Source organism: Ornithorhynchus anatinus, chromosome 6, assembly GCF_004115215.2.
Source record: "Ornithorhynchus anatinus isolate Pmale09 chromosome 6, mOrnAna1.pri.v4, whole genome shotgun sequence".
NCBI lineage: Eukaryota > Metazoa > Chordata > Mammalia > Monotremata > Ornithorhynchidae > Ornithorhynchus > Ornithorhynchus anatinus.
The window spans coordinates 14,531,080-14,594,157 of NC_041733.1; the positions used below are offsets into that span (position 1 = coordinate 14,531,080).

The window sequence follows — 63,078 nt, forward strand, 5'->3', positions numbered from 1 at the left end:
CTCCGAAGCCCAGGCTCTTTCCCACTGAGCCACGCCGCTTCCCTAATAATGTTGGTATTTGTTAAGCGCTTACAATGTGCAGAGCACTGTTCTAAGCACTGGGGTAGACACAGGGGAATCAGGTGGTCCCACGTGGGGCTCACGGTCTTCATCCCCATTTTACAGATGAGGGAACTGAGGCACAGAGAAGTTCAGTGACTTGCCCACAGTCACCCAGCTGACAAGTGGCAGAGCTGGGATTCGAACTCATGACCTCTGACTCCGAAGCCCAGGCTCTTTCCACTGAGCCACGCTGCTTCTCAGTAACTGAGGTCCAGAGATGTGGAGTTACCCAAGGTTACACGGCAGACGTGGTGGAGCCGGGATTAGAACTCTGATCCTCTGAACCCCAGGTTCCAAGCGCTTAGTACAGTGTTCTGCATATAGTAAGCGCCCAATCAATACTATTGAATGTATACCTCCATTAGGCCGGGCTGCTTCTCAAGGAGCAGCATGATGAACTAGTAGGTTCTAGTTAGCATTTGGAGCCCTGTATAGAAAAAGGATTAGGTCTAATCTATTTACCTTATATTTGTTCACCCATAGTAAGCACTTTCCTGAGAAGCAGTGTGGCCTAGTGGATAGAGTAGGGCCTTGGGAGTCAGAAAGCCCTGGATTCTAATCCCGGTTCTGCTACGTGTCCGTTGTGTGACCTTGGGGAAGTCACTTCACTTCTCCAGGCCTCAGTCACCTCATTCGTTCACTCATTCGATCAGATCTATTGCGCACTTACCGTGTGCAAAGCCCTGTACTAAGCGCTTGGGAGAGTACAAGATAACAACAGACAGTCACATTCCGGCCATAAGGAGCTCACAGTCTAGAGAGGGAGACAGACATTAATGTAATTAAACAGATAAATAAAATAAATTGCGGCTATATACAGATATATACATGTGTGCTGTGGGGACGGGAGGGAGGATGAATGAAGAAGCAAGTAAGAGCGGCGCCAAAGGGCGGCGGGAGGAGGAAGAGGAGAGGCGGCCTTAGTCAGGGAAGGTGTCTTGGAGGAGATGTGCCTTCAATAAGGTTTTGAGGTGGGTGAGAGCAATTATCAGTCTGACATGAGGAGGGAGGGCGTTCCAGTCCCGAGGTGGGATGTCGGTGAGAGGTCGGTGGCAAGATAGAGGAGATTGAGGTACAGTGAGAAGGATAGCATCGGAGGAAGGGAGTGTGTGGGATGGGTTGCAGTAGAAGAACTGTAAAATGGGGCTTAATAACGATAATAATAATAACGTTGGTATTTGTTAAGCGCTTACTATATGCGGAGAAATATTCTAAGCATTGGGGAAGATACAGGGCAATCAGGTTGTCCCACACGAGGCTCACGGTCTTTATCCCCATTTGACAGATGAGGTTAACTGAGGCCCAGAGAAGTGAAGTGACTTGGCACAGTCACACAGCTGACAAGTGGTAGAGTCAGAATTCAAACCCATGACCTCTGGCTCCCAAGCCCGGGCTCTTTCCACTGAGCCACGCTGCTTACGAGTGTGAATCCCAAGTGGGACAGGGATTATGTCCAATCTGAACTACTTGTATCCACCTGAGCACTTAGAACGGTGCCTGGTTCATAATAAGCACTTAATGCCAAAATACGTATTATTTGGCTCAGTGGAAAGAGCACAGACTTGGGAATCAGAGCATCTCTGTGCCTCAGTTACCTCATCTGGAAAATGGGCATTAAGACTGTGAGCCTCACATGGGACAACCTGATTACCCTGTGTCTACCCCAGCGCTTAGAACAGTGCTCTGCACGAAGTAAGCGCTTACCAAATACTAACAAATACCAACATTATTATTATAATTATTATGATTACTAGCATTATTTTCACTTGAGTCAGCAATCCCCAGCCTCCAGATCAATTTTCAGAGTCCAAGGTCAATCGTCCCCTATTTTTAAAGATAAATGGAGTTCTGTAGGACAGCCAGTGATGACAAACGTCATTATTATATTCTATCTTTACTCCACACAGACTCATAGACCCTGACTGAATGTGCCTGCAGAGCAATGGGGGAATTGGGCTCAAATATATTCTGTTATAGGACAAAATGCTGCCCTTTATCAGCATGAAACAAACTTGATAGAAGGTTGGAAAAGCTTCTCCAGAACCCACGTGTTTCTTAATAACATCTCCCAAGTTATCCAACTAATATTAGCAGAATTTGATCTTGTTCTTTCGGCATCATTCAGCAAGGATTCAGAATCACTAGGTCGCACTGATAGCAAGTAGTATTTTCTCTAAGATTACGTCAATCAGTCGTATTTATTGAACATTTATTGTGCGCAGAGCACTATACTAAGTGTTTGGGAGCGTGGCTCGGTGGAAAGAGCACAGGCTTTGGAGTCAGAGGTCATGGGTTCGACTCCCGGCTCCGCCGCTTGTCAGCTGTGTGACTGTAGGCAAGTCGCTTCACTTCTCTGGGCCTCAGTTATCTCATCTGTAAAATGGGGATTAAGACTGGGAGCCCCACGTGGGACAACCTGATTCCCTTTTGTCTACGCCAGCGCTTAGAACTGTGCTCTGCATATAGTAAGCGCTTAACAAATACCAACGTTATTACAATATAACAGACACGTGCCCTGCCCTCAGTGGGCTTATCGTCTAGAGGGGAGACAGAGGGGAGACAGAGAGAAGCAGCGTGGCTCAGTGGAAAAGCCCGGGCTTTGGAGTCAGAGGTCATGGGTTTGAATCCCAGCTCTGCCACTTGTCAGCTGTGTGACTGTGGGCAAGTCACTTCACTTCTCTGTGCCTCGCTTACCTCATCTGCAAAATGGGGATTAAAACTGTGAGCTCCACGTGGGGCAACCCGATCACCATGTATCCCCCCCAGCGCTTACAACAGTGCTTTGCACACAGTAAGCACTTAACAGATACCACCATTATTATTATTAATATAAGTAATTAAAATCACGGATCTGTACCAAAGTGCCGCGGGGCTGGGAGGGGTGTTGAATAAAGGGAGCGGAGTCAAGGTGGCACAGAAGAGAGTGGGAGAAGAGGAAAGGAAGGCTCAGGCAGGGAAGGCCTCTTGGAGGAGATGTGCCTTTAATAGGGCTTTGAAGCGGGAGAGAGTAATTGTCCTTACAATAAATCTCTGGATTGGTTTTGATTATGCCTTGATAGCTGCTGCTCCGGGGGGATCGCTACCAATCGGGACACTGGGGGCTGCCCGGACTCTGTAGATCAGATATGGAGTGGGTGAGAGGGCCAAACCAACGATGAGGAAAAATACGTCACTCATGCAGCTTGGGAGACAAGGTTGCCAAGAAGGTCGAGAGATTGGTGGCACATAGATCCCCAAATCATCATCCGTCCTGCCTGCGTGACCCTCACTTCCTGCTAATCCTACTGGTCCCGTTCTAAACATTATCGTCCTGAGCTATTCACATCATCTCTGCGGACTCCATCCGACCTTCCAGCACGAACATCGCACTTGTTACTGAAACGTGCAGCGAAGGTTGGGAGAAAAACCCAGGGTCTAGCATACATAGCTATGTGCAGTCACGCTCAAATTGACCATAATGGAAGGAAGAATTTGCCAGTTTCTGATTCCGTAGAGAGTGGGTATTGGAAGGGAGAAGCTGTTTGACAGGTCAGTTGGTGTTTGGGCTAGTTTGACCGGGATTCCTTTCTCCCGCTAGTTTTCTGCTGGTGTTGGACTACTTTGGCATTAATATGGCCTCCCTGAACTCTTGCATCAATCCCGTGGCGCTCTACTTTGTCAGCAGGAAGTTCAAGAATTGCTTCCAGGTAAGAAATCGGGCTATTTTTTCAAGATCTGCTTTGGAGTTTGGGAAGGGAATGAAACCCAGATGATGTTGTACTGGATTCAGGCCTTTTGAAAAAGAAGGACGTGTAAGCCGTAGTGGCAAAAAAAAAAACCCAACCTAAAACAAAAAAAACCCTATTCATTGAATTGTATTTATTGAGCACTTACTGTGTGCAGAGCACTGTACTAAGTGCTTGGAAGATTATAATACAACAATAAACAGACATTCCTTCCCACGACGAGCTTACAGTCTAGAGGGGAAGACATCAGTTCCTAACGAGACCCTAACGAGGCTCTTGGCCTGTCTTTAGAATTGGTGTAATACAGTTCCGTGTAACACATCAAGCTTCTCTTGGTCTCCTGTGCTTTGATTGTTTTATTATTATGGTATCTATTAAGAACTTACAGTGTGTTAAGCGGCATTCTAACGGTGAGGGTATTTACAATTGATCAGGTGGGACACAAAGTCCCTGTCCCACTGGGGGCTCACAGTCTAAGAGGGAGAACAGGGATTGAAACTCCATTTTACAGTTGCGGAAACTGAAGCGCAGCAAAGTTAAGCGACCTGCTCGGGGCCGCACGGCAGGCAAATGGAGGAGCTGTGATTAGAACCCAGGTCCTCTGACTCCTAGGTCTGCGCTTTCCCCACTAGGCCACGCCGCTCCTCAGTAATTCCTGCCCGTACAGTCTTTTGTCTCTACATGTTAAATGTGTCACCTCATTCGTCCACAGGCAGAGATGAAAGACATAGTTAAAACAAGGGATAAATGGAAAAAGCCCAGATCTAGGAGGCTGGAGACGTGGCTTTCTGTCCCTCCTCTGCCACTTGCCTGTTATCTATGACTCGGTTTCCTCATCTGAAAAAGGGGGCTAACACCTGCTTTTCTAGGGAAAACTAGAAAACAGCTTTCCTAACTCACAGGGCGGTTGTGAAGACAAAAATGATAAAAGGAATGTAAAACGCCTTAGGAATGAGTGCCATCTAAAATTAAGATATTTCACTTTGGGACCAAATCCAAATACTGATGTGATTAGGTGAAAGGCTGTCGCGATTAGCGTCTCCCAGTGCCAGGGTCCCATAGGCCCTTCCCAAGCCTCCATCAATCCAGGGGAGGAGGACTGAGGAGCTTCAGCCTTTATCTCCCACAGGGGAGGCCCAGGGAAGTCATTTGAATTCAGTACTGTGTTTTTAAGCCTTAGTAGAACATCTCCTCCAGGAGGCCTTCCCCTACATTCCCTCTTCTCCCACTTTTGTGTCACCCTTGCATCGAAATTCGCACCTTTATTCATCCCTCCCTCAGCCCCATAGCACGTATTTACCTCGTCGTAATTCAGTTCATTTATATCGATGTCTGCCCTCCCCTCTAGACTAAAAGCTCGATGCGGGCGGGGGCCGTTTCTACCAACTCTATTATATCGTTATATTGTTCTCTCCCAAGTGCTTAGTACAGTGCTCTGCACACAGTTAGCACTCGATAAATACGATTGACTGAACAGACTCCAGGATTCCTTCGGCCAGGGGAAAGGGGTGAGACGCGCCGGACTACGGGGAGGAGGTGGGACTGTGCGGCTGGGATCCCCCAACTCTATTTTCATGGGCAACAGTTTGGTGAGGAGACCGCCGGATCTGCATCAGCAAGAGAAGTGGTGTGCCCTAATGGATAGAGCACGGCCCTGGGAGTCAGTAGGACCAGGGTTCTAATCTCAGTTCTGACACTTGTCCGGTATGTGACCTCGGGAAAGTCACTTCACTTCTCTGTGCCTTGGCTACCTCACCTGTAAAATGGAGATTAATAATAATGTTGGTATTTGTTAAGCGCTTACGATGTGCAGACCACTGTCCTGAGCGCTGGGGGAGATACAGGGTAATGAGGTTGTCCCACGTGAGGCTCACAGTTAATCCCCATTTTCCAGATGAGGGAACTGAGGCACAGAGAGGTGAAGTGACTTGCCCACAGTCACACAGCTGACAAGTGGCAGAGCCGGCATTCGAACCCATGACCTCTGACTCCCAAGCCCGGGCTCTTTCCACTGAGCCACGCTGCTTCTCTAAAGATTAAATCTGTAAGCCCCAAATGGGGCATGGGCTGTGTCCAACCTGAGTAGTTTGTATCAGTCAGGCAGTCGGATTTATTGAGCGCTTTGAGAAGCAACATGGTCTAGTGGCAAGAGCACAGGCTTGGGAGTCAGAGGACCTGGGTTCTAATCCCAGCTCCATTACTCGTGTGCTGTGTGACCTTGGGCAAGCCACTTCACTTCTCTGTGCCTCAGTTACCTCATCTGTAAAATGGGGATTCAGACTGTGAGCCCCATATGGGACTGTATCTAGCCTGATTACCTTGTGTCTGCCTTAGCGTTTAGAACAGGGCTTGGCACATAATAAGCACTTACCAAATTCCATAATTATTATTACTCTATGAAAAGCACTGTACTAAGCACTGGGGAGAGTACAACACGACAGACAGTCCCTGCTCACAATAACCTTCCAGACTAGAGAGGAGACAGACATTAACGTCTACCCCAGCACACGGCACATAGTAAGCACTGAACGGATACCTTTAAAAAACAAAAGTCACAGTCCTTGTCAAAATACCACGTCCATCCTCAGGAGCCTCAGGTTAGGAGCCCTGGTTTTAAAGGCTCTTAATAGTTTCAGAAATTCAAGAAGAATCAGGCCGTCACCTCCCCTTCCACCATCCCAATTATCTTCATTTTCCTCTGCCTTTGTTTTCTCCGCTTGTCTAATTTTGACGTTCGCACAAAGGGAGGGTACCGTATTCCTTCCACGTTGTTCTCTTCAGCGCTTCCCCACTGGGGAGGTCCCAGATGTTCAGCAGGGACGGTAGCAGAACCAAAATACAGTCCACGCTATAAACAATGGCAGAAGCAGTAAGAGCTCCTGCGCTTTAAGGAAGTTTTCTCACGCCTGACTCAACTTTCCTGTTTATTTTCACAGTCGTGCCTGTGCTGCTGGTGTCAGAGGCCAGAGCGGAACATCAACCGCACAGATGAGAAAGGGTCTGGGGCCAGATGGAAAGCCCACGGCCAGGACCTGGGTCTGGACCGAAGCAGTTCCCGCTTAAGCAATAAGTACAGCTCCGCCTAAGATCTACAAGCGTATTAGAGAGAGGGAGGGGCAGGACAGAGGGAAGGGGAAAGAAGAGCTGAAAGAATGAGCCGTAGAGCAGCCTTCTGGAGATGACTGACAGCTGTCGCTTCAGTCTGGACTCATTTTCTCCCAGTTGGAGAGGAGAAATCAGAAATCAGCGTGTCGTCGCTTCGATTCTCGCTTCTCCCTTCGGGCACCTCCCCTTTAGAGGGTCCGAAACGCAAGCACGGAATTTGTTTTTTGTGCCCCTTATAATCTATATTATCATTGGACGGCCTGTTCGGTTTTTTTTTCTTTTAAATTGTATCTCTGAGCTCGGTGGCAGGGACTCAGCAGAATGGGATTCCATTCCCTCTGTTAAATGTCTGAATGGCCACTCTACAAAGATTTGGCCCCTTCACTCTGGCTTCCTTAGGGGAAAACTGGGGCAACAGAATAGTGCAAGTGACTCGGCCAAGCTCAACCAGCGAGGGGCATTAAAATCACAGCTGTTTCCCTGCCCGTTTTTAGCTTTGCCCATCAAAGAAAATGCTGTTCACAGGTTATGGTGGACTGGAAACTCAGCCAAAGTTCCACTAGGGGCTTGCTTTATTCCTCTTTTCAGAACAAGATCAAAATGACTAAGCTACAATCATGTATCGTAACAGCATAACTATCTCACCTATAGCATTGTAAGGATGTGTAACGAGTTGCCTCCGGGCAATTACGTGGTCAGTATTAATAAGCTCAAATGTAAAGGCCTGTGTCTCCCTTAGTCTTTAAGGCATAATCTTTCCCCAGATGATCTCTAAATGTTTTTTACCCTCGGATTGAGTTTTAAATTGCTTTTATATTTTCAGTTTTACAGAACTGACTTCCTGAAAAGACCTAACGCGTCACTAACTCTGCTTGCTTACGAGAGACAAGGTGACTACCCCCGTTAGACTACAGGGCCCGTGTTGGCAGGGAACGAGTCCGGTTGAGTGTTCTGCACACAGTAAGAACCCAATAATACCACTGAATGATTAATCAAGATTGGGTTCAAATAGCCCCTGAATGAAGCAGGACCGTGTGGTGAGTTGGAGGAAATTCAGTAGTAGTAGTTAAGCGTGGTATTTGTTAAGCACTTAGTAGGTGCCATGAACCGAATTAATCGGGTCAGAAATTGTCCCTGTTCCACATGTGGCTCACAGTCTAAGTGGGAGGGAGAATGGGTATTGCTTCTTCCTTTTACAGATGAGGAAACTGAGGTACAGAACGGTTAAGTGACTTGTCAGAGATCACACACGAGGTAAGTGGCGGAGCTGGGATTAGAACCCAGGTCCTGATTTTCAGGCCTGTGCTCGTTTCACCAGATCACAGAGCTTACACAGTTTAAATCAGAGGAAATCAGGTGAAGTAGCAAACACCCTGAGGCTTTTGGACCAGGTCAGACTTTGGCAAGTTTATTTTCTTTCTTGATGTGCTATTTCTGGGAAGGCTACAGGGAAAGAGCACAGGGAGGGGGCATGTAGTAAGGAAGAACAACCTGGCTCAGAAATCTTTTTTCCCAGGGTGAGGGTGGGAGAGGGGTCTAGTGGGAAAATCAAGGGACTGGGAGGGGGAGACCCAGGTTCTTATCCCAGATTTAATCTCTGACCAGGTGTACGACCTTAGACCGCTTGCCTAACCACTCTCAGCCTCCGTTTCCTCAACTGTAAAATGGTGGCAATACCGGTTCTCCCCAGTTCTTATTCCGTGAGTCCCGTGGGAGACGAGACTTGAGTCAATCCGACTGCAGTGTATCTAGTCCAGGGATGGTCACTTAATAAGTGCCTCAGGGAAGCAGCATGGCATAGTGGATAGAGCACGGGCCCCGGGAGTCAGAGGGTCAAGGGTTCGGCTCTGGCACTTTTCTGCTGTGTGGCCTAGGGAAAGTCACTTCACTTCTCTGTGCCTCATTTCCCTCATCTGTAAAACGGGGATTAAGACCGTGAGCCCCATGCCGGACAGGGACTGGGTCCAACCTGATTTGCTTTTATCCACCTCAGCGTTTAGTACACTGCCTGACGCACAGTAAGCACTTAACAAATACAGTTACTATTATTATCCTAAATACCAGAACTATTTACTTATCAGGAAATCCCAGCACAAACACTATAGATCGCATAGGGAGAAGGCATTTCTGAGCATCTGCCTGAGGCAACCTGGCTTGTGAACCCCCTGTGGAACAAGAACTGTGTCTGATCTGATTATACGGCATCTGCCCCAGCGCTCAGTAGAGCGCCTGGCATATTGTAAGCACTTAAATACCACTATTGGCATTCTCTAAGCTTGGAGCCAGTAGCCATCTGAAGTAAGACGTGGCCCGGAGCCAATCACAGGGCCCTGGTCCACGGAATGTTTCCAGGTATCTTAATTGGCCAATCTGGCCCTATTGCAAACTGCCCCTGCTTCCCCGGGATTTTCAGATTCCGCAGTCCTGCTGCCCTTCTCACCACTTTTCTGAGGTCAGAGTGTCCATCCTGGGGTCCTACGGCAGAGACCCAACGGGGCAGCACGCGGAGAGATCAAACCATGCAGATGCCTGAGGCGGGAGGCTAAGTGGGAGGATCCGCCACGTGTTCCGGAGGTTGGCATGCCAGGGAGAAAGGGCCAGCTTACTGTTGTCCGATCTGGGTCAAATGGGACTGAGTCAATTTATTCTTTCGTATTTATCGAGAGCTTCCTGCTAAGCACAGTAATAATAAAATGGTGGTATTTGTCAAGTGCTTACTATGTGCAAAGCACTGTTCTAAGCACTGGGGGGATACAAGGTGATCAGGTTGTCCCACATGGGGTTGACAATTTTAATTCCCTTTTTACAGATGAGGTAACTGAGGCACAGAGAATTTAAGCGACTTGCCCAAAGCCGCAAAGCTGGCAAGCGGCAGAGTCCAGATGAGAACCCATGATCTCTGACTGCCAAGCCCAGGCTCTTTCCATTGAGCCACGCTGCTTCAAATTCCCTGCCCACGAAGAGCTTACGGTCCCGGTGAGCAATCGAGTCACAGCAGAGCACTTAGATTCCAGGAGTTTAGCGATGGGCAAGGCAGGCCCTCCAAAAATAGACTGTAAACTCATTCTGGGCAGGGAATGTTATCTACCAACTCTGTTGTATTGTGGTCTTCCAAGCACTTAGTAGTGCTTTGCACAAGGTAAGTGCTTAATAAGTCCCATTGATGATCCTCTCCAGTTCTATCACCTTTTCCATCCTCACCCGCTAACCTAGTTCTGGCTCACATGTAGCTCTGCCATTTGTAAGTTTCCATATTAGAAAGCTAAAGTCTCAGCCCAATTCCTGGGTAGTAAAAACATTTCATGCTTCCCCCATATCTTCCCTCCCATCTGCAGTTGGGAATACCCAACAATTCTCCAGGAGCAAGCACTACTATAAATCCAGTTTCATCTCAGACTAAAACTATTGCATAACTCAAATATTTCAAAGAGAAGAAACCTACTAAAGGGTCGTCTTCCCCGCTCGTTCAAAATCTCTTTATCGGTGAATTGAAAAGGCCAAAGCGTTGTAACTTGTTACAGATGAAAGTTGTTCATTTGTTCTTGAAAGTGCCGTTTATGTGAAATTGTGACATCATATCCTTTCATATTTCTCTTACCTATTTTAATAAAACATTTTCATGTCAGAAAAGGAAGACCTTAGGTGTTCAGACTATTTTTGGTCCTGCTTGATTAATACTTAATAGGTTTTTTCAATAGGTTCTCCTGGCTCTTAAAACTCCCCTGAGGCCTACTGACCAGGTTGGCCCTGGGCCAAATTCAACTTTTGACTCAAACCTGCTCAGTGCCAATTTAACCGTTGCGGCCAAGCTGGGGTGAGTAACGTTTAACCTGCATAAGACGTATTTCTGGAGCCGGTACTCCTTCCATGTCATGATTCTCTCAGCAGTGGTGATGCCTGGTCAGCAATCATGACCCTGGGCACGATGCCTGATTGACGTTTTTGGCTAATGAATTGCGGTACTTGTTAAGCACTATGTGCCAAGCACTGACCTAAGCACTGGGGTAGAAACAAATTAATCCGGTTGGACACAGTCCCTGTCCCACCTAAGACTCACACTCTTAATCCTCATTTTACAGACGAGGTGACCGAGGCCCAGAAAAGTTGGTGATTTGACACGCGGTGGAGGCCGGATTAATTCTATTGCTGCTTCCCCAGTCCGACCCTTTGCCCCAAAATCCCGGGCGTGCGGGCAGGCTGGCATGAGATGTTGTTTGGGAAGAGTCTGATTCCTTGCTCCCTAGAATGTGAGTAGTTGGACAAGATAAGGTTACGGAAATCAGCAGAAGCCAGAACAGCAGTCCCAGGACCTTCCTCTCAAGAAATAGGAGGGTGAAGGGTTTTTCTCAAGGTCAACCGTTCATAGGAAGGAAACCCCTGGCTCTCTCACATGACTTGGTAGCATCACTAGCGATCGCATTTTTATATAACCAGCATACGGTTCCTGTAGTGAGCCAAACGGTTGAAAAATCATGTACTAACAACTATTTCTGTAGCTAGGCGGATGCTCAAACTGCAATGCATAAAATGCATTTAAGTTTAAGGTTTGGCTACCTGCTAAAGCCAGGTTTTAAGGCTGCCCGATTCCCGAGAACAGATGTTATCCTGAACTCGAAAACAAAAGACATCCAGCTTCCAAGCAGGAAGGATAAAGAGCCCTAAACCTACAAGAGTTATTTATGACTTTTGTCTATGTAAAAGGACGTTGTTGATGACTGGAGAATCAAGGCAGCTTTTGGAAAACACTCTTTTAAAGCTGAACTGCCAATTACTTGAGGTCTAGAGAGCTGCGTAAATAGGAAATTCCACATGTTGAGCAGCCTCTGTGTGAGCACATTGGAGCCATATGTTTCTAAAGATATGGCAAAAGCGCACTGATGATCTGATTATGGAACAAAATGTTCTAGTGCCATGTACGTACAGCCCTCGGGGGTGCATTTTTTTTTAAAGTATTTGTTTAGCGGTTACTATGCACCAGGTACTAAGGGATGACGTAGATACAAGCTAATCAGGTTGGGTACAGGCCACGTCCCACATGGGGCTCAATCTTAATCCCCATTTCACAAATGAGGTAACGGAGGCAGAGAAGTCAAGTGACTCGGCCAAGGTCACACGGCAGTCAGGGGGCAGAGCCAGGATTAGAACCCAGGTCCGTGCTCTAACCATGACGCCACACTGTTCTCTATCTGCAGCTGGACAGTATCACTATCTGAAAGCTAAAAAGTTGATTTAAAAAGACAGAATGCAATATTGTCTCCCTGGGACAACAAAGTGAACAGGAGAAGGATATCTAATTACAAAGGTTCCCCCTGCAAACACATTCCCACTTTCCCTACTTCCATTTCTCACCCCATCTTATCTGCACACTTCTCTGGATTTACTGACCCCTCTCTTTTAGAACTTAAAAGCCTTTTTTACAACCCCGTTCCAATTGGAAGGGCTTTCTTGTTCATGAAGTATTCTTCATAATCTTCTCCCTAAACCTGGAAACTGTGCGATCCGAAAACATTGATACAGTCGAAGAGGATCTAGATAAATTAACGCATAAGTGGTCCAAAATGGGTTAGCGGAGGGGCAAGATTAGATCCTTCTTCATTTAGATGGCTGTCAAGGAGGGTACCTATCATCCAGTTGTTCTAAGCATCCTGTTGCCACTGCCCAAGGCAGAATCCTGGACCGATCTGGATGAGTTATGCCAGTTCTTATGTTCTTATATTCCACGTTCCACAGTGGCTACACATCACTCTACTCCCTGCATCAATCATATTTATTTCACTGGATTTATTTGTGCAATAGGCTTTGAAGCTCTTCAAAAACAAAGTCCTGGAACGCTATTTAAATACCCACCTTGGGAAGAGGGATTTCACACCAGTCATCCATACCCCACGCTTTTCCAAATCGACACTGAAAATTCACTGGGTGGGATAGGCTTTATTATAGAATGTAAAAAAATAGAACTAAGGTACTAGCATCAAGCACAAATATTTATGTACACGAACGCCTCTGCCGGTGCAACCGAGGTGGCTAATCCATTTCTACTTCCATCTGATTCTTATATTCTTTTACGCTTGCCTGTGGACGAGAGGAAGAGTTAAATATAAACAGCTGGAAAGCAAACGGAAACAATCACTTAGAAAAGCTGTGCCCATGATTTTGAAACGCTTTCAAGCGTATCAATGGGGGGGGGGGGAGGTAAGATGAGGGGCACTTTCTAGACTGGGGCAGGGGCGTTACCTCAAACTTGTTGAGCACGTGCTGGCAGACATCCGTGAGTTCGTTCAGACCTTGTCGGAATGGCTCAACTGCCGGAAGCCCCCCTGGGAAAACCAAAAACAACGGACTGTTGTTGCACCAATCGATGGTATGTACTGAACAGCTACTCTGCGTAGAGCACGGTGCTAAGCGACTGGGAGAGGACAAGACAGCAGAGTGAGCAGACCCGCTCCCTGCCCACAACGAGCCTACAGTCTAGAGGGGGAGACAGACCTTAATATAAATAAGCAACACTGCAATAAACCTGGACATACCAAGGAATCCTTTTCAGAAAGAGCAAACTCGGGCCACAGGCCGAAGAACAAACCCATTCGACCTGGAGGCTCGTGATCTAAGTCAAATACTGACGCTGGGTCTTCAAAAACCAGTCGTGTCATTTACGAATAGTAAATAAGATTTAGGGTTTAGCTAGCATGAATAGGACAAAAGGTATTTCAGAACTAGGGACAGGAAAAAGTAATAATTTGCACCAAATTCTTGACTATTTCATGCCCGCCCTCCTTTCTCTACTGGCAAATATTTCCCCCTAATATACTAAGGAAATTGGACACAGAGGATGTTTAAAGAGATAAGAAATAGACTGAAGAGGGTGGGCTTTTTTCCACCTCTTTCCAAAGAATCAGCTGATTCAAGACAGTGACTGAAACAGTGATCTATTAAGGTTGACCCTCTTCTGATATTCCCCTGAGCCCGAGTGGAATATATGCTTCCTTTTGATTAGCAGAAATTAGACAGCCTTGGACTTTCAGTAGAAACACATTTCGAAGTCGCAGAGGGTGGAATGCTGTTTATTGGCATTGTTGAATTTCATTAGAACTACCTCGGTGATGTGCTTAAGTGGCAAAATTTTAATCGAATCAGTATCAATCAATGATGTCAATACTACTAAAAGGAACCACTGCAACTCCCCGAGAATTGATATTCATCTGTGAATAGAGAGTGCTTGGGTCATACGCTAAAAAGGGAGGTCTCCGGAAGAAAAAATTTGACAGAGAAGGAATTTTCACTGGAAAGAAAGACTGATTAATAAAGGAGTGGATCGGCTGAAAGGGAAAGCGGGGAGGAAGAACCCAGTCACTTATTAAGACTACAAGCCCGTACTAAAAAGACGGTAAAATAAATTTCGCTAGGCTACCTGGGCACAGGTGAGTGCAGAAAGGAAAGCCTGGATGTTATACAAGCATGTGCAATTGCGAGAAGCAGCAAGGCCTAGAGGAAAAAGCACAGCCTAGAAGTCCGATGACCCGGGTACTAATCCCAGCTCTGCCACTAGTCTGCTTGTGGGACCTTGGGCAAGTCAGTTCACTTCTTCGGGCCTCAGTTTCCTCCTATGTAAAATGGGGATTCCGATACCTGCTCTCCCCACTACTACTGTGAGCCCCATCTGGGACGGGGACTGTGTTTGACCTGATTAACTCACATCTGCTCCAGCGCTTAGGACATAGTAAGCCCTTAATGCCATTATTCTTATTATGTGCTCCCCACTGAGCAAACAAGAGGTTCAGTACATTCTCTGGGCAGCAATAAGACGCCCTTCGCATAGATGCTCTGCTTACGGCCCTCCCCGACACCGAGCAAACTGGCATCTGTTTCTGCGGGAGGAGTGGTGGATGAGGTCCGGTATATCTGGCCTCGTGCTAATCACGCCTGGTAAAACAGGGCCGGAAAACTTGACAAAACACGCCGGGCAAATCCATTAGCAATTTTGCCCACGTGCCACTTATCATCGCTCACTCCCTTTAATTGGTAACATTTGGCCTTCAAGCTCTTTGAAGGCACATAATGCACGACTCTGCCTCTGCAGGGCACGCTTCTACCTTAAAAGCTCTGGCTACGGACAGACCCGCGCTTTCTACGGCTAGCCTGGGCGTATCTGCCAGGGGCGGGCCCGACCCAGTGAAACATCGAAACCCCTCTCCTTTGGCTTCGGCCCCTGAAACTCCGCAGATGAGGCGACAGCAGGCTTTAGAAGGGAAGGAAGTGATGGACATCCTCGTACGCTACTCAGTCATTCCCTGAACTTTCCGATCCGAATTTCCTTCTCCTTCACCTAGAAGAAAACCCTCTGGCCTCACATTTAAGCACTTAGCCGAATGGGATAAGCCAACTTAGCAGAAACGATCCTCGCATACGTTGACGTACTTCCTCCTAGCACTCTACCGAGAAGGTGGACGACCGCTTGCCAGCACTTAAAAGGGCAGGGAAGGCAACCAGACTCCAGCACCTCATCTCTCCAGAGGATATTCACTTTTTTGGAAAGTGCAACTTGTCCCGTAGCCCTGGAATGGCTGATGGATTCAGAACAGGGAGCGCCAACATTTAAAGGGGGAGAGCAAATGGTGATGGTAAACAATCCTATTATATGAGCAACAACAGTTTCCTAAAGCAAACAAGTAAACATAGTACTATCAACCTTTCTAAGACAAGTCTACAGTGAATTTAGAGCTACCACTTTATCGGTGTTAATGACGGAGTTTCCCTTCAGGAACAGTAATAATAATAACCGGGGATTTTGTTAAGTGCCCACGATACGTCGATCGCTGTATTGAGCGCTGGGGTAGAAACAAGTTAATTACGTCAGAAACGGTCCCCGGTTCGCATAAGACTCACGGTGTTTAAGTAGGAGGAAAAAGGAATGAGACCTCGGGGTAGTGAAAGAAAGTTTCGGCCTCCAGTGATCTGTGTGACACTGCTTCTGCTCTCTGCCCTGTCAGTCATGTCTTTGCCGGGCAGAATGCAACGATCAAGTACGCGGGCAAGGGTGCGCGCCACACTGCCAAGCGCATGTTCCGTCTTCACCCACGTCAGCTACAGGCAGAACAGGGACCAGAACCTGTCAATCGATTGGATTTACTGAGTATTTACTGTGTGCAGAGTACTGTACTACGCATTTGAAAGAGTACAACCCAGGTCTCCTGATTTCTAGAACGGTGCTCTTTACAATAATGATAATAATGATGGTATTTGTTAAGCGCTTACTATGTGTCAAGCACTGTTCTAAACACTGGGGAAGATACAAGGTAAGCAGAATGTCCCGCAGGGGGCTCACAGTCTTAATCCCCATTTTCCAGATGCGGTAACTGAGGAACAGAGAAGTGTCTTGCCCAAAGTCACACAGCTGACAAGTGGTGGAATCGGAATTAGAACCCATGACCTCTGACTCCCAAGCCTGGGCTCTTTCCACTCAGCAATGCTGCTTCTCCATGCTGGACCATCAGCAAAGCTCAGAGCAATTAGAACAGGTCCAGGAGAATACTATCCCCCTTATTCTGGATATATTTGGGTGCTATTTGGGATACTGTCTATGTGGAAGGGCGAGGGGGGAGGAGATTCAAAAACACATAGATTCCTGTTCCAATCCAGAGATCATTTGAACTCCAAGGTGCAACGGGTCCATTCCATACCTACTCCCAGAAGACTGGGAATGGAGGCGGAACGGTGCCTTGAGAAGGCATGCTGGATAAAGGAATGGAAATCTTGTAGAGGGAAAGCCAGGAGATGGAGGAATAATTCTGAGAGAAAGGTCAATTAAAAAGCGCGTGTTTCTTACACCCCTTTGGGGATTTGCATTTCTGTATTCTTCTGAATTCAGCAGGGTAATCGACTAACTTCTCAGAAAGGTGGAGATACTGAGAGAAGTTACTTGAAAAGCCAAAGTCCAAATGATAGATGGACCACCGATGAGAACAAAAGGAAAGACAAAAGGTGCAGCTCAAGCTGGCCATTCAGAACCTCCTCTCCGATTGGGATCAAGCTCCCAGGCAATGACGCGCCGAAAAAAATACCAAATGTAACTGCCAGTACCCAAATTTAGTCAGAACACCCTTTTCCGAATACCCACCTCTGGTCTGGATACGGAAATTGATTTTGCTTTCTGACGGGTGGGTGATACTGTAACCACAGAATTCCACTTCCGGGCTAAAAACGAAGAAACAAACACAGAGCAATGAGACAGCACACTCGGGCTCAGAGCCGCCTTCCAGCAAAACCGCACTCTCGTCTGCTCCGCCCTGGGCCACCGGTATCTACTTATGAGTCCGGCGGCTCTGCGAAGAGACCTCCGGCCCCACGGGAAAGGGACCGTTAATACTCACTTCTTCATGACCATGTAACGGAGAGAGTTTCCCAGCGTGTGGTCTTCATCGTGCAACACAAACGTGACACAGTTTCCATCTGTTCCGGCTGCCTGGACCTACCAGAGATGAGGTAGAATTCCACCTGGGTCACTAGCTACATCACAGCCAGAGCCAGAAACCATTAACCCTCCGGGATGTTACCCTGAAAGGCATTTAACTGGTGAGGCTGCTGAGCTGGGGTGACTTCCACAAGACGGATTCAGTGACTGGCCAGTTTGGTTCCGCGATACACGCCGAGCTCAGGTGAAGTCAAATAATAGGTATTTTTTTCCAACTTGGATTTCATGGTGGCAAGAAGGCAAAAAGGTAGTCAGTAGTAATAATAATCATAATGTTGGTATTTATTAAGCGCTTACTATGTGCCAAGCACTGTTCTAAGTGCTGGGGTAGATACAAGATAGTCAGATTGACCCACGTGGGGCTCCCAGACTTAATCCCCATTTTCCAGATGGGGCAGCTGAGGCACAGAGAAGTGACTTGCCCAAGGCCACACAGCAGACAAGTGGCAGAGCCGGGACTAGAACCCACGAACTCTGACTCCCAAGGCCGGGCTCTTTGCACTAAGCCACGCTGCTTCAGTAGAAGAGCAAAAGTTAGTTTAGGAACGTTATTATTCAGGTTCACCTCGACATCATTTAACAAAAGTTCCTGAGGCAGGGGAAACAATAGCCTGCCAGGCTACTGATCTATTTTCTGAAGTATTTCCATTTTCTAGAGTAACTTAATAACAGCAAAAAACCGAGCAAGGTGGGACCACTGCGTTTTCTGAATCCCGCCAGGTTTTTGCCGAGAAATAATGATAATAATACTTGTTAAGCACTTACTATGTGTCAGGCACTGTTCTAAGACTGGGGTGGATACAAGCAATCTGGGTTAGACACAGCCACCGTCCCACTTGGGGGTTCCCAGTCTCAATCCCCATTTTAAAGATGAGGTAACTGAGGCACAGACTCGCTTAAGGTCACACAACAGACAAGTAGCGGAGGTGGGATTAGAACCCAAGACCTTCTGACTCCCAGGCCCGTGGTGCTTCTCAGCGGCTCCCAAACGGGGCTGCTTGCTCAGAGCTTCCCTTTTCAATAGGAAACGCAGGAGGGAGGGGTGGGGTTCCCAAAGGTGAAATCTTCGGGGTCAGAATGACACCGACACAATGGCTGGATCAGAAGTCAGTCCTCCGGATACGTCCTTTCCCGGTACCTGGCAGGGGCACTAAGGGCTAAAACCGAGCATAGGTCCGGTTTGGTCTTGGGACCCCTCCAAAACCAACAGAACACCAAATTAATCTCCCCGTCTTCAGCCCATCCAAGCTACTGACCTCTGCCCAGACTAAGTTTAGCAGAGTCTGGTGTGCCGGACATTGCCGGTCACTTCCTTTCTCAGCCTTATGAGCAAGGTTAAGCACGGTACTAGCCATACACACCTATATATAGTAAGAGCGATATATCTATAGATATATCTAGACATATCTTTGTGAACAGGGAATGTAGCCATTCTACTACTCCTCGGGAATAGACCAAGAGTTTAACAAACTTATTTGTTCCTCCTGCCTTTGGTATCAACTCTCCTCTATGATGCAAGCCAGCAACTCGGTTTGACACGGCCAACTTCAAAGGAGGAGGATTAACGGTCTCGAAAGCCTCACGAAAACCTTTTCGAGAATCACCTAGATATTCCCAAGCTTCCCTTCCTCTAAAAAGCCGAGCGCAGATCGTGTAGCACAGAGGTTTTCAACGGGGGTTTGGAAGCCCTGGGGGGGGGCTGCGGAGCACTTGGGAGGATACAGGCCCCACCTGTTCGATCATAGGGACTCAGAGCCCAAGAAAGGCACAGGAGCAGATAAAAGAGGTTTTCAAAGAACACCTGCTCCGCTGTCATCCCTCGCTCCGTCGGAAGGACTGCTCTGTTATTTCTGTGTGTGTTAGCTGTCAAGTGCGGGCTGAATGGAGGGGTGGAGAAAATTGGTTCAAACCTTGAGAATCTGAAAAGGCCTGAAAACTCTCGATGCAGCAAATGCACCTCGGGAAACTGAATCCGTACAAAGATCTGGGTGGGATCGATTCACACTTTTGCATGCTGGTGACCATCCCCGATATCTTCCTCGGCTCGGTGCACGGCTACACCTCACTATCTTTAGGGAGAGGTTCTTCATCTAGGCTTAGATGCTCATATATAAATCTAACACTTATTACAGCATTTTAAGTACTCGACGATGGTTTGAAATTTCAGTTTTAAAGGCACACCCGTTCTATTAATAGGAGCTTTACGGCTTACCGCCTGGATGGGGCAACGGCAATACGCTCCAGAATCGGACAGATGAAGGTGACTTAAGGAAAGGCAAGGAAGCAGCGTGCTACGCCGTAAGCTATGATGAATTGATTCGCCTAGATGAGTCTGGGAAATGAATCCACCGATTCAAAGGGAGAACTGACAACAGTGTACGGCTTCATTTAGCTGAGGAGTTAACGTTTAGGACTTACTGATACATAAGAGCCTCTTGAGGCATCATCCTCTTCGTTTAGAGGTGAAAACGACAAACCGAGCTAAGCTCCTCACAAATAGCCCTACGAAACTACGAAAGACAAACGGAAATGTTTTCCATAGAAATGGACACTGGAAGAAACGAAAGAGTCTCTGAATATACTTTCAGAGCTACTTCAGGGCCTAACATGCTTGACTTGTCTTCTATCTCTAAAACTGAAGTTAATCTCTCATTCAAACAATGGTACTGAGTGCTTACTTTGTGCAGGACACTGAACTAAATGCTTGGGAGAGCACAGTATCGTGGAGTTGACAGATGCATTTCCTGCCCACAATGAGCTCACAGTGTAAACTCTTATCCGGCAATTAAAAGATCCTTTTAGTGCTTTGCTGGTCTTGGGGGACGTGATGTAGTTGTCATAAGGAATCTGGAGACTGAATTCTTGGCTCGGTAGTATTTCTGGACTTATTTAACTTGACTATAACCGTGTAGTGGGCAGGGGATGTCTGTTTATCGTTGCATTGCCCTCTTCCTAATGCTTATTACAGTGCTCTGGACACAGTGAGCGCTCGATAAATGACCTCAGCTCCCCCCCCCCAAAAAAGATGAATTGCTCCTCATTGTGCAACCTAATATGAATTTTTTCTTTTGTACGGTTTTTTAATTTTTAAGTTTGTGACTTAAGTTTGTGACTTTCTCTCCATCCCTCGAAAACGCATCTTTTGAAGCGGACGGCTCAACTTGGGTAGACTACTCTAAAAACTCAAATATAAATATGGAGGCTCTACGGAATCTGCTGCCATCTAGTGATCCACCGAATAACGGTTAATCAAAACTCATGACTGTCACTAACTGCGGAACCAACAACTGATTCTGTTTCCATAATGAAAGGCCATTTCATGTCGATTACAATTATTATTCCTGCCACGCTTAATAATAATGATGATGATGAAGATGGTATTTGAGCGCTTGCTCCGTGCCAAGCACCGTTCTAAGCACTGGGGTAGATACAAGGTGATCAGGTTGTCCCACGTGGGGCTCAGTGACTTAATCCCCATTTTACAGATGAGGCAAGTGAAGCACGGTTAAGTGACTTGCCCAAAGGTAGGTGATTTAAATGCACAGCTGAATAACTAACAAATCAAATGCGGAAAACTCAATTTACATTACTTGAAATCCCAATCGTGGAGGACGCATATGGACTACTCACGTTTTATCTTCAACTTTGTAAGTGGCCCCTAAATTCCTTTACAGTATAAATCCATTCTTTGCTTAGTGTACACACTTTTCCAGCCATTACCCCTGACTGATAAGAGACATCTTTAAAACAGAAGTCCTGCAAATATCACCATATAAACAGTCTGAGAAAACAAATAATCTGCTTTGGCTGGAATGGGCTATTCACGATCACTTACCAAGCAATACTTTTATGTATTCCAACACCCAGGGCATTATAGTATTGAGTGCTGGAGTGCTTTGCACAAAGTACGATAATCATAATTGGTATTTGTTAAGAGCTTACTATGTGACAACCCTGTACTAATCCCTGGGGAAGATAAAATAGGATTAGGTCGGCCACAATCAGGGCCTTGTCCCAAATGGGGCTCACAGTGGAAGGGGAGGGAAAATAAGTAATTACTCCTCATTTCACATAGAATAATTAATAACTGTGGTAGTTAAGAGCTTACCTTAAGCCAAGCACTGTTCTAAATGCTGGGATAGATACCAGATAATCAGGGCCCACATTGGGTTTACAGAGTAAGTAGGAGGGAGAACAGGTATTGAATCCCCATCTTGCAGATGAGGGAACTGAGGCACGGAGAATTTAAGTGGCTTATCCAAGGTCACACAGCAGTTAAGTGGCAGAGCTGGGATTAGAACCCAGGTCCTCTGACTCCCAGGCCCATGCTCATTCCACTAGGCCATGCTACTCATACACGCTTACCAAATACCAAAAACAATACGCAATTCTTCCCATGTATTTTACCATGTCAAACATACCGTGATTTTCATTCCAAGAACAGAATTATTCTGAATTACTTATTTCCTGAAAACCCTGCCTCTCTCACTCCGAACAGGGGGTGGCACCATGTGGCCTAGCGGAAAGAGCAAAGGCCTGGGAGTCAGAGGACCTGGATTCTAATCCCAACTCTGCCACTTACTGCGGCGTGATCTTGGGTGAGTTCCTCAATTTCCCTGTGCCTCAGTTCCCCCATCTGCAAGATTAGGAATCAATACCTGTTCTCTCTCCCCCTCAGACCGTGCGACCACGTGGGCCCAGATTATCTTGTATCTACCCCAGTGCCTAGTATAGTGGTTGGTCCAGTAAACGCTTAAGTACCGCAATTATCATTTCTCTTGTTCTAACACAGAGGCACAATTTGAAGACCCTGTGCCCGGGAACATCTTCCTCGTACTCTACCCGACCAGGGATCACTTGCCCCACCTTTCCTGTGCAGATCATCCTTATTGAGGAGGGTCAGCACCCCAGGGACCCATGGTCCCTGTGAGACCACAGGACCAGGCAAATTCCCCATCACCGGCATTCCTGATGGGGCCCCACTGCCGTCCCAGGAGTAACTCCGCTAGATTGTCTTGATTCTATTTATTGCTATTGTTTTTGTCTGTCTCTCCCAATTAGACTGTAAACCCATCAATGAGCAGGGACTGTCTCTGTTGCTGATTTGTACATTCCAAGCGCTTAGTACAGTGCTCAATAAATACTATACTATAATACTATATATATAGTATATATATATACACTATATATTTATACAATATACAATATACAAAGTATATACAATACTATAAACGTAAGCACTCAATAAATACTATTGAATGAATGCATTGTAAGAATGCTGTTGTATTGGAGTTTCCCAACTGCTTGGTCCTGGACTCTAATCCCGGCTCCGCCACTTGTCTGCTGTTGGATGTTGGGCAAATCACTTCTCTGTGCCTCAGTTCCCTCATCTGTAAAATGGGGATTAAGACTGTGAGCCTCGTATTCATGCGTTCCATGATATTTACTGAGCGCTTGCTGTGAGCAGAGAACTATACTAAGCACTTGGAGAGTACAATACAACAATAAACAGACGGGTTCCCTGCCCACAACTAGCCCACAGTCTCGGGGTCATGGTGGGCGGAGGGGAGACACAGACATTAATATAAGTAAATAAGTTACAGATATATACACCAGTGCTGTTGGGCTGGGTACGGGGAAGAACAAAGGGAGCGAGTCAGGGTGACGAAGAAGTACGTGGAGAAGAGGAAGGTTTGTGTGGGGGGTGGAGGGGGAGCTTAGGGAAGGCCTCCTGGAGGAGAGGTGCCTTCATTAAGGCTCTGAGGGCAGGGGGGAGTCATTTTCTGTCAGATTGAGCAGGCAGGGCGCTCCAGGCCAGAGGGACAGGGACTGTGTCCAACCTGATTACCTTCAATCTACCTTTGTGACTAGAACAGTGATTGACAACATAGAAAGAGCTTAAGCGCTTAACACCATCATCCTGCTACGGCCCAGCCCGCACACTTTGCTCCTCTGGTGCTAACCTTCTCACTGTGCCTCCATCTCACCTGTCTCGCCGCCGTCGCCGCCGACCCCTAGCCCAAGTCCTACCTGTGGCCTGGAACTCCCCGTCTCCTCAAATCTGAAAGACAATTACTCTTCCCCCTCTTCTAAGTCTTATTAAAGGGCCATCTCCTCTAAGAGGCCTTCCAGACTACGTCCCAGTTTTCCTCATCTCCCAATCCCTTCTGCGTCACCCTGACTTGCTCCCTTTGCTCTTCCCCCCTGCCCCAGCCCCTCACCACCTATGTCAACTACTTGTCATTTTATTTATTTGTATTGATGTCTCTCTCCCTGCCAATAGACTGTAAGCTCGGCAGGGAACGTCACTGCTTATTGTTGCAGTGTACTTTCCCAAGCGCTTAGTGTAGCGCTCTGTACACAGTAAGCGCTTAATAAATACGACAATGAATGAGAGAAGCAGAAGCAGCAGCGTGGCTTAGTGGAAAGCACAGGCAAGGGAGTCAAAGGTTGTGGGTTCCAATCCCGGCTCCGCCACTTGCCAACTGTGCTTCTCCCCTTCAAAGCCCTACTGAGAGCTCACCTCCTCCAGGAGGCCTTCCTAGACTGAGCCCTCCCTTTCCCTCTGCTCCTCCTCCCCTTCTCATTACCCCCTACTCCCTCCCTCTGCTCTACTTCTTTCCCCTCCCCACAGCACTTGTGCATATTTGTACATATTATTTATTACTCTATTTTATTAATGATGTGTATATCTTTATGATTCCATTTATCTTGATGGTTTTGATGCCTACTTGTGTTGTGTTGTTGTCTGTCTCCCCCGTTTAGACTGTGAGCCCGTTGCTGGGCGGGGATCGTCTCTGCTGTCGAATTGTACATTCTAAGCGCTTAGTACAGTGTTCTGCACATAGTCAGCACTCAATAAATACGATTGAATGACTCCCCCCTTCCCTGCCCCACGCACTTGTGTATATTTGTACATATCTAGTATTCTTTTATTAATGATTTGTATAGATCTGTAATTCAACTGATCTAGTTGGATGCTATTGATGCCTGTCTACTTGTTTTGTTGTCTGTCTCCCGCCCTTCTAGACTGTGAGCCCGTTTCTGGGTAGGGATTGTCTCTACTATAGCTGAATTGTACTTTCCAAGCGTTTAGTCCAGTGCTCTGCACACAGTAAGCGCTCAATACAGCTCACCTCCTCCAGAAGGCCTTCCCAGACTGAGCTCCTCCTTCCCTCTGATCCTCCCCTCAGCACTGTGCCCATCTGTATATATTATTTATTACCCTATTTAATTTCTTAATGAGGTGCACATCCCCTTGATTCTATTTGCCTATTAATTATCTATTATTATCTATTTATTCACTCATTCAATAGTATTATTTTGATGATGATTTGTTTCTATTTTGTTTTGCTGTCTCCCCCATCTATTTATCTATTAATATTAATTACCTATTTATTCATTCAATAGTATTATCTTGATGATGATGTCTTGTTTCTATTTTGTTTTGCTGTCTCCCCCGTCTATTTATCTATGAATATCAATTATCTATTTATTTATTCATTCATTCAATAGTATTATCTTGATGATGACGTCTTGTTTCTGTTTTGTTTTGCTGTCTCCCCCGTTTAGAGTGTGAGCCCGTCACTGGGCAGGGATTATTTCTATCTGTGGCCCAACTGTCCATTCCAAGCGCTTAGTCCAGTGCTTTGCACAAAGTAAGCGCTCAATAAATACGACTGAATGAAAGTGTGACCTTGGGCAAGTCACTTCTCTGTGCCTCATTCCCTCATCTGCAAAAAGAAAAAGGGGATAAACCATGGGAGGCCCCTGCGGGGCAAACCTATTAACCTTGTCCCTCTCGCAACGCTTAGAACAGGGCTTGTCACAGAGTAAGCGCCTTCCAGACACCATCAAGATTACTATCGGAAGCATCTCTATCACCCCCGCCCCCCCCGGATGAGCCTCCACCTCCTCCTCGGCGAGGATGGACTCGGATGCTCACCATCTCCAGCACGGCCTTCCTCTCCCGCTCCTCCGCCATGGCGCCCCCCGCCTCCTCCCTCTAAAGGAGGACCCGGACTATGACGTCATCGCGCCGGCCCCGACGCCGACGTCCCCCACTCGGGGCGCCTCGGCGCGGGGTGATGACGTCACTCTCCCGCCTTGGACAGCCGGCCCTGCCGAAGAGGATTCTGGGAGTTGGAGTCCAGCCTCGGTGGTGACGTCAGTGCGTCAGAGATTCATTCATTCAATCGTATTTATTGAGCGCTTACTACGTGCAGAGCACTGGACTGAGCGCTTGGAATGTTTCCTTAATGTGCTGGTGCACTTTATTTTTAATTGAACAAATGTTTCCAAGTAACTAAGCGCCAATCCCTGTCTCCAGATCATTCATTCAATCATTCATTCATTCATTCAATCGTATTTATTGAGCACTTACTATGTGCAGAGGACTGGACTGAGCGCTTGGAATGTTTCCTTAATGTGCACTTTATTTTTAATTGGACAAATGATTCCAAAGAACTAAGCGCCAATCCCTGTCTCAAGATCAGCGTGGCTCAGTGGAAAGAGCCTGGGCTTCGGAGTCAGAGGTCATGGGTTCGACTCCCGGCTCTGCCACTTGTCAGCTGTGTGACTGTGGGCAAGTCACTTCACTTCTCTGTGCCTCAGTTACCTCATCTGTAAAATGGGGATTAACCGTGAGCCTCACGTGGGACAACCTGATTACCCTGTGTCTACCCCAGTGCTTAGAACAGTGCTCTGCACATAGTAAGCGCTTAACAAATACCAACATAATTATTATTATTAGATCATTCATTCAATCATTCATTCATTCAATCGTATTTATTGAGCACTTACTACATGCAGAGCACTGGACTGAGTGCTTGGAATGTTTCGTTAATGTGCTGGTGCACTTTATTTTTAATTGGACAAATGATTCCAAGTAACTAAGCTCCAATCCCTGTCTCCAGATCATTCATTCAATCATTCATTCATTCAGTCGTATTTATTGAGCACTTAATACGTGCAGAGCACTGGACTGAGCGCTTGGAATGTTTCCTTAATATTCTGGTGCACTTTATTTTTAATTAGACAAATGTTTCCAAGTAACTAAGCTCCAATCCCTGTCTCCAGATCATTTATTCATTCATTCATTCATTCATTCATTCATTCATTCATTCATTCATTCAATCATTCATTCAATCGCATTTATTGAGCACTTACGATGTTCAGAGCACTGGACTGAGCTCTTGGAATGTGTGTCTAGGAAGAAACTGAGTTTCCTTAATATTCTGGTGCATTTCCAAGTAACTAAGCGCCAATCCCTGTCTCCAGTTCATTCATTCAATCGTTCATTCATTCAATTGTATTTATTGAGCGCTTACTGTGTGCAGAGCACTGGACTAAGCGCTTGGAAAGTCCAATTCGGCAACAGAGACAATCCCTTCCCAATAACGGGCTCACAGTCTAGAAGGAGGAGACAGACAACAAAACAAGTAGTCAGGCATCAAAACCATCAAGATAAATAGAATCATAGATATAGACACGGGCTTGGGAGTCAGAGGGCATGGGTTCCAATTCCGCCTCTGCTACTTGTCAGCTGTGTGACTGTGGGCAAGTAACTTAACTTCTCTGTGCCTCAGTTACCTCATCTGTAAAATGGGGATTGGCTGTGAGCCTCACGTGGGACAATCTTATTGTTATTATTATTATTACTATTATTGTTCTCTGTGCCTCAGTTCCCTCATCTGTAAAATGGGGATGAAGACTGTGCGCCTCCCGGGGGACCTCCTGATTCCCCTGGATCTCCCCCAGCGCTGAGAACAGTGCTCTGCACCTGGTAAGCGCTCAACAAATACCAACATGCGGGGAAGCAGCGTGGCTCAGTGGAAAGAGCCTGGGCTTCAGAGTCAGGGGTCATGGGTTCAACTGCCGGCTCTGCCCCTTGGCAGCTGGGTGACTGTGGGCCAGGAGAAGCAGCGTGGCTCAGTGGAAAGAGCACGGGCTTTGGAGTCAGGGCTCATGAGTTCGAATCCCAGCTCCGCCACTTGTCGGCTGTGTGACTGTGGGCAAGTCACTTCACTTCTCTGGGCCTCAGTTCCCTCATCTGTCAAATGGGGATGAAGACTGTGAGCCCCACGTGGGACGACCTGATTCCCCTGTGTCTACCCCAGCGCTTAGAACAGTGCTCGGCACCTAGTCAGCGCTTAACAAATACCAACATTATTATTATTCACTTCTCTGGGCCTCAGTGACCTCCTCTGTCAAATGGGGACGAACTGTGAGCCTCACGTGGGACAACCTGATGACCCCGTATCTCCCCCAGCTCTTAGAACCGTGCTCGGCACCTAGTAAGCGCTGAACAAATACCAACATTATTATTATTAAGGATGAAGGGGCGGCCACCCCCTTGGGGGACTACATTTCCCAGCAGGCCTCGGCCGCCCCGGAGGAAACTACATTTCCCAGAGGGCCTCGGGGGGGTGGGCGGAAGTGCGGGGGCCCCGCCGTCCCCTCCCCCCCCGCACCGCCCTCAACTGCGCTAGAAGCGGCTGAGGCGGCCGAGGGCGACGACGACGGCGGCGGCGGCGACGCGGAGGAGGCGGTTGAGGCGGCGAGGACCGGCCGCTCGCTCGTTCCCTCCCTCCCCTCCTTTCTCCTCACCTCAGCGCTTCTGTCAGCGTTCTCCTCAGCCCCGCCCGCTCCCCTCTCCTCCCGCCGTTGTGAGTCGGGCGGCGGACCGGCCCAAGGCCCTAAGGTGAGTGTGGACGCAGAGGAGGCCACTCTCCCACACGGACCCTCCCCCCCCCCCCCCCCCGACTCCCTCCCTCCCCCCCTCAGCGCCTGTGCACCTTTGTACAAATTTATCATTCGATTTCTTTTATCAGTGACGCGTGTAGACCTATAATTCTGTTTATTTTGATGCTCCTGAGGCCTGCCCCGATTGAGCCTTCCCTTTCCCTCTGCCCCTCCTCCCCATCGCCCCCTCTTCCTCCCTTCCTCTCCGCACCCGTGTATATATGGACAAATTTATCCTTCTGTTTCTTTTATTATTGACGTGTGCAGACCTATAAGTCGGTTTATTTTGATGCTCTTGAGGCCTGCCCAGACTGAGCCCTCCCTTTCCCTCTGCCCCTCCTCCCCATCGCCCCCTCTTCCTCCCTCCGCACCTGTGTATATTTGTACACATTTATCATTCTATTTCCTTTATTAATGACGTGCTTAGACCTACAATTCTATGTATTTTGATGCTTTTGAGGCCTGCCCAGACTGAGCCCTCCCTTTCCTTCTGCCCCTCCTCCCCTCCCCATCGCCCCCTCTCCCTCCCTCCCCCCTCAGCACCTGTGCACATTTGTACAAATTTGTCATTCTATTTCTTTTATTAACCGCGTGCGTAGACCTACAATTCTATGTATTTTGATGCTCTTGAGGCCTGCCCAGACTGAGCCCTCCCTTTCCCTGTGCCCTTCCTCCCCTCCCCATCGCCCCTCTCCCTCCCTCCCCCCTCCACACCTGTGTATATTTGTACAAATTTATCATTCTATTTCTTTTATTAATGACGTGTGTAGACCTACAATTCTGTTTATTTTGATGCTCTTGAGGCCTGCCCAGACTGAGCCCTCCCTTTCCCTCTGCCCTTCCTCCCCTCCCCATCGCCCCCTCTCCCTCCCTCCCCCCCCCCCCCCGCCTTTCCCCTCAGCACCTGTGCACATTTGTACAAATTTATCATTCGGTTTCTTTTATTAATGGCGTGTGTAGATCTACAATTCTATTTATTTTGATGCTCTTGAGGCCTGCCCACACTGAGCCCTCCCTTTCCCTCTGCCCCACCCCCTTCCCCTCCCCTCAGCAGCTGCCTATACTCCTACAGATGTATTATTTTATTTATTTTATTAACGATGTGTATAGACCTACAATTCTTATTTTGATGCTCTTGAGGCCTGCCCAGACTGAGCCCTTCCTTTCCCTCGTTCCCTCCTCCCCATTCCCCTCCCTCTTCCCTTTCCCCTCCCCTCAGCACCTGTGCAGATTTGTGCAAATTTTTCATTCTATTTCTTAATGACGTGTATAGACCCACAATTCTATTTATTTTGATGCTCTTGAGGCCTTCCCAGACTGAGCCCTCCCTTTCCCTCTGCTCCACCCTCTTCCCCTCCCCTCAGCACCTGCCTATACTCCTACAAATGTATTTTACTTATTTTTATTAACGATGTGTATAGACCTACAATTCTATTTATTTTGATGCTCTTAAGGTCTTCCCAGAGCGAGCCCTCCCTTTCTCTCTGCTCCTCCTTCCCTCCCCATTGCCCCTCCTCCCTCCCTCTGCTCTTCCCTTTCCCCTCCCCACAGCACTTGTGCGTATATGTACATATTTACTATTCTGTTTATTTTATTTGATGGGTATAAATCTGTGATTCTATTTATTTTGGTGCTCTTGAGGCCTTCCCAGACTGAGCGCCCCCTTTCCCTCTGCCCCTCTTCCCCTCCCCATTCACCTCCCTCTGCTCTACCCCTACAAACGCATTTATGTTTATACATGTCTATATTTGTCTATTCTATTTTATTAATGGCATGTATAGAACCATAATTATCCTTATCTATTTTGATGTTACCGATGCCTGTCTGTTTTGTTTTGTGGTCTATCTCCCCCAGTCCCCCTTCTCCCTCCCTCTGCTCTTCCCCCTTCCCCTCCCCACAGCACTTGTGCCTATTTGTACATATTATTGATCACTCTATTTATTTTGTTAATGATGTGTATAGATCTATGATTCTATTTATCTGATGATATTGACGCCAGACTACTTGTTTTGTTTTGTTGTCCACCTCCCCGTTTAGACTGTGAGCCGGTGGTTGGGCAGGGTTGGTCTCTATCTGTTGCCCAGTTGTCCATTCCAAGCGCTTAGTGCAGTGCTCTGCACATAGTAAGTGTTCAATAAATACGTCTGAATGAATGAGGCCGCCTCCCTCTCTCCCCCAGGGATGAAGAGAAGGCTGTGGGGGCGGGGAATAATAATAATAATAATATTGATATGTGTTAAACGCTTACTGTGTGCCAAGCCCTGTTGTAAGCGCTGTTGGGATTGCTTCTCTCTGTTGCCTAATTGTCTATTTCAAGCACTTAGTAACACAGTAAGCACTCAATAAATAGGATTGAATAAATAATAATAATAATGATGGCATCTGTTAAGCCCTTACTATGTGCGAGGCACTGTTCTAAGCGCTGGGGGGGTGGGATTCAAGGTGATCAGGTTGTCTCACCTGGGGCTCACAGACTTAATCCCCATTTTACAGATGAGGTCACTGAGGCCCAGAGAAGTGAAGTGATTGATCCAAAATCACACAGCTGACAAGTAGCGGAGCGGGGATTCGAAGCCATGACCTCTGACTCCCAAGCCCGGGCTCTTTCCACTGAGCCGCGCGGTTTCTCCTGAATGAATGGATGACTGAAGGCTTCGCGAGGGCCGTGATGGGCTGGAGAGACGGGGGCAGAGGTGGTGGAGGTCATCAACAGGGTCACTAGCAAGCTCAGCCTCCCCCTCCTCCATTTTCCCCATCCCATCTCCCCCAGTCATCATCATCACCATCATAGGAGAAGCAGCACGGCTCAGTATAAAGATCATAGGCTTGGGAGTCAGAGGTCCTGGGTTCTAATCCCAGCCCTGCAGCTTGTCTCCTGTGTGACTCTGGGCAAGTCACTTCACTTCTCTGGGCCTCGGTCCCCTCATCTGGAAAATGGGGAAGAAGACTCTGAGCCCCATGCAGGACAACCTGATCACCTTGTATCCTCTGCCACTTGTCAATTGGGTGACTTTGGGCAAGTCACTTCACTTCTCTGGGCCTCAGTGACCTCATCTGGAAAATGGGGATTAAGACAATGAGCCCCACGTGGGACCACCTGATTACCTTGAATCCTCCCCCCCCCCCAGTGCTTAGAACAGTGGTTTGCACATAGTAAGCGCTTAAATACCACCATCATCATAATGGTACTAAGTGCTTGAGGCTCCATACTAAGCGCTGGATTTATTAAGTGCTTACTATATGCCAGGCACTGTACTTAAGCGCTTGGGCCACTGGACTGAACTCTGGAGGCACTGGACTGAGCTCTGGTTTTGTGAAGCGCTTCCTATGTGCTAGGCGCTGTACTAAGCACCGGGGGTGAAGACAAGCAAATAACGGTACTAATTGCGTGATTGCTAAGTGCGGAGCAGTGTATTAAGCGCTCGAGGGAGCATAATACAACAGAATTAGCCACCCCATTTCCTGCCCACAAACGGGTTTACGGGAACCAGGGTCCGGCAGTAAGGGAAAGTCTGTTGCAATCGCTTCTTGAGGAATAGGGGTGCTGGCCTGAGGACCGAGAGGAGGGCAAGTAGCCGTCCTTTTTTTTTTTTACAGAGCGATTGCCGCCTCCAACTTGATGCAGAGCGTTGAGCGGGGGCTTTCCCTTAATCCGGGCAAGAAACCTCAGGAGCTAGAAGAGAAACTGGTCTGCTTGTAAACCACAACAGAATATGCCTGCTGAAGCTGCTGGTGCTGGATAAAATAATAATAATACTGATATTAAGCGCTTACTATGTGCCAAGCACTGTTCTAAGCACTGGGCGAGAGACAGGGTAATCAGATTGTCCCCATGTGGGGCTCACAGTCTTCATCCCCATTTTCCAGATGAGGGAACTGAGGCCTAGTGAAGTGACTTGCCCAAAGTCACACAACTCATCAGTGGCGGAGGCGGGATTAGAACCCACGACCTCTGACTCCTGAGCTCGGGCTCTTTCCACCGAGCCTGGTTTAGGGTAGGTGGGGAGAAGGAGCAGTGCACTGATGGAGCTGCTAAGGAGCTGTGACGTAACCAAAAGAGAGGCAGCCCAGGAGAAGCAAAGAAGCGGGATAATCCGCAAACTTTATTTTATTCTCCTTCCCCCACTCCGCCACCCCCTTCCTTTGGGTCCCTCTCTGTTTGGCCACAGCTCATCAGGAATATAGTCAATCCTTGGCTTTTGGAGGCCTTCTGCTCCAGTGAATTTTATTGAAGGCACATCTTCTCCAAGAGGCCTTCCCTGACTCATTTCCTCTTTTCCCACTCCTTTCTGTGTTTCCCTCAGCCCCACAACACTGAAGTACATATCTGTAATTTATTCCTATTAACATTTGACCTCCCCTGAAGCCTGTGAGCTCAATCATTATGATGGCATTTGTTAAGCGCTTACCAGCTCTGTTATATTATACCCTCCCAAGCTTAGTACGGTGCTCTGCACTCAGCAAGTGCTCCGTAAATACGATTGAACTAGAATCAATCAGTAGTATTGCCTGGTAAACTGGAAAGTGGAAGAGCCACAAATGCTCCTCCAATTTAAACTAGTGGCTGTTCAGTTTGGTTGCCCTGCTCCAGCAGCTGGTGCCGTGGGGGCTTCTGAGCTGAATAATCTCCTGAGTTTTTATTGGGAGCCTTGGAGTAGAGCAGGGATAGGACATTCATTCATTCAGTCGTATTTATTGAGCGCTTACTATGTGCAGAGCACCGTACTAAGCGCACAAGTCTTGCTGAACGCTGTGACTGTTGCAGCAAAGATCGGAATCCCTTCCGTACCTGTGTGCCAGTGCCAACTTCCCCTTCCTCTTCTCCCCCCCTTCTCTGCCACTCCCAGCAAGAAGGGCACGGACGCTCTTTGCCCATTTACCGTATAAATGAAATCCATACCAGATCGGTCCTTTCCTTGTGGGCAGGGATGGGAAAAGGATGAGGACGGGGGAGAGGAGGATTTGAAACTATTGGCTTAAAACCACTTTTTGGCTTCATGAATCCTTTCTGTATCGTTCCTGCTTTCGATTAAATGAAACGGGGAGTTGACTGGAGGTCATTTTGGGGTATGACTTTTTATCGGTATCAAAACTGAAACAATGTAGCTCATTGGGACTGAAACAATCTGCTGAACTGCTGCACTGTAGGCTTTTAGTTTTGCCCCGAAGACAAGATAAAATTAGGAAATCCCAAAGGTCACGGTTGTTTGGACTGAGAAACCCCAGGCCCCTCTTCTCTCTCCTTCTCTTCGTTGTCTCTTGTCCATTACCACGTCCCACATGAGCTCGTTCTTGAAAGTGATGAGGAACCTGGGAATAACAAGAATGTGACCATTCTCATGATCCAGTTAGCTTCGAGGTGCCTTTTTTTTTTTTAAGCTGTCATCAGAAACTATCTTGTTGACCAATTGATTGATGCCTTTCTCTCTCTCCTCCCTTGCCAACTACATACCAGAATCTCTACCTTTAATTTTCTGGCTTCCACTAATAGGGTTCTGCTGTGCTGCTTTATGCCATGCACTCTCCTGTAAAGTCTCTCCGGTTACCCTGGACTTCCCCAACCCATCCCCACAATGGCCAGACTGTGCCTTTGTGAACATAGAGGAGATCTCTCTGGAAAACCTCTGCTCCATTACACCATTCTCGGCTCCATTTTCTGGCCCAAGAGAACTTCATGAAACTGTTCTGAACATCCTGCCCTTTAAATAAATGGGGTGACTTCATTTGAATAGGTATGGCCTAATTCACACTCAGGTCTTAGAGCTCAGGTAAGAATTTGGTCAGAACAACTGAATGAGAGGCTTGTGGGTTTGTTTGTTTTTTAATTTTCACAAAACTCTTGGTTTGCTTCTGCTTACAAGTCTTGTCCTAAATTTAATGCATAGATTGTAAGCTCCCCGAGGACAGGGTCATGTCTACCAACTCTCCTGTAGTCTCTCAGGTGTTCGGTACTGTGCTCTGCGTAGTACTGTGCTCTGCGTAGACTAAGCACTCAGTAAATACCGTTAGCTTGATTAGCATTAATACCATACCTGTGGCCAGTTCTGAGGGAAGTAAATTGAAAGAACGATTATCCTTTCCTTGAAACTCTTCAGCAAAATTTAACGGGGAATTCCCTAATTCAAGAATGTTGATATCCTTTTGACACTAATGGATAATGGGCAATTTGACCTCAGGGATCAACCAGACTAGGTTGCGTCTGAAGAGATTTAATATCTTAGGCTTTTTAGTCAGCAAGACTCTCAGGTGGACCCATTTCTTAGTTTGCCCTTGCCTGTCTCTGTCAATCACCTACTGTAACCTGATGGCCAAGCATCAGGTGTAGGGTTTTGGGTTATGGGCAGGAAATGTCTGATAAATTGTTAGATTGTACTCTTTTGGGTGTTTAGTACAGTGCTCTGCCCACAGTAAGCACTCAATAAATATTATTGACTGACTTTTTTTTTTTTTTTTAGATTCAGGATTTATTTTGCCCTCCTTTGGTCAGCCTCTTCTAGGACAAATCTCACCATCATTTGTGGGTGAGAAACAGAATCCCCTAGGGGCTAGAGCACAGGGCCAGGAGTCAAGAGATATGTGTTCTAATCTTGGCCCTGCCACTTGCTTCCTGTGTGACTTTGGACAAGGTACTTAACTTCTGCATATAATAATGATGGCATTTGTTAAGCGCTTACTATGTGCCGAGCACTCTTCTAAGGACTGGGGTAGATACAGGGTAATCAGGTTGTCCCACGTGGGGCTCACAGTCTTAATTCCCATTTTGCTGATGCGGTAACTGAGGCACAGAGAAGTCAAGTGACTTGCCCAAAGTCAACACAGCTTATCGGTGGCGGAGCTGGGATTAGAACCACGACCTCTGACTCCCAAGCCTGTGCTCTTTCCACTATGCCACGCTGCTTCTCTAACAGTATATACCTTTCATTCATTCATTCAGTCGTATTTATTGAGCACTTACTGTGTGCAGAGCACTGGACTAAGTGCTTGCAAAGTACAATTTGGCAACAAATAGAGACAATCCCTACCCAACAATGGGCTCACTATCTAGAAGGGGGGAGACAGACAACAAACAAGTAGACAGGCATCAATATAAATAGAATTATAGATATACATTAATGAAATGGAACAGTAAGTATGTACATATGTACGCAAGTGCTGTGGGGCAGGGAGCAGAGTAGTGGGAAGGAGTGGGGGCGATGGGGAGGAGGAACAGAGGAAAAGGGGGCTCAGTCTGGGAAGGCCTCCTGGAGGAGGTAAGCTTTCAGTAGGGCTTTGAAGGCCCAAGCTATTAAGACTGTGAGCCCCGTGTGGGATAGGGACTGTATCTGATCAGGTATCCTGTAAGCTCACTGTGGGCAGGGAATGTGCCTGATATATTGTTACATTATAATAATAATTGTGAGATTTAAGTGCTTACTATGTATGAGGCACTACACTAATCACTGGGGTGGATACAAGCAAATCCGGTTGGACAGAGTTCCTGTCCCACATGAGGCTCGCAGTCTTCATCCCCATTTTCAGGTGAGGTAACTGAGGCTCAGAGAAGTGGAGTGACTTGTCCAAGATCACACAACAGACAAGTGGTGGAGCTGGGGTCAGAACCCAGGACCTCTGACTCCGAGGCTCGCACTCCGTCCACTAGGCCACACACCTTCTAGTTAGTAGACACATTTCCTGCCCACAGTGACTTACAATCTAGATGGGGAGACAGATATTAATAAAAATAAATTATGGACTTCAAGGGCCACAGACCGGACCCTGGATCCCCCTGGACAACTGTGGGGCAGAAGCATTTAAAAAACAAGCCCGCAGTGCCTTCTAGCCTGACGACTCCCACTCCAGCACGCATTAGGATGGCTTTCATATGGAGATTTTCGTTTCAAAACATAACATGTCCCACCTGTGTGCCGATTTCTGAGAGTGCCTGGAGACAAGGTATATGCACCTTTATAGCTTTGAACAGAAGGCAGAGGCGATTCTGAGCTTTTTAAGTGCTCCTATGCATACTGAATGAGGACTGTTTTCCAACAGTCCTTGGGGGCAGAAGTGTATACTCCCCCAAGTGCTTAGTACAGTGTTCTGCACACCATAAGCACTGAATAAATAAGATTACAGTACCTGGCACATAGTAACCGCTTAACAAATGTAGTTACTGTTATGCTCTTGTGTGGGAATTGATATCAAACATCTTGAGAGGTAATGGGTCTTTCAAGTCGATGTTTAATATGAGAAGGAAAGCAGTTGTTAATATACCATGGGCATAAAGTAATTCTCAATGTATTCCTTCCCTCCCTGGCCCCATGATGTCCATTCTTCTTGCACATCATCACCAGTATTTATTAAGACCTACTGGGTGCGAAATGCTGCTCTGGGCCTTTGAAGAACTTACTTTCTAATGGGGGAAACAAGCAGGCATAATTTAATATTGTGTTTGAGTGAAAATAGGTCTGATAAAGCACAAGTAGTTAAATTTATGAATATCAGAGAAGTAGAATTGAATCTTTGACGTCCCTTTGTCAGAAAGCTGGTACTGACCGTTGCTTATTTCAAACATAACACCGCCTTCGGATTGAGGAACTCAAGGTTGAAACCCCTGTTCCAATTCGAAGATAACCCGTTTTTCTGCTTTCTTATATCCTCGAGGTATAGGAGATAGTGCTTACCTGAACCTTTCCACCTGCTAATGTGAGGGGGTTAGGAGAACCTTCCATTTTAACTCCATTCATTCAATAGTATTTATTGAGCACTTACTATGTGCAGAGCACTGTACTAAGCGCTTGGAATGAACAAGTCGGCTCTAGTTCTAACCATTTTATCGTACTGAGACGAATGATCTCTGCTTCTCTGATCTTCCAAGAAATGGGGAAAGCAACAGCCGTTCAGTGTTTCAACAGCCGGAATTCATTTCATAAGATCTGGGTGAACCTGTTCTCTACCAAATCACCTAAACCTCCATGAAAATTGTTTGTGAAAGTCAACATAAAGGAATAGGAGTTGTCTCGGGCCAGGGTGGGCAGTTATTCCGGCAGCAGTGACCCTTAGTAGATATTAGTAAGGTATCAAGAGGCACACAATCATTCTTTATAATACTTATTTAAACCCTGGCATTGGTTTTGTAAAGTCAGAGTTTTTGTACAAACTTACATGCTAATAAATGATGTTCCGTGTGAAGTGATATATATTTCTCTGTCGCTGGAAATGGTGGTAGATTGGATGTGCCCCTGCCCTCCTCCTTTCTCCCCCCTCTTTATCCCACCCCATCCAAACACACACACCGGGGTCAACCATCTGCTTAAACTGTCTTAGTCATGTTGATTGTGAAATTAGTTTCTTGTAGAATGAGGATGTTGCTCTGTGCACACTTAGCCATAGACGATTCCTCTTAAGGGATTAGGAAGCCAGAAAGCTTACCTGAAATCTAAATATCAATTGAAATAATTGTTCTACTATCTAATTTTGACCCGTGACTTCAACATTGCCCCACATAGCCATGACACCCCCCCTTGGTGCAATGATGTGCACACTAGGTGTTCAGTAAATACTCTTTGTTTCTTTTCCCCTGACCTTAATTCAGCCACCTAGACCAATAGAGATAAGCTGACCTCTCTCCTTGCCTTTTTTGGGGGTGGGGTGGGCAGGAGTGGGAGAGTGGCATTTTACGGTTGCGAATTCGGTTGCGAATTTTAAGTCCTCTTTTGGAAAAGGTTGTCAGCTTTTAAGTGAAACTTGATCGCACTGAAGCACTTGTATAAAGGCCTAATGAATGCTTTTGCATTTTCACATGGATGATTTGAGCGTGCTTCTCTGTCCTTATATTGGTTTGGAGCTGGTCCATATCATTTTGTTTGTGGAGGCAGGGATGTCATCTCTTCCTGAAGCTAAAACTCTGTCATGCTATCATAAGCAAACAGCATCAGTCAAGCCTCCTTAATTGAGCACCTGTTCTGTAAAGAGCCATGGACTAAGTGCTTGGGACAAGTCAATAGTTAGACACAGTCGGGGCCTCAAGGACTATACAGTCAAGGTGTGGGGGGAGGGAAAGAGACAGACACAAAACCCTTGCGAAGAGAAAGGAAGGATGGATATGTAAATGATTAAATGCTTATAATAGGACTTTCGCATCTAATCGTACATACCCTGAGTGTTTAAATGTATAGTAGGTGCTGATGTGCTCCATCTCCCCCTCTAGACAGTAACCTTGCTGTGGGGAGGGAATTTATCTACCAACTCTGTTGTAGTCTCCCGAGTGCTTAGTATAGTGCTCTGCACATAAGTGCTCAACTATCATTGGTTGAAGTTGAACAGTTGTGGGGGATATGACCTGGGAAGAAAAGGTGATTGGGGAAGATCTCCTGGAGGCGATGTGATTTCAGAAGGGCTTGGAAGATGTGGCCTGAAGGAGGGAATTCAGGCCGGAGGAAGGGAGTGAGCAGGGTGACAGAAGCAGGAGAGACACGAATGGGACAGAGGAAGTTACACCATACAATAAGTTAGTGATATGTTGTGCACCTTCTCTGTGCAAAGCACCGACCTAAGTGCTTAAAAAAGTGCAGTAGAAGTAAGACAAGTTCCTTAACCGCAAGGAGGGAATAATTTAATGGAGCAGAACGTAAAATAAAGATTCAGTGGGTAAGGAGGAAGGACCGATGAAGGTGAATAAACAAGTAAAATTAATACATACTGTTATCTTGGGGACTGTCCAACCTGACTAGCATGCATCTGTCCAGTGCTTAGTATGGTGCCTGGCACATAGTGCTTAACAAATATCATTTTTTAAAAAAAGAAGGGATTTAACCCAGAAAGGCTTTGAAACTGAGGAGGATCATTGCTTGGTGGACTTCAAGTGGGAGAGTTCCCAGACAGCAAAGGACAAGAGCTTGAGCTTGGATGTGCGAGTGAGGCGTAAGAAGTGTCCTTAAGGGAGTGAAGAGCACAGGCTGGAGAACAGTAGGTGAAGAGCCTTTATATAAGAAAGAGGGGGTTGATACAGAGTCCTAAAAATGGTCAGAATTCCTCCATGATGCGGAGGGTAACAGGTAATCATTAGAAGGCCTTGTCCTGACATCCTTCCATTCCCTTCTTCATCTCTCTGATTTGCTCCCTTTATTCATTCCCTCCTCCCATCCCCACGGGACTTATGTACATATCTATTTTTTTTATATTATTGTCTGCCCCCCTTCTAGACTGTAAGCTTGCCTTGGGTAGGAAATGTCTGTTACCTTGTTATATTGAACTCTCCCAAGTGCTCTGCACGCAGTAAGCACTCAAATACAATCGAATGACATGCGGCACACAGTGTCTTATAGAAGAGCAGCCTAGGTATCCAAGTGTACAGTAGAGAGGGTAAGTAAGAGGCAGGGAGACCAGTGAGGAGACTGGTGCAGTGACTGTCAGGAGTTGAACTCGGGGGGTGGCTGTTTGGATGGAGAGAAAAGGGCAATCAATCAGTTGTATTTGAGCCCTTACTGAATGTAGAACATTGTACTAAGTGCTTGAGGAAAGTACAGTATAACAGAGTATTGGCATATACCTTGTCCACAAAGAGTTTACAGTCTAGAAGCGCAGAGTCAGGAAATACTGTGAAGAAAAATGGACAGCGTGAATGAGACTAAAAGTGGAAAGTCAAAAGATGACTCTACAATTGGCAGGCGTCGAGGGCCGAGAAGATGGTGGTATAACTGACTGGATTGGAAGAGTCGGCTGAGGAGGGAAGAGGAGCTGGTTCTAGCCACTTGGGTTTAAGGACCGGGTGGGACATTCACGGAGCCAGGGAAAAACATGAGATTATAGGGCAGGTGGGAAATTAGGGAGTTAACCACATAGAGTTGGGACCTGAAGTCAAGCGTGGAGTTGAAAAGTCCAAGTTATGTCAGGCTGAATTTCAAGTAGCTTAAACTGTGGCTTTCAACCCCTAATTTCTCATTGCGGGTGCAGGAGCAGAGATTGGAAACGGTGGGACGATCCAGGGCTAGGAGGATTGGTGCAGAGCTGGCGGAGGGCGCAAGGAGGGTGTAGTAGAAGTTATAGTATCTATTGAGCACCCACCAGGTGCACTGCACTCTACTAAAGCACTTGGGAAAACGCCACAGAAGTGCGAGGCACATTCCCTGCCCTTAGACTTGAAGGAAGTAGAGTCCACTGGAGAAAGCCAGAAGCATTGAATGTGTGGACTTTCCCATCAAGGGACAGAAAGGCTGGTGAGGGTTTTCTGGTAAGCCATGCTAACGTCGGGGAGAAGATGGATTTGGTGAGAGGGAGGAAGTTGGGTTCAGCAAGTGGTAATACCGCTCTCCAGAAAGGCTCTATTTTAGGTGTTATTTTGTAGGACAGCATGGGAGGAGACATGCTATGCAAGATGTTGCTGGTGACATTTCAGCCCTACACGTGGTCATAAGGATGCCTACTTTTGTATGGCCTGCTTCAAGCTACTTACCCGTTCAGAGTGAGCCATGCATCCTTACAAAGGGGGCTGCCAGGAAGTTGCTTCTGACTTTTCACAAATGGGGAGTCCAGTACATAAGAATTGAGTCTTCTGAAGAGGTGGCGGGTCATATTAAGCTAACCACAATCTTGTCCAATCCCCACATGGCCCGAGATCTCAGATTACTAGAGGCTTGACGAATGCAGTTTGCGGTCACCGAACAGAAAATCTAGACCCCAGCAGCGGATTTTTGCCCAATACCCAGACTGTTGGGGAGTGTAGTGTGGCTGTAAGGATGTTGGGGTCTTCTCGCTAGGTCCAATGGATTTGAGGATTTATGGAATTGGTTGATTGCCACAGATGTGAGAAGCAGCATGGCCTGGCGGTTGGCACATGGGCCCAGGATTCAGAAGGTCTTGGGTTCTAATGCCTCTTCTGCCACTTGTCTGCTGGGTGACCCTGGGCTAGTCACTTCACTTCTCTGTGCCTGTTACCTCATCTGTAAAATAGGGGTTAAGACTGAGCCCCATGTGGGACCTGGACTGCCTCTAACATGATTAGCTTGTATCTTCCCTAGCGCTTAGTATAGTGCCTGACACATAAGAAGTGCTTAACAAATACCATTAAAAAAACAACAAAGCTGATGCACCCAGGTTTTTTTTCTTTTTTTATGGTGTTTAAGCACTTACTATGTGTCAAACACTGTTCTACGCATTGCAGTAGATACAAGTTAAATAGGTTGAATACACTTCCTGTCCCACAGGAGCTTACAGTCTGAGTTTGGTGAAACACTCATGCCTTCGTTATATATTTTGGCTAGAAAGTGATGATCCAGTTGGGAGCTTTCTCCCGACAAGGCGAGCCTATCTGCAGTCGGCATGCAACACTGTCAGAATAAAGAGTTCTGCACATGCGTGTGGCATCCAAAATGAGTGGGTAAAACGGCATGACTTTTTTTTTCTTCTCATGGAGTTCTGCAAGAGCACAGCCCGTATGTTACAGGAGAACCGGTTGACTTGAAAGAGGGTGAAGAAAGAGGTCACAAAGGAATTCTGCTTTGTGAATGTGCTTTTCTTACATAACTGCCCCTCCATTCCAAAGTAAATTAAATCCTTTCTGTGGAGTGGACAGATGCCTAATTCATCCCAATACACCTGTAGAATACTGGTCCTCTCTGGCCCCATCAAGTTTTGGGGATCCCTTTCCTGCAGAAAACTTACCAGTGAGGGTTGGGGACTGTGGTACTCGGTCAGAGATAGGGTACTTAAAACAGCACTTCCCCAGCTGATGTTTCCCTTGGTGAATTGAATCTTGTTCAGTTAATAATATTAATAGTATTTGTCAAGCACTTACTATGTGCCAGTGTTCTAAGCACTGGGGTAGATACAAGGTAATCAGGTTGTCCCACATGGGGCTCACAGTCTTAATCCCCATTTTTACAGATGAGGTACCTGAGGCACAGAGAAGTTAAGTGACTTGCCCAAGGTCACACAGCAGACGAGTCATGGAGCTGGGATTAGAACCCATGTCTTCTGACTCCTAAGCCCCTGGTCTTTCCACTAAGCCATGCAACACCCTAGATCTAATCAACCCAACAAACACCTTAAGCATTGCCGAATTCATCTCCGTCCTCACAACCTATCGGAATAAAAGAATGTACATTTTCTCACACTCTACAATCCATCGATGGCATCTATTGAGGACCGTATGCCAAACACCCTATTAAGCACATGGGAAAATACAGAACAGTGGAGTTGGTAGATGCCAGCCTTGCTCCCAGTTACAGTCTACCTTCTTGTCTTTCTCCTTGCTCTTTCAGCTACTTGTTGTAACTGTCACCCCATTAAGACTTCAAGCATCTTGTAGGTAAAGATTGTGTTTTACTTGGTTGATTACTAGGTGGACCCCCTGAGTGTGCTAGACTGGAGGGGAGACCTTGGAAAAATTTTAAAGCCATTTAGCGAAATCAAAATCTCTCAGTATAGTATCTTTAAAATTATGTATTTATCTTTAAATTACATGTATAAAGTTATATTGTAAATTACTTATTCCCACTAATGTCTGCCTCTGCCTCTAGACTGTAAGCTCATTATGGGCAGGGAACGTGTCTGCTGAAGCGCTTAGTTCAGGGCTCTGCACGTAGTAAATGCCTAATAAATACCATTGATTACTTTCCCAGGAACTTAGTTTAGTGATTTGCACTCAATAAGGACTCAGAAAACTGTTCTTCTACAAATAGAGTGAGAGCGATCTTGGCTCATTTGGCTCTCACATACGTTAAGGGAATGTCCTGGAGTATTTAAGGAATAGACTGTAAGTTTGGTGTGGGCGGGGTGCGTTTCTGCTAATTCTGTTGTACTCTTCCAAGCGCTTAATACAGTGCTCTGTGCATAGTAAGTGCTCAATAAATAGCCTTGATTGATGTGATGAATAGCCTTAATTCCAGTATTGGCTGTTGAGTAAGCCTGTTATTTATTTTTGTTAGGTTTATATGGACCCTTTCTCCAAAGTGTGCCATGTTTTAAAGAACTTGAAACAATCACTCTCTCATTAAAGTCAGGTGGAGGGGCTGGGAAAAACCAACAGTGAGACTCAACAGTGTATCAGATAGAAGGGCTACTTATCCTTGGAAGTAGATAGCATGCAGTAGTCAGTCCCCCAATTCAGTACCACATATAGAGTGCCTCCTTTGGGCAAAGCACTGTGGAGAAGTACAAGGATGTTCATTCAAGTACTGACAGATATCCCTTTAATATAGGCCTTTCCTCTGACACATTTGAAACTTAAAGCATTTAGCATGAATCACTGGCTTCATCGAAATGTTTATTCAGTGACCATTAGTACAGGGTGGTAATCACAAGTGGTAAATGCTATTCTGTGCTGGGGAAAAGAATGTCAAATAACTTAATGGGGGCACTGACCCTGCTCCACTCAAGACTCGCAGTCTAAGAGGAAAACAGGATCGGGTCTCTGGGGATATTGACCTCTTGCCCCCATCATCCTTTATCATACCTATCAGGCCACAACACTGTCCATCTTCAAAGCCCCTCTTTGATGACATCTCCAGGAATCCTTCCCCAAGTCACCTCTCTACCCGCCCCCCCTTGGCCTCTTCTGTCCCTGTGCATCACCGAAGCCTTACCCTAACCCATGTAGCATTTGTGTAATATCTTTCTTTTCTCTCCTTCCCCCACCAACCTTCTGTAAATTCTCTGTCTGTCCCCCTAAGCTAAATCCCTGAAGGCAGGAATTGAGTCTTCTGTTTCACACTTGCAAGCATTAAGTAGAGTGCTCTGTGTACTGTAGGCACTCAGATGTTATTGATGGTTCCAACCCCAATTAATAAATGAGGAAATTTAGGCATAGAGAAGCGAAGTGATTTGCACAGGGTCACCCAGCGGGCAAGTGGGACACTTGGGACTAGAACTCTGGGCCACCATCTGCCAGGCCCACAGTCTAACTTTTCACCAGGTTCTGCTGCTGCCATAGTTCTACTGTGCAAAATGTCTTCATAACCAGCTTTGCCCAAACCCAGGAGAACTTAACTTGAGCGCGTGCTATCTGTCTATCTGACATCGCCTGTGCCATTAAACAAGGATCAAGAAAGAAAAACAAGAGAATAATATGCAGGACTAGAGAATAATAATAATAGTAAATGGCATTTAAGTGCTTACTACGTGCAAAGCACTGTTCTAAGTGCTGGGGAGGTTACAAGGTGATAAGGTTGCCCCACATGGGGCTCACAGTCTTCATTCCCATTTTACAGATGAGGTCACTGAATCACAGAGAAGTAAAGTGACTTGCCCAAAGTCACACAGCTGACAAGTGGCGGATCCAGGATTTGAACCTATGACCTCTGACTCCCCAGCCCATGTTCTTTCCACCGAAGCAGTGTGGCTTAGTGGAAGGAACATGGGCCTGGGAATCAGAGGACCTGGATTTTAATCCTGGCTCTGTCACGCGTCTGCTTTGTGATCAAGGGCAAGTCACTTCTCTGTACCTCAGTTACCTTATGTGTAAATTGGGGATTGAGACTGAGTTCCCCTGTGGGCCCGTTGTTGAGTAGAGACTGTATCTGTTGCTGAATTGTACTTTCCAAGTGCTTAGTACAGTGTTCTGCACATAGTAAACACTCAATAAATACGATTGAATGAATGAATGAGGGACATGGACTGTGTCCAACCCGATGATCTTTCTTGTGCTTGGTGCATAGTAAGTACTTAGCAAATACCATAAAAAAATTTAATTCCTCTTGGACCGGAAGGCCAAGTACATATGTGAAAATAATAGTTCAATCTTCATTTTCTCTAGACGCTAAAAGCCTGTTTTGATCTGTTTTGAAAGCTGAGAGAGAAAGAGTGACTGGCTGTTGGTGTTTTGTAAATTGTAGTTTTAGCTTCACCTCTAGCAAAGGAATGTGGTGTAGTTTTAATCCTCCTGTGTATAGAGCCCTGTTCTAAGTCAGTCAATCATATTGAGCCCTTACTATGTACAGAGCACTGTACTATGTGTTTGGGAGAGTACAGTCTAACAGTAAATGGACACACTCCCTGCCTACAGCGAGCTTCCCGTCTAGAGGTTTCTGAGCACTTAGGAGAGTGCTGTAAAATTGGTAGACACAATTTCTGCCCTCAAGGTTATTACAATAGAGTGAGAGAGGCAGACAGTAGAATAAATTCCAGATAGGGAATAAAGATAAGTTCATTAAATGCAGTAGAGGTTGAGTGCTTAATTAGCCCAGAAATGCTGGCAGGGCAGCTTCAATTCTGGAAGGCCCCCTTGACAGAATGTAAATTGAGAAGAGGTTTGAAGACAAGGAAGAGCAGTAGCAGTGATCTGGTGGATGTGGAGGACAGGGAGGTAGGGCTTGAAAAAGATGCGGACAATAGGATAGACAACAACGAGGAAGGCCTAGTTAGGTTAGCTTGACAGGACTGAAGAATACTAGCTGGGGAGTAGTGGGAGAAGGGTGGATAAGTAAAAGGAACAAATCTGAGTTCCTTAAAGCCAATAATTAGGTGTTTCTATTTGATACAGAGGAAACGGCAACCATTGAATGTTTTTGAGGGGAGGAGAGATGTGCACAGAACAGGGTCTCAGTTAAATGATCCAAGCAGCAGAACGAAGTATGGATTGGAGGGAAGGAAATCAGCGAGGAGGCTGATAAAGTAATCAAGTTTGGGGTATGGCCATTGTCTAGACCAGAATGGTGTCCATTTGGATGGAGAGGAAAGGGTGGATCCTGCCAGTGTTGCTGAGGAGGAACCAATAGGATTTGGCATCAGACTGAAAGTGGGGGTTAAAGGAGAGGGAAGGGTGAGGATAATGCCCGGGTCACAAGCTTTTGATGTTTTTGCTTTTGCTATTGATACCTGTCTCTCCCCTTCTAGACTGTGAACCCGTTGTTGGGTAGGGACTGTCTCTGTCTGTTGCCGAACTGTACTTTCCAAGTGCTTAGTACAGTGCTCTGCACCCAGTAAGCACTCAAATACGATTAAATGAATGAATGAAACTTGAGAGGTGAGGAGGGGAGTTGTATATTCAACTGTGATGGGAAAGTAAAGTAAAAGAGACGAGCTGCAGGAAGAAGGATTGATCCCCAAATGGTGTAAATTTAACACCCATCTTGCATGGATAGTTCTCTGAAAACTTAGCAGAGTCAAATATAGCACTAATATCATTCTATTTCAGCTACCCCTAATCTGTCTGCTTTCCTTGTAGACTGTAAGCTCCTTGTGGGCGGGGACTATGTCTACAAATTCTGTTGTATTGTACTTTCCCAAGCTCTTAGCCCAGGGCTCTGCATCCAGTAAGTGCTCATTAAATACCACTGGCTGTTTGATTAATAGGTGGAGTCCGGAGGGTGCTAGACCGGAGGGCAGAACTTGAAAATTTTTAAAGCCATTTAGTGAAATCAAAATCTCTCGGAATAATATCTGTACATATTTTAAATTGGGTATTATACATTATTCATATTAATGTCTGTCTCTCCCTCTAGACTGTAAGTTTGTTGTGGGCAGGGAACGTGTCTGCTAATTCTGATGTATTATCCCACGCGCTTAGAATGCTCTGCATATAGTAAGCCCTCAATAAATACCATTGAGTGATCATTTGAATGTTGGAGTACGGAGAATATATTAAGTCCAAGTAAGAATTCCATCTTTTTTTTTTTTTTTAATTCTTACAGTTTTGCTCATTTGAATTTTAATTAAGCCTGCTGCATTTAGCTGTTCATGTTCTTGTGGATAGAGGAGCTTATTTGGAGTCAACATCTCTGAGTAGTTTACTCAGGATCTCCTTGAAAGCTCAATAGGATTCACTTCTAAGTCACCCCCAGATTTGGAAGAGTGCTAGAAAGCAACTATTTTCAGAAGTGCAGTTAAGGAAATGCCTTTAAATGAATAAATTAGGCCTAGGCTTAAAGCTTCCCAATTCTTTTGTAGAATCACAGCCAGGAAGTCCTGCTTCCATCTAGTTCTTGCAGAAAGACTATTTCTTCAGGGAAATCTGTAGTTTTACCATGAGCTTGCAACAGCAAGGGAGCACTTAATAAGAAAGGGTACTCTAAAGATTAAATGATAATGGTGGTATTTGTTAAGCGCTTACTATGTGCCAAGCACTGTTCTAAGCACTGGAACTCCGTTGTAGTCTTTTTAATCCAACAATTTACCCATGATGTGGCCAGTGGATTATCACCCCCAGATCCTCAGCTGGTGGCAACTCTCTGCAAGCTCAGGGACTAGAATGTAGCCTTGCATAATCATCATCATCAGTGATGTTTATTAACCGCTCACCGTATGGAACATGGTGGCCACTCAGAAATCCCTGTTGCCCAAGCCTACGAAACCCAGCAGCTCGCGAGGAGAGACGTAGTAAGAAATAGTAGGAAAACCAAGTAAGAAATGACCCTGTAAATGACTTGCTATGGTGGAAACCCTCCTGCCCTGGAGGGTGGCTACTTTGGTGCTTGACTCTGTTTAGACTGTTGACTCTAGGTCTGATCAAAAGAGGAAGTGCTGATACACTCTCGTATCCTGTCTCTAATATTTCTTTTTAGTTATCTGGTCATCACTTGAATTACGAACTGAAAGAGGGAACCTTCAGTGGGGAGGGGCGATCGAAATCCTCGAATGACTTTTATTTCCCCGGGTCTCCTCCCGAGGAAGACGCACACTCAGTCTCAACCGTGTTGTCTCCGGACAGAGTGAAGCCATGGCCATCCTCTTCGCGGTCGTCGCTCGAGGCACCACCATCCTGGCCAAACATGCCTGGTGTGGAGGGAACTTCCTGGAGGTGACGGAGCAGATTCTGGCGAAGATACCTTCCGAAAACAACAAACTAACCTATTCCCACGGAAAGTGAGTCGCGTTCGGACCTGGGGACGGAGAGCGCCCCGGCAGCCGGAGCGGAAGTCCCAAACCGGAATGCTTTCCGCCTGCCGCTGCACTTGGGGTGGAGAGGCGGGGGCCTTTCCACTACAGAGCAGGGGGAGAGGGGTCCAGAGCCACCTGCACCCACAGGCCATACCCATCAGTGGTTCTTGGAAGTTTCTCCTTCTGCACAATTCCACCCTATCGCTTTTTAGCCTTTGGGATTTGAAGTGAAGTATTACAGAAAGACCTCGCTGGAGCCATCTAAGGACCGGTGCCTCTAAATGATGATGATGGCATTTGTTAAGTGCTTACTATGTACAAAGCACTGTTCTAAGTGCTGGGTAGGATACAAGGTGATCAGGTTGTCCATCCCCATTTGACAGATGAGGAAACTGAGGCCCAGAGAAGTGAAATGACTTGCCCAAGGTCACACACCTGACAAGCGGCAGAGCTGGGATTAGAACCCATGACCTCTGACTCCCAAGCCCGTGCTCTTTCCGCTGAGCCAAGCTGCTTCTCGCAGCCACCTGAGCACTGGGGGAAAGGATCCCCAAAGCTTTCAGGCCTGGAGGACATGGAAGCCATCTTCCATAATCCCATGCAGTGAGGGAGCTGACCTGGGGGGCTATCTAATAATAATGTTGGTATTTGTTAAGCGCTTACTATGTGCAGAGCACTGTACTAAGCGCTGGGGTAGATCCAGGTTCATCAGGTTGTCCCACGTGAGGCTCACAGTCTTAATCCCCACTTTCCAGATGAGGGAACTGAGGCACAGAGTAGTGAAGTGACTTGCCCACAGTCACACAGCTGACGAGTGGCAGAGCTGAGATTCGAACCCATGACCTCTGACTCCCAAGCCCGGTATCCGTGGCTAGACAGTGACCGTTGATTTACTGGATCCCACGTCCTGGATTTCACCGGGATCAAGTCTCTCTGACCGTACCCAGCTAACCGGCCAGATGTCATCAACATTGTTAAAATACCAGCCGAGGAGCTTTTTCAACCCGTTTTCAGGTTTTCCCTGTTCACCTGTGGCCATCGACTGTGGATTTTTTCAAGTGAAGGTTAGGGAGGATTGAGTAAGAGGCGAATGGGCCAGCGGCAAGGAGAGGAAAGACTGAGTTTGGGAGACCAGAGGCGAGGGAGAAGTAGTCAGAAGAGGAAACGGTTAACCTGGAATATCCCTCTGCCCCTCACCATTCGGTTCCAGACTTAGTTTTGTGCATGCAGCCATACCTGAAATGGGAACCGTTAGGAGCATCTCTTCTCCCAGCAGAATTCACCTCCTTTTCCCCCGACTCTGCTTCCTGTGTCATTTGCAGGCCGGTAAATAGGCCTTAAGCTTTTTGAAGTCCGAGATCCCTCTGAAGTAACATATATATATAAACTAAGATCTGTTTCTTAACCAAGCAAGCGCGGGGTTTTTGTGTTTTGTCTCAACAGTTACCTGTTTCATTATATCTGCCAAGACCGAATCATCTACCTCTGTATCACAGACGATGTAAGTAATTTGAAAGTAAGCTGCTGGTTGCCTTTGTGTACATTCTTTGGAAAGCTCCGTATTTATTGCTCACTCTTCTCAGTTTATCCAGTTTCTATCCTTTATTTCTGGCCCCAAATGCTTCCTTCTGCCAGGGCGGAGCCTGACAGCAGGGATATTGCTTGGAGAGCGGAAGAACTTTAGTATGCCGAGTGATTCGTTCCAAAGAATTGGCTCTGCTAGAGAGGCACACAAAGAAGTTCTGGATCAAAGTCCGTCTCCTAGCAGGTACCTGTGTTCAACACAGCTGCGCTAGGTGGGACTCGTAAGGAGGGCGATGGACAGCGGGATGCCCGGAAAGCTGCTGTCCGGAGAGCTGGATTTGGGAAAGGGAAAGCAAGGAGGATCGACCGAGGAAACGTTTTAAGCGTACAGTGAAACAGAGCCTCAGACCAAGCTGCGTCCCAGCTGAAAACTAGAAGTCATTTGCCGATGATAGACCTGCGTGGCGCTCTGCCGTCAAGGAGGGAGTAGTTTTTGAGCAGAAGCTTCGTAAGGCTCGAGAGACGAGGAGAGAGTGAAAGTGATGCCAGGCGCTGCAAATGTGACAGCACACAAGGAACATCCCCTTTGCAACCAGAACTAGGGGTCCCACAGTGACCTTTTCAGTTTGTGTGTCTGTGTCTCTCTCCCTCTCTCTCTCTCACACCCCTCTCTAAAGGTGAATTCATCATTGATGGTATCCTAGGGTACAGAGGACAAATGCTTATAGACAGAGAACACTGCATGCCAGTTTGCTGTTCATCAGCTAGCTTGAGTGGTGTTCAAATATGCTCAGTGCCCATCTGGGTCCTTGGCTTCTGGAAATGTGGATCCATTACACATTACAATGCCCACAGCATTCAGGGGGTGGGCATGTGTGCATGCATTCACACACACACACACATATGCACACACACAAAAATTTGTGCCTTTGGGTTTTCGTTCCCAACTTTTATTGTTTAGTAGACTTTCAGGTCAGTGCCCTGAAGGTCAATTCATAGTCCCAGCTTGGGGACGGATGAGAAACCTCACCCCATACGATGGAGCCAAGGTTGAAGTATGCAAGGAAAACCTGCAGCTCTATTCGTGAGGTAGCACCGACTCACTCTGCAGGATAAGTGGATTGGGCTCTCCCGAATGCAAACCTGGATTTTGGCAGATTATACATAGCCGTGTTAGTCAACTCAGCCTACCTTTTTGTGGTGTTTTTAGGATTTTGAGCGATCTCGGGCCTTCAACTTCCTGAATGAAATAAAGAAGAGATTTCAAACTACGTACGGTTCAAGAGCACAAACGGCCCTCCCTTATGCCATGAACAGCGAGTTCTCGAGTGTACTGGCTGCACAATTGGTAAGAGCTTAATTATGACTGATTTATTTTTTCCACTTAAATCTTCTTTTGCCATTGTAAATGCTTCTTCAAAATTCAGTCAGTAGTTGCTTACTACCTGCAGAGCACTATATTGAGCACATGGTAGACTCCGATAAAAGAGTCGGTCGGTAGACACATTCTCTGGCCTACAGGGAGTTCAACAAAGCACAGATCTCTCACCGCTCTTGATTCCTTTGACGTTGGTCTCGATCGTCTCCAAGAACAAATACCGTATCTACCCTATTATACAGGGTGACTGATGACCTACTGTAGACCCTGAAGCTTCGGATTAGTTCTGCAACCGTACATGGTAGGAGACTCCTCCGTCAGTGAATTAGCGATGTATCCCTCTCTGCTCCAAGCCTGGAAAGCCTCACTCAGCACTTGTTTAACCTGACCCTGTCACTGATGCCGAGCAGTGCCGTGCGACGGCATCTCTACTCCCTCCAGGATATAGTCTTAGTACACAGATTTCTGCTTGCAGGGGCTCAAACTGGTAGGTTCATCAGCTGCGATCGTTTAGTCCTCCTCATTTTTAGGCCACTAGGCTATGGAAGCAACACGGCGCAGTGGAAAGAGCAGAGCTTCGGACTCAGCAGAGCTCGGTCTTTACTTGTTGGCTGAGTGACCTCGGACGTGTCGCAGTGACTCCATTTCCTCATCTGAAAAATGGAGATTAACTCCTACTCCCTCCTACAGCGTGGTTCAGTGGAAAGAGCACGGGTTTAGGAGCCAGAGGTCGTGGGTTGTAATCTCGGCTCCGCCACTTGTTATCTGGGTGACTTTGGGCAAGTCACTTAACTTCTCGGTGCCTCGGTTGCCTCAATTGTAAAATGGGGATTAAGACTGAACCTCATGTGGGGCAATCTGATTACCCTGTATCTACCCCAGCGCTTAGAACAGTGCTTAATAATAATAATGTTGGTATTTGTTAAGCGCTTACTTTGTGCAGAGCACTGTTCTAAGTGCTGGGGGAGATACAGGGTAATCAGGTTGTCCCACGTGAGGCTCACAGTCTTTAATCCCCATTTTACAGATGAGGGAATTGAGGCACAGAGAAGTTAAGTGACTTGACCACAGTCACACAGCTGGCAAGTGGCAGAGATGTGATTCGAACCCATGACCTCTGACTCCCAAGCCCATGTTCTTTCCACTGAGCCACGCTGCAAGGTAGACCCGGGGCACATAGTAAGCGCTTAACAAATACTAACATTATTATTATTATTATTATTATTATTATTACTTAGAATGTGAGCCCCATGCAGGACAGAGACTTGGCCCAACCTGATTAGCCTGTATCTTACCTCAGGGCTTGGCACATTGTAAGCACTTAACTACCATAATGGCAATAATTTATTAGTCGATGGAGGTTTTTCTTTGCATTTTAAAAGCCACCACACTGGTAATCTAGATAATTGGCTCGATTGCACAGTAGGTATCACATGACAAGGTAGAAGAGGTTGAGCCAGTTATCGCCCTCCCTCCAACAAAGCTATCAGAAGCTTGGTGTCCAAACAGCCGTTGGCTACTGTTACTTGAGCTGGAGTCTCTGGTCACCTGGATGCCGTTCTGAGAATGAGTAATGTTTGCTGCTTTGCTGCTCTGTGGAAGTGTATCATAGCGTAGTTTGTAAGGAGACCACTAGACCTTGAGTTCTTTCACTTAGCTTAGGGAAAGAAAGTACTCAGGCTTTGTTTTCCTCCCTCTTCCTCCCCACCTCTCCCATTCTACTAAATGGATTTCCAGCTGCCGTTTTTATTCCTTACCTTATAGGAACATGTGTTGCTCTTTGAGTCGTGGAGGTGAGGAGAAGCAGCGTGGTCAAGTGGAAGGAGCATTGGCCTGGGAGTCCGAGGACCTGGGTGGGGTGTCTTTTTGTGCGTTTAGTGGTATTTAAGTACTTATGTGCTAGGCACTGTACTAAGTGCTGGAATAGATTCAAGACAGAGGTTGACACAGTCCGTGTCCCACATGGGGCTTACAATCTTACCCTTTTTTACAGATAACATAACTGATGCACAGAGAAGTTAAGGGATTTGCCGCCCAGTGCCATAAAGACAGATGGCAGAGCCGGGATTAGAATGTGGTTCTTTCTGACTCCCAGGCCTTTGCTGGGTCCATTCTGCTTCTCTCATCTGAACTTTGCCACTTGTCTGCTGTGTGACTTCGGGCAGGTCCCTTCACTTTGCTTTTCCTCAGTTACCTTAGTTGTAAAATGGGAATCAAATCTGTGAGTCCCATAAGGGACGTGGACTGGATCTGACGTGATTATCTCATATCTACCCCGGCACTCAATTTTTTGCCTGGCACAGAGTAAGCTCTTAACAAATACCATTATAAAACAGGTGGTGGCAAGGGCCGGATTAACTGTGTAATCAGGGCTCTGCACATATGTTTAGACTAGAATTACCTATACAGTAATTTCTCAGGGAAAAGTAAACTATGGAATGCTGTCCCCTGGCTCTGGGCCGTATCAAAGTCCAGAAGCAGATCTTCCTCCAGAGACCAGTGCTCCACCAAATGTTGTTCCTCGGCAGCAGGAGGAAAATTGTTGGGAAAGAGGAGTCCTCACTATCTCGAAGTTTATTTAGAAGAAAAATGGGCTGCTTCAGCCAGAAATCCCGGCCTTGTCCCATCTCCAAACCTTATACAGCTTCAGAGTGAGAGATCCTCACCCTCACTTCCGAAGCCCCCCCGTGGCGACGCCAGACAATTCGTCATAGAGCCTTCTCGTTGAGAGGGTATTCAGTAATGACTGGTGTTTCAAGGCAAGAACAGCAAGTCCTGGGCCAGAGGAAATCCTTGGACAGATGCGAAGTCCGCTTGTATTTACTTTGTCCTCACCTAAGGATGAAGGAGAGAAAAGAAAATTATTTGGAACGCACTCTTACGGATCAAATCTTAAAGTAATCTGCTCTCTCGAATTGGTAGCTCAAGACATCCTAGTTCTCATTAATATTGGGACCTCACCCAGTCCCCATAGGCCAAATATCTTTGCCTTCAAGAGATTACCCATCTCTCCCGTACCTCTGTTGATCTTTTTCACTTGGTTTCTTAGAGATATGCTGATCAGCCCAGCTACTTCAGAATAAATTCCTGAGGGGATAGATCTTGCACTTTGCTGTGGCTGAAAAACTCTCGTCTGCTGCTTCCCTGCCAGAATTCTTAGGACTGTGTCTTCATTCTCCTTCCTTCTGCCCCTGCCCTCCAAAAATGGCCCTTTCTGTTCTTTAAAACGGATTTTCAGCCCCTAAAGTTGAAGTCTATAATTGCCATCTTCCTGGTAGCGATGGGGGTTCCCAGAGATAACATCCCATCTCGGCTCAGTAAGGGGAATTAAGAGGAACCTTTGGGGAGACATGTAAAGCTGAGCACCAGTACAGGGCTCTTATTCTGCCTGTTCCGTGATCTTGGATAAAGTCATTTAATCCATGTGCTTCAGTTTCCTCATCTGTGAAATGGGGATATGGTGCCTGTTCTCCCTCCCTCGTGTAATCAACTGTAATAACTGAGGGCTTACTTTGTGCAGAGCATAGTACTGAGAGTTTCGAAGAGTACAGGATAAAGTTGGTGGACGTGTTACCTGCCCACAGCGAGCTTATAGACTAGAGGATTGGTCCCATGTGGAACAAAGGATTGCGTCCCACCAGATTGTGCTGTGTCTTCCCCAGTGCTCAGTACAGTGCTTGACAGTACACAACAGATACCACAGAAAAAATTGGAAGGATATTAGCAGCTGATTAGATAAATTGATAGACTTCTTGTTTGTTTTTTGGGTTTTGTTTTGTTTCATTTTTTTCCTTAGGCTATCATTTTGGCTGGAGAAAGATCAGTGCTAGTTTTCGAGTCTTCACTAGAGCATTACTCCGCAGGGTGCAGACAACCCACAAATTGGCCTTTAGTTTGGGGCCAATAAAAGGAGCCATTTGATTCCCGTTTCCTGTCCTGTGACCTATAGCAAGGATCCTAACGAAAGGCTGTCAGTTTAACAGATTTTCAAAGGGGAAAAGCGCCCACATAATTGTTCAGAAAAGCTGAAGTAAACCATAGAAGGGTGTGATAACGCCCATGGCAGAGGCCTTTGCCCAGATCCCTTCTGGCTTACGATCTCTGCTCAACAGTTCTAGAAAGAACTTGTCAGGAGGGATTGGTAATGTCCTTTAACTCTCTCTAACAGGCTCTTCTGCCTTTTGAGAGAATGACCGTGTTCATTTGAGGTAAGACTGGATCGCTCCAGCCACCCTCAAACCTGTAAACAAAGGAAACGGCTTCCCACTTCTTCCCACCGTCTTCCCGGCCTGGGCCTCAGTGGCCTTCTGGCTTGTGATGACCAAAGTCTGGTCAGTGGGGAGAGGTGCAGCAGCCAGGGTTAGTACCTCTCCACTCGGTGGCCTGTTTATTCAGCCTGCAGGGATAAACAGCCTTCCCCACAGTGTAAACTCTTCACACCTGGGCTATCACTCATTTACATTTCACACGACTGGTCAAAAGGGAAAATGCAGATTTTCAAATGTGCAGAGTTTGGGATATTTTTTCCTTTTCAGGTATTTGTTACCTTTGCCCTTCTCGTGCTAAAAAAAAAAAATGTGTTGTCAGGAAGGTATTAACCAGTGAGACTTTTATCAGCAATGTTAGGTCTCCGGTTCTGTCGTTAGACATGAAATTACATTTGGGACGGAATGGAATCATGCTGCCATAATGCCCAAGGGATCCCTCTAGGCTGTAAGCTCACTGTGGGCAACTATTGTACTCTCCCAAGGGTTTAGTACAGCGCTCTGCACACAGTGTGTTCAGCATTATTGATTGAAGTTTGCACTTGGCTCTGTACCCTTTGGATACTTTCAGCCCAGTTTTTAGCCCACAGCACTCACGCACGTATCCATAATTTATATGAAGTGCCCATCTCCCCTTCTAGATCGTAAGCTCATTGGGGGCAGGGAATGGGTCTGTCAGCTCTGTTGTATTGTACCCTTTCCAAGCGCTTAGTACAGTGCTCTGCGCACAGTAAGCTCTCACTACCATTGAAGTCAAACCTTATTTTGCTAGCACTCCTTCCCGTAGCCCTCCCTTCCTGATCCTTCTCATTCACTTTACCGTCCTCTTCTCCACTCTGTCCAGCAGATTTCAATTGCTTCTATCTCATTTCCTTACAGAAATATCACTCTGAGAACAAAGGCACGGACAGAGTGGTGGAGACTCAAGCCCAGGTGGATGAACTGAAAGGGATCATGGTCCGAAACATAGGTAATGTACTGACGTGAAAAGACCCTTTTGCACCCTTTTTATGGGCAGAGCATTGTAGGGGGCCCTTGAAAGGACCACCCCCTTCCCCCACCCTCCCAAACCCCCAGCGAGGAAACAAGACTCAGTCCTTATCCTCAAAACTTAGGCCTAATGGGGGAGATGCGTTGACACAAATGGCTGAATATGCAGTGGATAGAAGAGTAAAAACATGCAATCAAATAAATATAACAGATGTACAAATTCACTCTAGATGGGGTAATGAGCCAGGGAATGCCTCTTGAAGGAGGTGACCTTGGGGAAGGCTTTGAAGATCGGAAGGGGCCTCCATTTGGCAGCTTTGAAAGGGAAAGATTTTTCATGGGGGTGACAGGGGAAGGCATGAACAGAGGGTCAGATTTGAGATTGGCGAGTAAACGTGGGAGGAGTGAAGAGTGAACTGGGGTGTAATGGAAAAAGAGAAAGGCAACTGATGGCGAGCCTTGAAGCCCACGGTTAGGGATTTGTTGTATATGAAAAATGGGTAGATAAACCATTGGAAGTCTTGGCGGAGGGAAGTTGTTCCGAATGGCATCTATAAGAGATGAATTTTGCAGCTCTATATAGTATGAAGAGAAAGCATCTAAATGTACCTAAAACTTGCCTGCTGGACACTTCATAGTAAGTGTAAGTGACTCTGTCGTTCAGTGATTAGAAAGTTAACTGCAGGATGGGCCTACATTTTTTTTTTCCTCCCTTTCAAGAGAATCTTGGTGTGAGTTTTTTTTGGGTTTTTTTGAGCTCTCAACTGATGATCTTCCCCCAATTTTGACTTAATGAAGAATGTTCCTTTTTTGTTTTGACCATGAATCTGTCTGATGGCCAGAAATATTCTGTCTAAGAACAAGTTTAGTAGGAGTCTTAACGAGTTTTGTCCATTCTCCTCTCAATCTCAGACCTAGTGGCCCAACGAGGAGAACGATTAGAGCTGCTGATAGACAAAACGGAGAATCTTGTTGATTCCGTAAGTATGGAGTTGGCATGAGGACGTCGCTGAGGAATTTCAGGAAGATAGGACTGAGGGCTTGAAGCCTTCAGCACTAATCAGATCAGTCTTACAATCAATCAATTGTGCACACATAAGGGAGAGAAATATTTGCTCCCTTAGCTCTCAGGATGGTGTTTGCTTTGATTCCCCCCTACCCCGGCCCCAGCCAGTATCCACTGGACAGTGGAGGCGTTAACACCTCTAGCAGCGTGACTCAGGAGCCCGGGCTTAGGAGTCAGTGGTCGTGGGTTCTAATCCCGGCTCCGCCACCTGTCAGCTGTGTGACTTTGGGCCAGTCACTTCACTGATCAATGTCCATTGACCTCATCGGTAAAATGGGGAATAAGACTGTGAACCCCACGTGGGACAACCTCATTTCCCTGGATCTCCCCCGGCGCTTAGAACAGTGCTCGGCACATAGTAAGTTCTTAACAAATACCACAATAATTAATTATTATTATTAAATGGATCGGCCACTTGGCAAACCCTAAAGGTGTATTTTAGCTTTTATTAATGCTCATTTTGCTTTTATTAATGCATTTCTGGCTGCCCCCAGCAGAGGGTGCCAATGAGCTTTCTCTAGCAGGTTCATTCATTCAATGGTTTTTATTGAGCGCTTACTATGTGCAGAGCACTGTACTAAGCGCTTGGAATATACAATTTGGCGACAGAGACGATCCCTGCCCAATAACGGGCTCACACTCTAAACGGGGGAGCAGATGGTGGTAATAATATTTTTTTAGTACTCGCTGTGTGCATCTGGGTTAGGTTGGTCCCTTTTCTAGAGCAGAGTTGTCATCCTGGGAGATATTAAGAAGTTCACAAGTATTTTCCTGAAAAGGAACCATTTGAAGAACTCACCAAACTCTTGGGAATGAGCTGCTGCGGTTTGGCCCGCATCCTACTCCTGCAGGTCGGAGGCTGGATTAGAAATGACCCGTCTCCAGCCGGACGTCTCCGGTAGAGAGATGCGCTCGTCTCTCTGGGCTTGAATCAGGCTGCAGTGGTGGCTCCAGGGCCACCGCATTTGTAAGGTTTGTGATCAAAGGATCCCCGACACCAGGAAGGCTAAGGTCGGACTTACATGGGGTGGGGTGAGAGGAAGAGTGTGGAATTTAAGGTGAAGGGTTGAATTTTCCGTTGGATGGAAAATGAGAACACTGTCGTCCCATTAATGGGTTTGACCCTTAAACTTCAGTCTTGCTCCTTAAATGTTGCAGCCTCAAACTATTTGTCAATTTAACAATGGTATTTTTTAAGCATTTACTGTGTGTGGAGCACTGTACGTCCTAGGGAGAGGACAGGGTAAGAGGGTTGCTAGACACGTTCCCAGCCTACAAGGAGCTTACAGGGAGCTTCATACTGAGGAACGTGTTCTTCCTTCACTTTTTCAGTCGGTCACATTCAAAACCACCAGCCGAAACCTTGCCAGAGCCATGTGTATGAAGAACCTCAAGCTCACCATAATCATCGTCATTGTATCCATTGTAAGTAGTTTTGCCTCGTTATGCCTTTCGGTGCTCTCTCCTCACCCCCAAAAAATGCGCCCTGATGCTTTGCTTCTGTAAATATTCTTGCCGTGGAGCGGCGTTCCACTTTGAGTAAGCAGCCCCCGTGAACATTGGCCAATGGCTTGGTCACGTGCTTAAGTTGCCTCTAGAAGTAGCCTCTGTTCCCAAAAGTCAGGTGGGAAAACGACAGGGCATGGATTTTTTTTTTAAGGTGTGAGTTACCGAGCAGTGGGCTCAGTTTTTCTATTTTTTTATAGGATGATTATCTGGATTATTTAGATGGAAATGGTTTTCTGTGGGAGTTTTGTAGTTGATTAATAACTGAACCAAAATGAACTTCACTTAACTGGTGCTAAATAGAGCATCCCAGCCATTCTTTCATATTAGGTACCTTCTCTTGGAGAAGCAGCATGGCTCAGTGGAAAGAGCACGGGCTTTGGAGTCAGGGCTCATGAGTTCGAATCCCAGCTCTGCCACTTGTCGGCTGTGTGACTATGGGCAAGTCACTTAACTTCTCTGTGCCTCAGTTCCCTCATCTGTAAAATGGGGATTAAGACTGTGAGCCCCACGTGGGACAACCTGATTCCCCTATGTCTACCCCAGCGCTTAGAACAGTGCTCGGCACATAGTAAGCGCTTAACAAATACCAACATTATTATTCTCTCACTTTCATGTGGGTTTAGTAGGAGGAGTTATCTTAATGAAGAACGAAAATGGTACCCCTCTGTGTGCACTCTGATTGAGCCACTTTTTTGAGAGCTTTTTTGTGTTAATAGCTGTGGAAAGCAGCTGACTTTTTCATTCAATGCAGGGACACGACCAATCAGAGAGAGAAAACTGGTGAACGTATCGCCCAAGTGGAAATTCAAACTGCGATGCCGTAAACTCCAGGAGTGGGATTGATACATTGCTAGGAAGACTTGAGCAGGACCTCCAAAAGTTCTGGTCTAAGAGCAGATTGCTCATCAGAGCTATGAAAGATTCTGGCTTGGGAATGCTGATTCATTCCGTCGTATTCATCGAGCGCTTACTCTGTGCAGAGCACTGTACCAAGCACTTGGAACGTACAGTTTGGTGACAGACTGATGTATTCTGTTTGCCGGAAGTGATCGCTAAATGAGCACCGATTTCTTCGCATTCAATACTTTCTTTGGCCAAGGGTACGCTTAGTCAGAGAGTGGCACCAAGCGGTCTGAACTGTTGTCTTTGCTTTTTTTTTCCTCTCCCCCCCTCCCCCCGCCAGGTTTTCATCTACATCATCGTGTCAGCTGCCTGCGGGGGCCTGACGTGGCCAAGTTGCGTGTAGAAGTAGATGAAGGTAAACTTAAACCGTGGATTTGACAGCGAGCAAGTGTACCAAGGAGTTAAGGAGCAACCCACGTAACTGTCTCTTCACTACTGACACAGATGATGTTCAGTCTCCGCCTCTTTTTCCTTCCATCGTTCCAGGACTCCGGATTTCTCTGCCTTAATCAGTGTACCCCCTCCCCCCACCCCCCCCACCCCCCCCACCCCCACGGCCCTCGCGCTCACACGCGAAACCAACCGGGTTTTTGCTTTTGTGCGGTCGCAACCTCGGATGGGTGTTCGTATTTTAAACTACTTGAAGGGACTCTTGTTTTTAACCGTGGATCGCTGTTCACCCCAAGGGTCACCACCAGTCTCAGCAGCAGCTGCCTGTTCTGGCACGTGCATGTGTGCGCGGGAGGTTTTGCACTTTATGCGATTGGAATAATTAAGCGGAGAGCGCTCTGTCGCTACCATCTCACCTCAACCTCATCCTGATGGATGGCACTGAAGAGTTCCAGGTGTTCTCAGACCATTTTGAAAAGGAGACTAAACCAGGGGAATGTAAACCTTTCTACTCCGGGCGTCCGTACGGAAGTGAGCACCGGGCCCGAGAGGGTGGAGCGACCCGCCTGGGGCGCTTCTCGGCTTTTTATCTCGCTCAGGAGGGGAAGGCTTCAGTCAGACCCGATCCGTAGGCCGGGGGCCCCCGGGTTCGCTCCCCGGCGTGAAGTTGGGGAGAACCGAAGCAGGCACGCCACCGCGGATCGCTACACCTTCTTCTTCCCCGTTGGGACCGAGGTGACGGTTTGGTTTGCGTTGGAGGTTGCGGCGACGTAGCTGTGTCCGTGTTTTTATAAATCGATGTACGTCATTAGCGGGAAAGGGGTATGGCGGTTGCTTTGCGTTCCTTGTTGAGGGGTGGCATTCCGCTCCGATTCACGAAGAAGCCTCTAGTAGGTGCTTGAGCTTCCAACCGGGTGGAAGCTCATGAAATCGGTAACCTTTTGGGTTTGAGGTCTCGAGTTTCACCGTTCAGGGCGTGCTAGGCTAGAATACACAATTCCAAACCAAGAGCCCAGCCCGAGCAGCTGGAATGGAGGTGAGGACCGGCTCTTCCCCCCCCCCCCCCCCCCCCCGGACCCCCCGCCGTTACCCAGATTTAGCCACCGGCCGATGCTCGTAGGAGCTGGTTATCCTTAAGATTCATCTGCTGGTCTCGGGCAGCTTGATCGGGTGCCTAAGTAGCCAATGGCCAGAGTAGCTAGCTTCTTGAGGGTCCAGGTCACTTAATGAAGCACATTTCGTGAAATAGATGGCCTTCCTTAAATTTTTAAATAACCCCACTATCTTTGTATAAATCGTTTCACCAGAGAAGGGGCAGAAACGAAAGCAAAGGGTAGGATTGTAAAGGGGAATACCAGAGTAGAGCGGAATCGTCTCGCCGTGAAGTAACCTGTAACGTTGAGACACCCTGACATCTGATCCCAAACAGGTGTAGATGCCAGAGGGAGCCTGATGCCCAAGTTCTCTTTGCATTTAATAAAATTTATTTAATTTGCATTAAATTAGGTTGACTTTTGCCCCTCATTTTCTTTCTGACTACCCTCTGGACCATTCAGCTTTGCGACGTAGCTCCTCCGCCCCGTCACGTGCCTTGAAAAAACACAGCCCCCGCGATCTGGCTTCCCGGTCCAGCCGCGGCTACGCTTAGGCGACTCCAAGCCCGGGCCGCCCCATCCCCTCTGGTCCCTCCCCTCCCTCCCTCGCTCTGCCAAATGTTTATCCGGCGCTCACCGGGGCACCGACAGATATTCTTTCGGCCTTATCCCTCCCATCTCCTAATTTCCAAAGATGATGGTCCGACCGCTCCGCCGTCGGTTCGTACTCGAACGTGGCCCGGAGCAAACTCGACCGGCCTCGGCCGGAGCATTCAGGATGGCTTTAGACGAACGAAGAGATGGCGTGGAAGCTCGCTCTTCCCATTCCGGCACAAAACTCACCTGTATGATAATGCATGTTCTAGGGGTGAATGACTGTTTTTGTCTCTGTATAAAACACTTTCCTTTTAAAGACTGCACTAACCGAAGGCATTACCGCAAAGTTCATTTGTTTAAAATAAAACGCACAGGACCAACGTAGGTCTCTTTTGAAATACTTTGAACGATGTAATTTTACCAGCTTGTGTTCGCGGCGGGTCCAAGCATCCTGGCGGCGGCTTCTCACGGACTTTTCAGAGAGGGTGAAGCTCTGCTCTGCCGCCTCACCACGGGAGATGGAGGGATGTAGGACCCATCGCCAAGCTCGCGTAGGGCAGTTTTTTGATTTGAGGAGCGGGGGAAGATTGTGTGCCGATTTGCCACACGCGGCTCCGACCGGAAGTGCCGCTCCTACTCTGTCGTAACTACCTCCGTGGGCTTTTTTTTTTTTTTTAAGGGAGTGCAATCACAAAAATAGACGATAAACCTCAGAAAGCCTCCGGGCTTTGACAGGGGACCAGGTCGGTCCCGACGTGACCTTGTACATGCCCATGCTCCTGTCACCTCTACAGAATTAGGGCTCTGAACTTGCAGGGAAGCCAGGCCCACTGAAGCCTAACTGTTGCTTGGCAAAAAGTCTGGTGTTTGTATGTGGGATTTTTAAAAAATGGTAGTATGTTTGCAATTAATACTATTTGCCAGGAATTGTACTGGGGTAGATACAGCTCATCAGGTTGGACGCAGTCCTCGTCCCACAGTCGTAGTCCCCATTTTACAGATGAGGGAACTGAGGCACGGAGAACTGTTGCCCAAGATCACAAAGCAGACAGGTGGCAGAGCCGGGATTAGAACCCGTGTCCTCCTGACTCTTAAGTCTGCGCTCGATCCACTAGGCCCGGCCGCTCGTATGGAGAGATCTAGTAAGGAGGTGGGTTTTGGTTCGTGATTTTGTGGTATTCTAAAATCTATTTTCAATGAGCAGTGGTGGCGATGAGATTTCTGGAAGGGCTTGGACCTTCGTGCCGAATGGAAGGGTGGCTTAGTAGCAGGCTGGACTAGAAGTGTACCACATTCAGCCCTGTGCACATAAGTACAAGTCACCCCATCGGTGGAAAGTGAAGAATTAGCAGAATGCTTACCCCATGGTAAGGAAACTAGGCCAAGATGGCTTCGCTAGGACTTCGATAAGAACACTGAACCTTTCCC

General features: G+C 46.9%; 3 protein-coding genes across 4 annotated transcripts in view; 2 read left to right on the top strand and 1 right to left on the bottom strand.

Moving 5' to 3' along the window:
* The window catches only part of LOC100084359 (endothelin receptor type B-like), a 26,985-nt gene extending 19,792 nt beyond the window's left edge, over positions 1–7,193 (top strand). The window contains exons 7-8 of the mRNA XM_007671572.3: positions 3,680–3,788; positions 6,764–7,193. Of these exons, the coding sequence (XP_007669762.1) occupies positions 3,680–3,788; positions 6,764–6,913 (259 nt within the window). The 3' untranslated portion in view covers positions 6,914–7,193. The remainder of the gene's footprint in view (positions 1–3,679; positions 3,789–6,763) is intronic.
* Positions 7,194–12,843: 5,650 nt separating this feature from the next.
* Positions 12,844–25,433, bottom strand: LOC100084369 (DNA-directed RNA polymerases I and III subunit RPAC2-like). 2 transcript variants are annotated; one of them, XM_001514814.4, is made up of 5 exons: positions 25,346–25,433; positions 17,300–17,397; positions 17,047–17,123; positions 13,167–13,249; positions 12,844–13,004 (listed from the first exon to the last, which is right to left on the bottom strand). In XM_001514814.4, exons 1-5 carry the CDS (start codon positions 25,382–25,384, stop codon positions 12,957–12,959), a joined length of 345 nt encoding a protein of 114 aa, XP_001514864.2. In that variant the 5' UTR covers positions 25,385–25,433; the 3' UTR covers positions 12,844–12,956. The 2 variants fall into 2 exon arrangements, with proteins under 2 accessions (XP_001514864.2, XP_028923910.1); XM_029068077.2 differs by lacking the exon at positions 25,346–25,433 and adding an exon at positions 17,483–17,632.
* A 2,486-nt stretch (positions 25,434–27,919) lies between these two features.
* On the top strand, positions 27,920–60,017 carry VAMP7 (vesicle associated membrane protein 7). The gene is made up of 8 exons (XM_029067605.2): positions 27,920–28,102; positions 47,765–47,919; positions 49,378–49,435; positions 50,669–50,806; positions 55,981–56,071; positions 57,004–57,071; positions 58,490–58,582; positions 59,850–60,017. The coding sequence occupies exons 2-8, from the start codon at positions 47,774–47,776 to the stop codon at positions 59,910–59,912; spliced, it is 657 nt and encodes a 218-aa protein (XP_028923438.1). The 5' UTR covers positions 27,920–28,102; positions 47,765–47,773; the 3' UTR covers positions 59,913–60,017.
* The last annotated feature ends 3,061 nt before the right edge of the window (positions 60,018–63,078 follow it).

Excerpts from the sequence above, each read along its gene's own strand:
- VAMP7 (XM_029067605.2), top strand. The coding sequence starts at position 47,774 with ATGGCCATCCTCTTCGCGGTCGTCGCTCGAGGCACCACCATCCTGGCC. Across the intron at positions 49,436-50,668 it reads ACCTCTGTATCACAGACGAT|GATTTTGAGCGATCTCGGGC; the intron begins GTAAGTAATTTG and ends TGGTGTTTTTAG. Across the intron at positions 58,583-59,849 it reads TCATCGTCATTGTATCCATT|GTTTTCATCTACATCATCGT; the intron begins GTAAGTAGTTTT and ends TCCCCCCGCCAG.
- LOC100084369 (XM_001514814.4), bottom strand. The coding sequence starts at position 25,384 with ATGGCGGAGGAGCGGGAGAGGAAGGCCGTGCTGGAGATG. Across the intron at positions 17,398-25,345 it reads GGAAGGCCGTGCTGGAGATG|GTCCAGGCAGCCGGAACAGA; the intron begins GTGAGCATCCGA and ends CATCTCTGGTAG. Across the intron at positions 13,250-17,046 it reads TTTCCGTATCCAGACCAGAG|GGGGGCTTCCGGCAGTTGAG; the intron begins GTGGGTATTCGG and ends TGGTTTTCCCAG.